Consider the following 72,089-nt stretch of genomic DNA (forward strand, 5'->3'; position numbering starts at 1 on the left):
TATTCTCTCCTATTATTCCAAATTGCTTCATTGCTTTGACAGAGCAACTTGCAAAGTCAACTGACCATAATTTATTATAGTGAAAAAAATAAGGAATGGTGCTAGGTGTTTTGTGACCACATGTTCAACTTTGTTTGTTTGTTTGTTTTTAAAGCTGGCAGTGAGCCTATTTCCTTTTCTGCTGACTGGCCCCTCCTCCTATTGCATCTGTTTTCAATTTCTGATAAACAACTCAAGCCAGATTTTTCTCATACTGTCAGAGCTCTGCTTGGATAGAGTTCCTGCATGTTCAGAATAGGTTGATACAATCTGCTTTGCTAATAAATAATTATTGTAGCATAATTGCATATTCTGGATCCATATTATTAGAAAATGCTATCCTATGTAATTTATTTCAAAATATATGAAATATATTGATTCAGATGCAGCTATGATGCAGAAGAAGAGCACATTAAATGTCTTGTCATTAGAGAAAAATGAATGAGTAATGTTAAGTTTGCACTGTTTAAAAGTACCAGGTCTACAGTGTTTATCATACACTATCATTTTGGATATCTTTTGGATTTGGATCAAGAAATAAACATGTGGATCAGTGCACACTTCCTCATGGGACATGAGAAAGTGGTGCTGTGAGAAAGAATGGAGTCTGATTTGGAGGAACATATACCTGCTTGACTCTCCTGCAATAATTATGAAAGTATGTCATTAAAACAGGCAGTGTTATTATAATGCAGTGGTTCTCCAACTGGGGCATCATGACATCCCAGCCTGAGAGCCCTGGCCACTGCCCCCTTAAGCAGTGAGGGAAGGCAGCAACACAATCCCCAGATCACATCACTGTGGGGGCAGGGGGGCTTTGTTTAAACATAACTTACCTTCTGACAGAGTGGGGGGGCGGGTTTGTGGGGAGTCCTGCAGAGTGCTCTGCAGGGCTCCCTACAGCTGGCAAAAAGTGAAAGTAACAATCATGATCCACTTCCAGGTTGCAATCGCAAAACCAGAAATAAGTTGCAATTGCAACTTTCACTTTTTACAAGCTGGTCAGAGCCCTGCAGAGTATCCACGGGCTCCCTGCACCACCACCCCCATATCCTGGCAGGAGGCAAGTTATATTTAAACAAAGCTCAGTGCTCCTGCAGCAGTGCAATCCTGGAGATGTCCTCCCTGCCTTTTTCCCTGCCCCCACAAAGACTCATCTCTCAAGTTTGAGAACCCCTGTTATAATGGAAAGAATAGATCCTTGTGATTAGAGCAACCTGAAAAAAATGAGATTAATTTCCAGCAAAGTCTCATGCAGAACCCATGTCTCTAAAGGGAGAAGGTGCAGTTCCAGTACATAAGTAACAGTTCCAAATACAAATAAAGTGAAAATTGTCTTCTGGTGAAAGTAAATAGCTCTGCCTGCACTTCTATCCACACTTATCCAGGAATAAGCCCCATTGACTATAATGGGATTTACTGCTGAGTATATAATGCATAGGACTGGGCTCTGACAGCCCAATCCTATCCACACTTTCCTGGGAGTCAGCCCCATTGACTCTAATGGGACTTACTTCTGAGTAGACATTCATAGGATTGAGCTGTGAGTCTTAGGGATGCAAGCCCCCTTAGGGAACACTAAGCTGAGAGTAAGTCCCATTAATATAGGAACTTACTTGTGAGTAGACTTATACAGGATTGTAATCTAAGCTTTCAAAATACAGAGGGTTATAAGACTAAACACACTTTTCACTATTAGATGGTTCGATCCATATCATGGTTTGTGAGTGATCACCAAATCATGATTTGTTGTTTGAAGTAGGTTGGTAAACTGTGGTTTGGTATTACATCCAAGTTGACCTACTGTGGTTTGGGATAGTGCTGTGTTATTCAAACTATGCGGCACAGTTCTTTAGGGAGGCATCAGGAACTCAAAGGGGAGGCTCAGGATGTCCTCTCACAGCGATACAGTCACACCCCTGGGCAGAATAGGAGCCCGTCTTCTGCCTGTCTCTGTGCCTCCGTCAGCTGCAAGAGTGGCTGCTGCCACCCTGCTCTCTTCTCCCTCCACTCTGAGGCTGCCGCCTTCTGTGTTCGCTGCATGTTGTTTGCAAAGCTCTTCAACCCCCATCTGGCAAGTACCAAGCATGTTCACTTTGCAGTCCTTGTCCTTGCTGACAGTCAGAAAGAAACTCTCCTTGATCCTTGTCTGGTTGGTTCCTAGTTCCCAGCCTAGGATCTCTTCTCATCAAAGTGAAATCTCTCTTTTCAACCCCTCCCTCTTCCACTCCCCCCTCTTGATCTCCAAACCTTCCCGCTTTCCTCCCCCTCCCCTTAAAGTTATTTCCATGCAGTTGGCAAAGGGGGAGGGGAGAGACAAGCACACACTTTACTTGGCCAGGAGCAGGAAAAGGGTACTGTTTTTAAAGTGATTTATTAATCTTGTTGTTTGACTGAAGAGGAAAGGCTGTATTTTTTAAAGTGATGAATCTTGCTATTTGAAGGGAATACTTAGCCATTGATGAAGTGATTGCCAGCCCAATCCTATCCACACTTTCCTGGGAGTAAGCCCCATTGACTCTAATGGGACTTACTTCTAAGTAGACATGCATAGGCTTGAGCTGTGCAGCTCCTAGTATAGGAGACAAATCAGCTTCCTAACCAAACCCCTATCGGCTCTGATATATTTTCATGGTCTATTTTTGTTTTCCCCACCAGCTGCTGGAAAAATTTCCATTTCATTTAATTAATGAAGGGTTCAATCCTATCCAAGGAGAATGGGAGAAATGACTAGTTGGATTGGGGTCCACAGGGGTGTGTGTGTATAATGTTGGTCAGACTGGTTGTTCACAAAGTTCATTTGATAAAACAATTCTATTGGTATGCTTACAAAGTTAAAAAAAAATGAGTCTTCCTGGCCCAGACAAAATCTACCTACTCAAGCATCCTGTCTCCAACAGTGATCAGCAGCTGGTCATTTATAAAGCATGTATATTGCTGTATATTAATAATACTGTATATTTTTAAGATCTGCATTTAATTAATGATATTAATATTAATATAGTTAATATTTCTGACCACTTCCTGTTTAATGATGTCACTTCCAGCCCTCAGCAACATTATGGGGAGTCATGGCCAACAGCCACGGGGGTCAAGGGAGCCACTGGCCGGAAAAGTTTGAGTACCACTGGGATAGTGCATTGTCCTTGGAGACCACTGTTGCTTGCAATAGAATCTAGTGTTTCTTGGGGAAGAAAAACTGCAGAAAGCAAGATTTGCCTGGCATGGCAAGCACGGTTTGGAGCCTAAACTACAGTTAGCACAAGCCATGGTTTGCCATTAAGTCTGAACCAACAGAGTGCAACAAAAGTGTTTAATAGCTGCTTTTCCTAGGGGGGGGGGAAACGACTCACAATGTTTCAACGGGCATTTGGAGCAAAAAAAATCCTGAGGGGGGAGAAGGATGTTTAACCATTTTCCACCTACTACTTTGCAGCAAACTGGTCCCAAACTTTTCACAGCCTATGGGTTGCAGTTGCAGGAGTTACAAATAACAGGGTCAGGGGTCATGCCTGACATGCGACTCTTGAAAATTCTCCACTTTGGTCCAGGGTTAGAATCTAGGTGACAGTTCAAGAGAGGAACTGCCAGCTCTGCCTTGGCAGCAGTGGTAAGATAGAAATGAACCTGGGAATGGCGACAGCTGTCTCTTTACACATGAGAAGTATTTTTGAATGGTTGTTAGCATGCCATGGAAGTGAAAAAAACCCCAGGAGGCCTGGCATTCTGAGCTTGCAGTTATGTGAGCTGTGTTCCACCCAGCGTTGTCCTGAAAAGGGGGTCAATCTCCAGGCTGCCTTCTCCTACAGTCAGGTTCTTAACCCAAACCTAAAATGGGCTGTTCCCACTCAAGAGGGTGGGAATAGCACTAATGTAGCACTACCTTCACTTTCCTCAGGAGTACTTGGGGGAGAGACAGATTTCAAGAACATCGTTGCATGGATTCAAGATGTGTCTATTATTGGCCTTTAGCTGTCTTCAAGTGGGTCAGCAACTTAATCTAGCTATGCTGTGTTACAAGCAAGAGGATTTTCCTGGAATGTTCTGTTCCAAAAACTCCAAGAAATTGGAACTAAAAAAATACATACACCAAGCCAAAAAAAGAAAACGGCAGATGTATTGTGCAATATTGGTCTAAGAAGATCTAAGCAAAATTTTGCAAATAAAGTATTTCTGGATTGTAGTCTGGAAGATTCTAGCAATTATTCAGGTGAAAGCAGTCAGGAAAACATTAGCAGACTCCTACTGTAATCAGCTGAATACTAGATACCGCTTACCAGTCTTGCTGGCTAAGGAAAGCCTTGTTGTGTTATTAATCTGGAAATAAAATATTAGCTAACAAATAGTGTCAAATATTTTGTGAATACTCCAAATATTTTAATTCATCAGGTGAGTATTAGACATCACAATTTATAATATTAAGCAATTATTATGCATGTTTAATGAGAGACATCAACATTCACATGTCTAATAAGAGACATCAACTTTCACACTCGGAGGGAGCAACTATTTCATCTTGAGTTGATTATGAGTGCTATATATAACAGGTTGAAACTGTTGCATGCTCACTGAAACCAGAACACGCATTTTTCTAACTTAGTATCATTTAAAGTTTATTTTCATTTGTGTTACAGGTGCAATAACCCAAGTTCAGAGCCCTAGTCCATGATGCACTGTGCAAACACTCAGGCTCCTAGCCTTGATATGATTGAATAAACAACAGAGAGAAAAGGTTTCTGCTTGCAAACTAAACTATTATCTACAGGCATTGACGCAATGGTAGAAGGGGTCCACATGTATTCACCTGTCTGAGGAATCTCTTCAGGGAAGTGGCTCCTATATGCCTGGAGAAAGTGTGAATAGGGTGTAAATTGATGAGGAAGAGAACACATGTTTGAAAACGTTGCCAAGAACAATTCAAAATATAGCCTTGGTAGGTCCCCGGACAGAATGGTTCTAGGGAAATAAAAGATCATACGAAAGAGAAAAGAGTTTCAGCTTTTCTTTTGATGGTGCATTTTTTTCTTAGAACAAGAGACCTAAAACACTGATGCTGCTATGCATTCTGTTTGGAATGATTACAGCCAGTCAGAATGTACAGGCTTTGATAGTCTTCTCTGATTGAAATTTGGTGGGAAGAGTGAAATTACCAAGTTTTAAGGGATGCTTTGAGAGAATATGAGGGAAGCTTTGGTATGCGGGGGTGGGGGTGGAGGAAGAAACATAATAGGGGCTTCTGAGAGAGATCTGATTTTATGTTTATCTTTTGTCTTCCTATATTTAAATTCTGTCTTCCTAAAACCCTTCTTTGTTCCACTGTGCTTGAGCTAGATTGTGAGCCTTTCAGGGCTTCAGATCCATCTCTTTTAAGTGTAACTGCTGTTTCCTCATCCCAAGACTTTGGATGGGATAGGGTCGCCAGCCATGATGAGTCAAATCTTTACATTTCCCAAATTGGCTGGCATTAGTTCAGCTTGTGGAAAAGGGCAGAGTGCCTTTTCTTTCAGGGTTTGTTAGAATAAACTTGACTTTTGTCACTGCCCAGAGCACTTGGACAAAGGGCCTCAAATTTTTCTCATCTCTTGCTTGTTTAGCATGAACAAAGCTCAGTCACCAGCTTTAAATCAACAACTAGTACCCAGCCAGACCATTCATGCTCTTTCCAGTAATCACAGGAGAATGTGTAATCAGGCTGACAGCCAGCAACTGGACCTTTCTGCAACATGAATAGAGTAACAACAAGCACAGAGCTCAAAGCCATCAAGATATGAACAAGCTGTGTGTGTGTGTGTGTGTGTGTGTGTGTGTGTGTGTGTGTGTGTGTGTGTGTGTGTGTGTGTGTGTGTAGATGTTTTACAAGGTGCCTCATATGAACACTGTGCCCTTCTTGAATTAAACAGAGAAGGCAAGCTGTGAGGTAGGATTGTTGTTCACAACATCTTGATGATTTTGGTGGAGAAAAGGTTGCATTTTATATTTCTGTGTATAGTACGGTAATGGCAATTGCTGTTTTCCATACTTGTTTAAATCACCTACATACCTAACCTCTATTCACATATACTGTCTGAGATGCTACTGGTTTGAGTTACTGACCCTATCCATAGGAAGCAATTAGAACTCTCATAGTCATTCTTTTCAGGCTACCACCTTCACCCCTATGCTAGAGGCAGCACTTTTGATGCATGACTCAGGCATGTGGTGAAGGATGGTGGCCAAATACATCCTTGGAGACAGATGAGGGAGGGCCTTCTTAATTTTTCATAGAAGAAACAGTAAGAAAGTGGAACAGTTGGGACATCAAGTGGACCAAACAGAGACTGTCTACATTTTGCCTTGGAGAAGACACAGAACTTAAGACCCTTTCTGTCCTTTGATTTAGTGACAACCAATGGCAGTAGCTGATCATCTTTCTGTGTTGACTCTCCCCTCTGAGAGAGTGGGATGGGGAGGATAGTCATGTTAATATGTTATTGTGTGCGTATAGACTAAGGGCCCAATCCTATTCAGTGTGCACCCGCTCACTTCTGGTGTGCACTGTTGCAAACGTGCCATAAGGCACATTTGTGGGTCCTAGCACCAGTGGAATGTCAGTGCTAGCCCAGCCCAGGCTGGTGCTGGACTAGCGCTGGTGGAGCACTGGAGCTCTGCCACACAGCGGCCGCATGGACAGCCAGGCAGTGGAGAGGTAGGTGGGGGCATGGGAGGTGGAGGGAGAATGGGGAGGAAGTGTGCTAGGGGGAGGGAACAGGGAGGGAGGGAGGTGGTACAGGTGGAGCTTCTCTCAGCATGGAGGCTCTAAATTCAACACCAACATCGTCCTAGAATTGAGTAGCCCCATTGCACGCCTACTCACTTTATCCGGGAGAAGGCGACAAAAGTCCCCTTCTCCCTAGGAGGTGTCAGCAGCTGCCTGGGGGGCGCTGGATACAGCGGCAGCCATTTTCTGCCCTGCTGCAGCCTCACATGCCTGGCAGCTCAGCATTGGGCTGCCCATGTCACCTGTAATACTATTGTACTTTGAGGCTTTGTTTTTTGAGCTATTATGGTTGTTTTCGTCTTTGAGTGGTGGTCTTGGTTTTATTTAGAGTGCTAAAAGCCCTTTCAGAGTATAACTACTTGGTTAACAAAATATTTTAAACAATAAGAAATATGTGGAAATGAAGCCATAAAGATATTTATCTGTTGCCATTGCCCCAGGCCCACTGGCCAGAGAGACATGCAAAATAATGGCTTCAGGGTGGGTGGACAGAGATGCAAAATAGTGAGTCTGAGAGCAGAGCTAATTCCCCTATTGTACCCCATGGACCATACACTGATACACATTAGGAAAGCTCTGTTCTAGAATTTGTTAACTCAACCAAAGGCCATGCGCACTGTCCTGGACTGAAATATGTGTATTTATTTAGGTGATTGACCTCAGTGCTGTACCACTATCAGATTCAGATTCAGAATCTGACTATCATTAGACTGCTTGCACAATCCAGTTCACACTGTTGTTTATTATTTTTTCCTGAGTGCATTTGTACAGTTATACACTCCAAAACAAGTTGATTGCATGATGCCAAATATGTAATCAAATCACAACCTATGTGCAAAAGCAAAAAAAAAAATTATTGGGAGAGAGAAATGTTACCTAGATGCCCGATACGATGACCATGCCATGAAGGATTCTGATAGTGAAGAGTTCCACAAGTGTTCATAGAACAATTATTGTAAAAACTCATTTGAAATAAAGATGAGTTTAGTATAGATGGCCTATATGAACCGTCTTGTGAGAGTCGGTGTTGTGAGAGTCAGTGAGAAAGGAGGTATACAAATACTGTAGTTACTACTACTACTACTACTACTACTACTACTACTACTACTACTACTACTACTTGTCCTTCAGTAATCCAGAAGGTACAAAATGCTGGTGATAGGACTCTAATTTTTAAAAGAAACTGAATACTTCTGTTAGGCCTTTATGCTCACTCTAGGACACACACTACTGTTAATAAAGTTCAGGAGGGTTAATACTGTATTCTTGGTTGATCAAACCCTTTTTTCTCTTTTTTAGAGATGAAAATTATCTGGGGCCAATTTGGTAAATAATCATGTATTTGTATTGTCTCCTGAAGTTCACATCATTGAATGACGGTTTATTTCCATTCAAATCAACTTTTGTCTTGTAGATAAAGAGTTTTTTTTTTTGGGGGGGGGGGAATCCCAAGTACCGTATCTTTCTTAGATTGCATCTACTTAAAGTTCTTCAGAGAGAGAACCATTGCAATAAATATGCAATGCTTGCGCAGTGACTTTTTTACACACATACACACACGCCCTGGAAAAATATTATGTAGGAGGTAGCAAAGCTGGATTTGAATAAGTAAGAGCTGGGTTCAAAATCTTATTCAGGGATGAAGCACTTACGAACAAATCACTCTAACCAGCCTCACAGGGAATTAAACAGGGAAAACACAAGCCCTAAGCTTCTGGGAGGAAAAGTGGGACACAAGTGTGTCAAGTGATGTCCAAATGAACCATCACAGTCATTTTTCTCAAGGACACTCATGGAATAAGGTCCCAACAGCCACTGCAGGAAGCAGCATTCACTGAAATCAAGCATAGTTTGGCTTGTGTCTTCTGCAGAAGAAAGTTTGTAAAGATTTTGTAAGGATACATGACAAGTGACAAAGATCAGGAAACACAGTTCTTGCCATTACCTGCTATTCACTCATTTACTGTTTGGCGAGAGTGACTTCAGATAAGAAGAGTAAAGTCAAATGCTTTCTAGCAGCAACAAAGTACAACATTGAGCCAAAATGCTAGCACTCCTCAAATATAGCTTGTGAAGAACAAAACATCACAATTCCAGTAAGAGTTGCCCCTTAAGATATTCAGTGGAAGCATGCCAAATGTATATTGAAAAGAGGAAAATTCCATACATGTGGTTTTCCTTAAGAGCACCAAAACTATTCTAAAACCAACTGTTACCAGAGAGTCCAATTTCCAAAATGTCACACACAGTGGACTGGCATATTCCAAGGAGTCATTCTGAATACCACACAGCAAGAAAAGCTCTCAGGGCCACTAAACTCAAAATACAATGAGCAACTCATTTATAGGACAAGAATTAAAACTACAGGCGCCCACCACTTACCAACGGTTCATTTAACCACCAACCGCATATAAGATGGTGGTCAAAGCACAATAAAGATCTTCTTAATGAGGCAATCTTGTCTCCCATAGCTTGCAGCAGAGTGTCTGTTTACATAACAGAGGCTCTTAATGCAAAGAAAAGGCAATCTATCTCCAGTAGCCTGTGCAGCCAGCTAGTGTCTGGCAGGGAGTGTCTGTTTATACAACAAAGGCAGTAGACTGAACTGAATGTTCACTTAATGATCTAATCACATAACAAAGGGGATTGGAGAATGTATCCATATCATTAAGTGGTGCACACCTGTATATACAGGTACCCCCTTATCTGTGGGGGATATGTTCCGGCTCCTCCCCAAAACTGGATACACAAAACTGTGGATAAAAACAAACCCTGTATTTGTAGTTGTGAGAATTTTGCAGCAAACTGTTAATGGCTGTGGCTCCAAAGCATTCTAGGGTAATAACTCAGCCATGCAAGGCATTCTGTGGACTGCCAGTACAGGGGGCTGCCAATACTTCACTGTCTGCAGAATAGTTTGTTTGCCCTCCAGTGACAGGAGGGCAAACAAAACAAAAACAGTGAATCATGAGCACAGTGGGAAGGGAATTTGTGAACCACAGATGAGTAAAACCATGGATAAAGGACCCACAAATTTGGGGCGGGGGGTACTGTACATGAGGACAGCTTTCTCTTTATATGGTTTCTGGCAGGATTTAAAAACACACCTGTTCCATTTGGCTTTTGAGTAGGGAGGATGCTCCTAGGGCCCCTTTTTAAATCACTGTGCATAGGTTATACTCTATGCCAGTGGTTCTCAAACCGTGGGTTGCGACCCACTCGGTGAGTCACAAACCAATTTCAGGTGGGTCCCCATTTTTTTCAGTATTTTATTTTTAATTTAATAGACTTGATGCTTCCATGGTATGTGACTGCATTTGGGGAAAATATTGCAGATCTATACTTTTAATAGGCTACTCTGCATATGCTTTTAACAATGATAGGCAATGGGGCTTACTCCTGGGTATGTGTGGGTAGGATTGCAGCCTAGGATTGTTAAAAATTCTCCTGCTCAATGATGTCATTTCCTTTCATGACAGCACTTCTGGTGGTGTCCTGACAGATTATGTTTCTAAAAAGTGGTTGCCAGTGCGAAAAGTGTGAGAACCACTGCTCTATGCTGTTTTATGGTTTTATTGCTGGTTTTGTAATCTCTTCCTGTATTGCTTGTTTAGTTTATTGTACTTTTATGATATTTATTTCACTGTTGTACATTGTACATTGTACATCAGGTTGAGCTCTGGGGAAAAAACAGAACTCTTCTAAATAAATAAACAAGGCTTCGGACACAGCAGCCTGTTATGTTAGAAGCCTGGGCAAGATGACTCACACCCTTCACCTTGATTTAGAAGACTTAAAAAAACAGAAAAATATGTAATGGTCAATACTGAATGAAATTATGAAAATGGAAGACTAATGAATCAGCTATATTTCTATGTCAGCAGCAGTGTGAGGTTAAAAAAACAGATCCTTTCAAAAGTGGCAACTGATAGTGGGTGGGTGTGAGAGTCAAAACAGCAGGAAATGAAAAGGACACAGAGACTCCATGTTCTGTGCTGTAACTAATTCTGCCTTGCAGCAGAAGCAGTTCAGAAGGTATTCCCTGGGATAATTCAACAAAAGGAATTCTGCCTTCACTTGAAAAATCATCTGTTAGTCCTCCCATCTCTTGAATCTATTACTAATTCCTTTATTAACATCAAGTTCCATCAACATGTCATGCAAGGGGACAGTACACCTAGTCGTGTGGCATAGCTGCATATTCATGTGCTTCCTGTCAATTAGTGCCTGCCTTTTCACCATTGTATCACACAAATGCTTTCCAAACACTGTGACGGAAGGCATGGAGTGGAGGTCAAGGAGAACAGGAACCCAATTTGAGACACTTGTGCATGTTGTGCAGGCCTACCCCCCCACCCCCACCCAACAAACAATCCCTCTAAATTTATGACAAAACACTGGGTAAATTTAACTGAACAGTTACAAATGAACATATAAAATTTAATAGCTCTTGCTTTCCAATAAATTTTCAATTACATAGACATTAAGTCGTAGACAGACCACAATCAGCTTGAGAAGACATTACAAATATGGCTATGGTGAAACACCCCAGGTCCCACAAAATTAATTGGCACAAAATTATCCTCCCCCCCCCCCATTATGCAGTTCCACTTTCAATAGTAAAATCTCAATTTTCTACAGACTAAAAATGTGCATTTGTATACAAATTCTCTTGCCAAAGTAACTTTTTCCTATGAAACCATCTGTGGGGACCCAAACTGCAGCAAATTCAAAGTTGGAGTTTAGTAATAAGATTTGTTGCACAGTAGATGTTTGGTGAAAGACTCATCAAAATTTTCTTTGTGAAGAGTTCTTTTGCACTCATTTCTACCTATACTGTACAGTATATTTTGCATATTTCTTCAGGAGTCAGCTATTAGGCAACTTGCATGCTGAAAAAAGCACAGACAGTGGAGAAGCAATTGCAGTGTTCACTAACCAACATGATTTTCAACACAGCAAAGAGCATTATGCTCAATTTACAAGCAAAGCTTTGTATTAGTATTAACAAGGCAAGAGCTGGTCTACACATTAACCTTCATTATCTGGATAGTAGGTTTTCTGTGAAGCCTTCTCTGCTCTGCTGCTCTTAACATGTAGCATAACTCAAGAGATGGTTTCATTATGTGAAGGATTTCCACATGTGCCCCACATATTTCCGATGACTAGTACAGGAAATGCTCCATGCAATCTAGAAACTGCATAATGAACTGTGTTACATTTTTGGAAAAGAATGGAGAAAACATGTAGCTATAATAAGTGATATTTGTGTGATAATTATAATGTCTAAGTATTATCCAAGAGTAGGTGGAAAGCAGATTGAGCTCCATTGATACTGCTCACTTCTGTAGGAGCCCTTTTCTCTAGAAATGCCAACCTTTGTTCACTCACTTTTATGTAGGGTCTGACAGTGTTACCAGATTGTTACATTCCAGTTTTTTTTTCTGAAACATATTCTAGCATCTTCCTTTCTTTCTTGAGACCTAGTGATTTTCACAATACAATCAAATAGTAGCTCCAGTAAAATAAATATTTTTGCTTTTAAGCACTGTGATGCTTAAGTAAAAAGTTCCTGTTGGCAGCTTCTGCTCATTTTACTGCTTCCTATTGAGCAGGGTTGTGGGGTTGATGATTAATTGCCCCTTAATCAGCCTCTTTTCCCTGTGCAGGATGAGGGAGGGGGCGTTAATTACTATACATTATTTTTTCATTCATTTTTAAATTTCAAAATAGTGCCATTTCACTATTTAAAAAATGAAAATGAAATCATAAATTAAAGCCACCCTCCCACGAAGAACAGAGGCTAACAGACTGACTAAGGGGCAATTCACCAGGAATCCCCCAAGCAGGCTGAGTAGGAAGTAATAAAATGGACTGAACATTAAAAAGGAAATGTTGCTGCCAATGGGACTTACTTGTGAGTGAATATTCTAGAAAACTGTTGGCTATGGGGAAGGACATTGCTGGCTAATATAGAACTGTATGACATGCTGTGTGGAGCCACCATTTTAATTCTGCTTCCAGCTAACTGCAGAAAAGCAATATCTCAGGAGTAGTATGGAAACAACCACTGTTGGAAGAAATATTCTTATGTTTTAACAATAGGTACATAAAAGGCCTTTTAACAACCAACACCTATTTAAAATTCACATTTGGATTTAAGGCATATGTACCCTGTCCTTCAGCTGACAGAGATCCCAGAGCAGCTTATATAAAATCAAAACTACAACAAAGGGGGGGGGGTTTAATGCTTTCCCTCCTCCTCCTCATAGGGTAGTTGGTGGTTCAGTGGCCTCTGTGAGGAACAGGAGCTAAGAGCTCAAAAAGCATCAGCAGGTGAAGAAATAACAAAAGGAACTTTTGAAGTATTTGACAGTGCTATGAAAGACTGAAACAGCAATGTGGACATTGCTGAGGATGGACAGCAGCAGTGTTTATGCTTCATGTGTATGTGTAGCTGTTGTGTTAGGCCTATTACCACCAAAGACCCAATATTGCCAGAGTGAAGTGGCTGCCACCAAAACCAGAAATGTGGAGGCCTAATCATAGAGGAAGCTGTTGGAGTGACACCAACAGTGTTAGGTCCCCATGACGTTTCTGGGTTTGACACCAGCCATGCCGTTGCATGTAAAAACCTGAAGTTGGTCAAAGTCTACCACATCTAGTCTGCCACTTCAGATTCTTCATTTCTGAGGTAAATGAATATCTACAGTTCCACTAATGAAAGAGGCTCTCCGATTATGCCAAATATTAAACTGAGACACAATTTTAATAGTATTTGGCATCAAATCAGAAGACTGAAACAGTTTCCATTCACTCTCATGGCAACCACAAACAGCACAAACCATAAGAGTATATATCCATAAAAGTCAGTGAGCAAAAGAGAGTCATATACTACCACTGAAGCAACACAAGACAGTCACAGAAGTATAATGGTGTTTCTCTTGAAATGACAAAATTATGTGATAAAAGTAATGAGTGGACTTGGCAGTCCAAATGAACAGTGGGCTGACAAGAAACCAGGCCACAGTGAAGCTCAAGAGAAAAAAACCTGTCAGACTGGCTTATGTCCTGAGGTACAAGACTTCAAAATCTTAATTTCACATATGCTATGTTACCTACTACTCCTCAAACATGGAAGAAAAAGATGACACTGCACTTTCTGCTGCTATACCACATTGATACATTACCAGTAACCTTGAACTTCAATATAAGGAGTTAGACTTGGCTCCTGATAACAAGAGATTAAATATGCTATGCAATAACTAATAGGCAATTCCTCTTTATGAAAGACTGAATATGCTCAGTACAATTTAGAACTGAAACTGTTTTGCCTCAATATTTCTATATACAACATAGTATTTATTTATTTCCCACCTTCTCCGCAATGGGCACACAAGGCAGCTCAGATGAGCTTCAGACAAGCTTCATTGCAGATACTCGCTTTCTCTTATATAGATAGTACACACATATCTTTATATACGGTATTTTATATATTATAATATATATGACTTATATGTACACATTTACAACCCTTCAAAACATATTGCACTTATATACAAAAACAGCTCATCAAATGGGATTCATACAATAATTAAAAGGAAGTTCTTCATAAAGCAAGGCCATTTTTCATTCCTAAGAAACTGGAGAAGTAAAAATTTATAACAATATGCCTTGTTCAGCAGTAAACTTAGAGTTCAGTTCCACACCTGTCCAGAACTTCTGCAAGCATCAGTGAGAGTTTTGTAGTGAGAAACAGCCCTGTAAGGGACTATCACTATGATGATGATGAAACCCACACACATATTTAATGGGCAAGCAGATGTGCAGGTAATGTCACAAAACACCATTTGCTAGTGCTTTAGTAAAGTCTGCTTCTCTGAATCATTAAAAATTTTTTTAAAAAATATTTTGTTCACCTATCTCAAGTGAAGTGTTGCTGCCAATATGAGAGAAATGTGAATGTAGCATCAATCTTGTCTGAACAACAAAATGTATTCTTCCCTAGAAGAATAATGGCTTCTCTCCTAGAGATACATGTAATCCTGAGGACAAAAATAACTGAGAGATTTGAGTTCACAACCTTCGTTTAAAATCCAGTCAAACGACCTAGGTTTTAGATCTCAGTGAGAGTGAGTTTGTAAGATCCAGCAGCCTCTTCAATCTGTAACTGGAACGTGTCTTCATTGGAATAGTGTTTCACAATGTTATCATCCATATTCACTAAGATGCTGAGAAAAGAATGTAAGGAAGTATCAAAAGCAGAATATATTCACGCTTAATAGAAATACATTGAAGGCAATAGCACAGAGCAAGTTAGACCCCATGGACATCATTATTGACTAAACCAGCCTAACAAAATACACTTCCGTGAAGAGCAAAACAGGACACAGATCTCAGGTGGGAAATTACATTCTGCCCCGAGATGCTCTTTGCTCCCCTGTCAACTGAAGAAAACACACACCACAAAATGTCTTTTCAGATAGTGACTGAGAATGCAATCTAATCAGCTTTCCAGCACAGGCATAGCTGTGCCAGTGGGGCATGTGCTGCACCCTGCAGTTGGGGGGCAGTCATGGAGGCCTCCTCAAGGTTAGGTAATGTTTGTTCCTTTACCTCGGAGTTACATTGCCCTTATGTAGGATTGTGCCCTGAGTCTTGTTTCTAGCAAACCACAGAGCATATTGACAGCAAAATCAGAAATGTTAGATGGACTCAGTTGACCTATTAGAAATGGAAAGCATGATTACTGAATTCAGAATATCTTTTTTATGCCCACAAGTTCTTTCTAACCTAATTCTCAGTTGGTAGAGCCCTATCCTCTTTCTGTTCATAGTGCAGGTAAGCCAGCATGGGGGAGTAACAGGGGGAGGAATATGGGAGTGTGTTGGAAGAGGAAGGGGTGAACCTGACAGCAAGCCGTACACGCAGATCTCCCTTTTTTTTCCTGGTACACAGACCACCAAAATGGCTAATGTATGTCTGAAGAGACCCATAAGTGGCCTGTAGCATATGCAGAGGTAAGTAAAAATTTTTACTTGCCCCATCTTTGCCTTCAGGTTGCTCCCCACCACAGCAGACAGAATGCACCTTTTTTGGTGTGGCTGAATACTATAGCATGGCAGGGATAGGACTGGGCAGTTATTTATCCCAGCTCCCCAATGATCTTTGGGAACTGTAGTTTTCTGACAAGACTAAGGAGATAACACTGAAAATCCCCAAAACTAGCAGGCTCACGAAATAGCTTATTCCTCAGGTTTCAAAGGGGTAATATTATGATAGTTGAACAGTTTACAATTTATTTAAAATTTGTAAGTGTGGTGCTGCTTCAAGACTATAATCTGCCAGGGCTGGCACTGTGCCCTTTTGTGTTCTATAAAATATGTAACACACTATTCGTGCTGAAGAAACATTGAAAAACAGCTTGTTTTGTCATATTTACAGCCCAATCCTATCTAAATGTTAGGATGTGCGCTGGAACAGTGCAGGGGTGGAGGATGGGTGGGGATATGGTGGAATAGGGAGGAGATGGGATGGGGATGGATGGATCAGGCATGGGAGGGAGAAGGATTGCCATCGCTGACATAGCCAAACCCTCTTTCCGGGCCTGATCAGCCTGCATGGATCTATGAGGACTTGCACATCTGAATCGACCCATTGTGACTGCTGGAGCTTACCTTGAGGTAAGGGAACATCTGAACCCTTACTCCTAGGAGACATCCAGCATCCAAAATCCCCCATGGGATGCAGCAGTAGCTGCACCAGAGATTTAGATATGAGTGGGCTTTCAGAATGTGCAGCTGTGGTTTCACTTATAATTTTTCCAACAATAAATTTAAGGAAACAAAGTGTAATACAAGGAAGGAAAACATGATGAACCCAACTCCATTAGGCAGGTGGACAGCAGGTGGGTGATAGAAAATGTTGAACTGTTCTAGCCTGTTACTCTAGCTATAGATGCGAGTGCCATAACACAATCAGTGTATACAAACCCCTAAAGCGGAGAATCAAGCCAACACAACTTAACAAGGTTTTCTCAGTTTTCAGCATTTCTAATTACTTCTGCAGCATAAGTTATGTTTATTAAATACTGTATATATTATTATTATTAAATGCGGTATGTTGCAAGTATATAGACAATGTACACGTTAACCATTTAGAACAAGGAATGCTGTGAAACCGTGCATTGGGTTTTTCTTGTGATCCAAAACTTCAGATCCTGTCTTGCCAAGTCTCTAAGAAAGTCCATTTCATTTTCTGGGCTTACTCTAATTTAGGGTATTTTGACAATGCTGAGCAGAATGTTCCCATCCCTTCCCATGCAATCAAATGGAAGAAGAGAGGATGGCCTGATCTTTCTATGCAAAAATTGCTCTTTCCTTCACCAGACTATTTGTTACTGAAGGGTAAAACTTTGGACAAATCTAGTTTTTCTGTTCAGCAGCTCAGGGATCCTACAGTGAAGCTCACTAGGGATTAACATTTCTCATCCAGATTCTATGAGACAATTGTATTCATTGCAACTTGAAACTTGGGAAAACTGCATTATCCCTATTTAAAACAGATTTGGTGTGCAGAAGATGCAGATCTCCGTATGAAAGTCAGTAGCATGCCTGGAGGGGGCAAGGTGTGCAAATGCCCCTGGTGCCAGGCTGGGGGGTGGTGGTGACATGCCACATCCACTCCCCCTGGCAGCCCCCGTGACACTCAGTTAGCATGCCGATATCAGCTTGCTAATCTGAGGGCTGCCCCCAAGGGCCACCCCAGAGGCTTTCTAAGGGTTGGAGAAGCCGCACACAGCCTCCCTGGCCCACTGAAGGCTTTGTAAGGCCTTCTGGAGGCCAAAAATAGTAACTTCCAATTTTTGGCCAAAAATTGTAGGGGATTATTTTCAGCCTCCAGAAGGCCTTACAAGGCCTTCAGAGGGTTGGAGAGTCTGCACACAGCCTTCCCAGTCATCAGAATGCCTGGAGAAAGGGAGGGAGGCAACTCCAGGTGGCACAGGGCACCTCTAGGTGGCTGCAGCACCCCTGGGAGTATGGCCAGGTGGGGAGTGGCTAGGAACACCACTGATGAATGTGAAATAGCTTGAGAGAGATTTTTTCTTTTTATCTGAAAAGCTGTACAAGGTTGCTATTTTAGATATACTCACCCTTTTTTACATTTCTTGAAGACTTTTCCAATTTTATCCAAAGGAACATCATATTTGTCAGATATCTAAAAACAAACATGGAAAACCATGAAACACATCTTTTACCAAACAAGAGACTATTTTCAAACAACTGTATACACTTTCTGTGGTTAGTTATATTCTTAACACTCTTAAGCTCATTTCAATGTTTTACTAAATCACAGCTTCCCTTACCATAGTTTAGATTTGAAACTGATGGTATTTGGGTGTCTCTCTCCAGACACCAGAAGGATATGTTCCTCAGGGGCTCTGTGCCTACAGCTCATCCTCCGCACATTGCCACACAAAGGAAACAGCTCTTGGGTTTCCTGAGCCTAAAGTACCAGGGTTTCCTATCCTAATCAGAAGATACATGTAATCAGTTATGAACTGTAAGGAAAGTATTTCTAATGAAACCCTAATCAAGCCTCCACTCCTGTGTATGTTTCACTGACAGCAGCTAGCCTGGGTAGTGGGAGATGTCTTTAAGATGGGGGGGCTACTTCCCCCTCTCCCTTCCAACAGAAACATGATTTGAGCTTCCATGATATATAGTTGCTTGTTTGCTTTTGTTTTGCTGTCCTCTCAGCACTCTGCTTCATCAGTTGTCTCTAACTTCACAAGGTTTCTTCAAATGCAAAAGGGTGGAACTTCTAGTTTTACTTAAAGCAGGGGTCTCTAAAATTTTTGGCTGAAGGGCTGCAACAAACATCTGGTACAGTGTCAAGGGCCGGAAAAAAATAATAAATACATTAGAGATGGAAGTTAGATGAATTAATAAATGGGCTCAAATGTCCAGGTTTTCTCCAAACACCAACACAGCCCAAAGCACACACTTGAACAGATCCCCATTCCCCCACCCCACCAGCACAACTCTGATTGTGTTTGGTCAACTGGGCCAGAGGCTCTCGGGATCAGAGGCTAGCCGTGGGCTGGATAGAGGCTCGCCGCAGGCTGTATCTGGCCCCTGGGATGGGGTTTGGAGACCCCTGACTTAAAGGGACTGCAAAAAGGAAGGAGCTCCTTCATTTGCACTGTCTCTGCAGATAAACCAGAAGTCCCATGCTTCTGAAGAAACCGCACAAGGACCACGGTAAGCAGGCAGATAATCTGCTTTCTGTTTACTGTTCACAGAGAGACAGTGGATCAATGCAGTCAAGGTCCATGGTGGGCTGGAGGAAAACAGTATCAGAAACAGACTTGGGCACCCTAAATCTGATACCCTGCAAACCACTCACTTCACCTAATGGATGGGCTGCCCTGATAGCAGTCTGTAGAAACCAGCAACAGCAACAATTGCAGCTTGTTAATGGGCAGTCCAATCCTAACGGTGGCAGTGCTGCTGGGTGAAGTGGTGCCAAAACGGCTACCACTACATCCAGTAGCATCACCAGGGCTGCCAGTGGTCTCCTTGGGAGAAGGGGACTTTCATCCCGTTCCCCCAGGGAAAGCTCCAGCTCTACAATGGGTCTTCTCAAGTCTGTGCCAGAAATCTTGCTGGCACAGATTTGACAGCCTCTGTGTCAGACTTCACAGCCCAACACAGAGGATAGGAACTGTTGAGCCTCCTGCCCCAGTTCCTCCCCCCGCCCTACCCTGAAACACCTTCCCCCGCCCCCACAGACGTTACTGCTGCCCAGAGCTCTTCCCTTGTTTGGGGCAGCATCCACCCAGTGCCAAGCGCAACATCAACTGGCACTGGACTGACATGGTGCTCCCTTCATGGAGGTGGCATAAACGTGCTTTACAGCATGTTTACGACACCAGTGCTGGTGAACCGCTCATACCACCAGCACTAAAGAGCTCAGGATTGCGCTCTTAGATATCAAGGCACAGTTTGTACAAACATGGTTTCCAAACCAGCATCAAACCATGATTTTCAGTTATTGTTTAGCCTGTCCATTCATACATCATACCAAGGTTGGTGAGCTCTATCACGTGCATAACGTTAATGCTTCTGTTTTTTCAACTCTATTCTATTTGATAGAACAACAAGTGAGCAAGCAGACCAAGGGCTTTAGTTCTAATGGCCACTTTCCAAGCTACTTTCTGGCTTTTCCTCTTCTACACAAGCAGAGTAGACAGATTTGAAATAAAACCAATCATTTTGCAGGCCAAACCAATGTAGCCAGGGCTGTGTATGGAGTCAGGGAAGGAAAGGACTTTAGAAAAGAAGAGACTGGGAAAAAACTTGACATTCATTTAATTGCAGAATTTCTTTAGCAATAAATAGTAAAGGGCCAGATGAAACCATGGCAAGGGAAAGGAGGTTCAGTAGTCTGTCCCTGTTGTGATTCTGATCCCCCACACACACCACCACTTCACACACTTTAAATGAAAAAACCCTCTTCCATTCGCTTTCAATGCAAGTCCCCCCCCCCCACTAAACCACAATACAGTATTGGGGGGAGGACTCCATCGCTGTGAAGGCAAACTAATGAATCTTCCTATCCCCACCCGGCTGTGATTTCACTTGCTTTTGCAGGCCTCCCACTTACTTATTGCTCAACCTAACACCCAAGTGAGTGAAACTCCTCAATTAAGTACATATGTAATTGTGCCCCCAAAGTGACCAAAATAAGGCTTTGCACAAGTTAAAGTCATTCCATGCTGGTACTTCTCTATATTATTTAGTTTTTCCAGGTTAAACTTTGCCTTAAAGTAGAATTGACATATACCTATTGAATGGGTAGAAACATGTGCAAAAACATCTTCATCCATTTAGTAGCATGTGGGGATAAGAAGAGGAGAGAGAAAAAGAACTTTAACCTTAACAAAAAACATTTCCGAACTGATGTTTTTGTCAGGTTACATAAGGGGGAAAGGTAATTGAAATTATAATGCCATCACTGTATATTTCTTCGCAATAGATTACATGCTAAATATGCCACGGAAAAAGTTCTATTATAGGGATTTGCAGTAACAGAGATCATTTTGTGTGTCAACAGACAAGGGCTAATTGTTATAGCCCAAAAACATCTCTGCCAGGATGATCAGCTATGGGCGTATCCAGTCTGTGAGTTTTCTGAAAATAAGGTTGGTACTTTGCTCCTTGAGCTACTGTACTTCTGAGAAAAAAAACCCACTACTGAAGCCAAATAGATTTAAAGGCTTGCTGTACCCCCTCCCCAATGGGATTAGTCACTGCCCTTTTCCATTCTTATTTATGCTTCCTGTCAGCAAAGCCTGTAGGTTTCATGCACAGAGGATACACCAGATTTTACTGCTCAAATCATAATGTTTATCAGTGAAAAATCTGAAGTTGCTCTAAAATCTGGAGCTGTGTTCTTTCCATTTCCATCCCAAGGCTATTGTGGTAATGGACTTGTTTTAAAAAAAGAAATTCCTCTAGTTATGAAAATATTTGCCCTGCCCAATTCATGTGCCAAAGACATTGCAATGATTCATGCCCAATTGCAGTCTTATGTTTAGAGAGAATGGTTATTCACTAGATATTATAATGTTGAGATTTGAGGTGTCAATGAGAATACCACACCAGTGCAAATGGTTTTAACCAGGTCTGGCCACAGCACGACCAGAAGCAGGACTCCAAGTACTTCCAGACTCCTTTGCACACAACCTGTTTTGAGGAAGCATGCGACAGCAGTGGTAGTAAGGACGCAGTGATCCTCCTCCAGTCAGCAATTGGTAAAGGATCACAACAGCCTCTACCTCAGCTGTGGTGCTGGAGGAGGGAAGCTGCCTCCCCTCTTCCTCTTGCTTGCTCCAGAGAGAAAGTGAGAGAATGAGCAGCAACTGGGCGGAGTGGCCAAGCAGTTGGTGGGCCACGAGAGGTGGTGGGCAGGTTGCCACCTTCCCCAGCCCATTTCACCTCTCCCTTCTGGGTGGGCTAGCCCTGGTTATATCTCCAAGTACTGTACTGAAAACCAGTTCTGTTTTGATTCCCAAATCTTTCAGAAAACATGATAATAAAGGAAGTTTAAAAACTTACAGCTTCCATTAGACCTTTTAGAGAGGGGATTTTGAGCATAAGTGCATCAAAGACTTCTTCTGATTCCTTTCGGACATAGAGTAACACTGGAACAGAAAACAAAGACAGGGGAGTCAGATTAACAGACCAACATTTCTTTACCAAAGATCAATAAAGCATGACAAGATAAAGACTAAGATAAAGCATGACAAAATCTACCTGAGCCCAGGTCTACCCAGAAAGAGTACTTTAAGGTCATTCTGCAGGCCAGGAAAGTGTTTTATACTGTGCTGGTCTGCCTAGGAGGAAACTGTATTGGAGGCTTCTGAGCTGAATCTCCTAGAAAGCGCTTTTAAAGCATCCTGCTCAGTTCTTGGGACATGGGATCCCACTATAGACAACACAGTGGAAGCCAAAATGTGGTGACTATAAAGCCTCTCTGGCCATTTGCTGAATTGCTATAGAGCAGGGGTGTCAAACATAAGGCCTACAGACCGAATGCGGCCTCTGGAAACTCTTTATCTGGCCCCCAAGATAATTGGGTTCTCCGATTGCTGCCTGTTCAGCAGCACCACTTCTGCCGAGATTCTGTGAGGGAAAGATGGAAATAAGGCTCAGAATGCAAGGAAATCTACAGAGGAAGGGCTGGACCAAGAGGAGTGAAAAAGAGATGCTGCTGAGGTGCTAGGAGAGCCTAATCATCATACAGGCCACCCTTTTAGCAGCACCACATCTGCCGAGGTAACACTTTGCAGACCACCTCTCAGCTGCTGAGCTGCAAAGTTACCCTGAGGTAGAAGTAGTACTGCTGAAAGGGCAGCCCTTGTAATAATTGGGAAACCCATACCTTGAAAATATTATGAAGATTTGCACTTTTTCCCTTCTGTCATGTGGAGCTAATGAGTTTCTATCAGAGAAGAAATTGCCTCTTTTTGGCCATTATCTGCTTAACAACATCACTTCCTATTTAACGAAGTCACTTCCAGCCCTCAGCAGGTGCCATGAATGCTGTTTGGGTCACTACATGAAACAAGTTTGACACCCCTGCTATAGAGTAATGAAATGTTTAATGTTCTAAAACTGTGAGAAAATGAAACTTGCATCATGACAACATACACACACCCTATCTGTGAGAGAACTGAAAGGTCAAGTTTGTCTTGGGAAATTGTCACCCAGGATGCCATTAAGGCAGGAGGAGCTCTTAGGGAAAAATGCACTGGGGGACTGCACTGGGGTGAAACTGTGGCACCAGGCTTGCCTTGCATCCATCCATAACCATTCTCACATCAAAAATGTACAGCTACAGTCAAAACACGGGCAGCCAGCCAGCCCAATCTAGGTGTTTCTCCATTTTCAAACTGGGCCACAATAGCATTAGCCTCCATTTAGTTCTGAAATATTATGGGTTTCAACAAATCCTTTCTGAGAAAAAAGTGAAGAACCTAGAACTATCTGTGCCTAAAAGAAGTATCCTGCGTTACTCAGTCTTCCATCAGCCTAGATGTTACATGCTTTGAGCACTTAGGATAAAGCCTGTACACCAGAGTGCCCAAGACTGATTTTGAGCAACTAGTCTCCATCACTCCCACCATCAACCAGTCATACAATAGCTGTAGGAGTCACAGGAGCCAGAAATTCAGCAGAATTGGGTTGCCTGCACAGGTCTCAGCATGCAAGGATATGTATAATTTAATCAACAGGATTTAAATTCCCATGGCACAAGAGATTCACTGTGCAATAAGTATAGTTAACTATTCTGTCCCACCTACGAAGATGAAGTTTTGATAATTTTCTTGCCTACTTAAAGCAGAAACCTTCTGTATTACAACAGACACCTTCAATCATGTGACATGCATCTCTACACAGGCAAAGCTATATTGAAGCTGAGATCACATGAGGCAATGAAGCTCACAACAAATGACTGGTTGTCCTTAATTTACCCCTCTGCATATAAAAGTGCTGTTTATTGTAAGTAATCGCAGTATTATACCTATGATTCAGATTATGCTATATTGATAACATGTTGGTTGTCAAGGGTAAATTTAGAATACAAGATATATCATAATTTGCTTTGAAGTTATTAACTAAAATGAAAGCAAAAGTGGTGGTGGGAGAGTAAACAGGTTTGTTGATTTTATCCATGCAAGATAAAGACCCCTGTTTTGTTACTTGCTGTAACAGAGAAACAACCCAACCTACCACTTACACTTCGTGCAAAATCAAACATAGAAAACACTTTATTCAGTTTTTATGTAGAACATGTCACTAGCTTAGGACTGCTTTATGTGTTATGTTTTGCATGCTAAATCCAAGAACACAATGCGCAGACTCAACAATGTTTACTGCATCACACAAAACACATTTGCCCACAAAAAATGTGAGTAAAGTTGGAGTCCTTTTTTCAGCTGCCATACATACTCGTAGACAAAAGTTGCCATGTATACATGTGAGTGATTTTCATATAGATGCAGGGAACGTGTATCTTGTACTTGGATAGTCATTCCCAAGCACAAAAATGTGGCATACAGGGTGGCTGTCATTTTATTTCTAGGCAGTCTAAAGCATGCTCCTAGAAACTGAATGTTGTGAGAAATGCTTACCCTCTGTAACACAGGAAATTTGGAGAAGACAAGAATAAAGATAGTGTTTATCCTTAATACTACCAAATAACTCTTCTAGAAGTAATGGAAAGACTATTGCATAGTACAATCCACGGATTTTTTTTTTTTGCATCAACTTTTGATTAAGATGTTACCTCTTTTTGGTTCTTCTATTCTAGGTAGCTTAATTGGGCTTGCAGTAAAATCATCTTCATTTATATAAGGCCCCCGTTTCATGGTAGAGCTACAGGAAAAAAAAACAGTTAACCCAAATAGCGCCACAGCAGGAAGGCGGCAACAGAAAGGCCCACCTCTAAAGTAGTAAAATGTCAAGGCAACAACGGTTGAAAGGAAGAAGATGCACTGTCTGAGAATCCTAGTCCATTTTAACAGTGATGCCTACAGCTAGTGCAAACAAACAAAGTGGGTTTGGTGAACACACCCTTGCCAACTGGTAAGGAACTCACTCCCACTCTGTGCCATATTTTGATGGTACTGGATCTAGAGCAGCAGAGTATCATTATCATTTAATTCAAATAGGATGCTTTTGGCTTTCACCAGTCTGAACTTCTGTTATTCCTGCTAGAGCCCAATGAAGTAGTTTAGGCTAAAAAGAAAGTACCAAAAGGAATGTGTGGTTGGATTAGAACCAACACTGCCCACATCCAAAACCAGCACTCTTGTCTCTCCATCCTAACAAAACTGTTATCTTTACATCATTGAAAAACAAACACATGACTTTTGAGGCCCATGGAAAGTTGAATACAGAGTCAGACCAATAGCCTTCTTCATCCACTATTGCCTGCTCTGGCTAACAACCGCTTTCTAAAATCTCAGGCAAGAGTGTTTCTTAGCCCCACAACCAAACTTTTAATATAAGGTTTGGAAATTCTGGGAGGACTGGATGCAATGCTTGTGCCCTCTTTCCATAGTGCAGTGGTTCCTAAACCTTTTTGACTGGTGACTCCCCTTGACCTACTGGGCCACTGGCCATGGCTCCCCATTAGGGCTACAATTCTATATGTTGTATAGGGCAATAGGTTTTTGTGTGATGATTCCGTGGCTCCCCTGGCTAGTTTCCACAGCTCTCTGGGAAGCCATGGCTTATAGTTTGGAACCACTGCCATCATGTATTAATGATACTAGCCTAGATATTGCACTACCAACATCACCATGGTTACTTGAGCACATGGTTACTCATCTACAGAAGAGATGCAGGTCAACAAGGACATGAATTCTACATTTCTTGCTGTGCTGGGATGATCCAGCAAGAACAAGGCAGAAGCAAGAGTGACATGCCCACTTTCAAGTACAGATTGGACTTGCCCTGTAATCAGCTTCCACCCTGACATATGTGCTGACTTGCCTTGGGGCAGAGTCCACTCTGACCAATAGCTTGCCAAGAGACTTAAATGCAAGGATATCAGACCATTGCTTCCCCTCGTGTTATGATTTCAGTGCCTTTCCATGGTAGGCTGCACATCCTGCACCAGGAAGATTGCTACTTAGCCAGAACAACAAACACAGAGTGTACTATAAAAAATGGTTAGCACCAGAATGAGAAAACAACAGAACTTACCTTTCACCCTCCAGTTCATCAGATGTACCAGGAAAGACCTAGAAGGGGAAAAACAATGAAACTATTTTTTAAAAAATTGTCCTAGAGCAAGTTAATAGCTGATCTGCACCATTAAAAAAGTACCACAGCATAATGCTCTGTATCAGTGAATCTGGAAATCAGCAGAAAAAAGGACTTAGAAACTGAAAAGCATGTGTACTGTTCCTTTCTCCAATGCCCACCTGTGTGCCCTCTGTTCTTACTGCATTCTGTCTGGACAGACTCCCTCTCACTCGCCTCCACCACTCCACTAAGAATTACACTGAACTCCACATGAAAGCATTTGCCAAATGTCTACCAGCCTGCATTTCATGGGCTGTCATCAAGAATTCTGGCTACTCAACCCCCTTTCTCTCCCCTCTTCTCATTTTCTCTGGCCATCCTGTAACAGTACGCACTCCAGACAAGATCACTTCTATATATCACTAAGTATGACTATGGTCAGGGCATGTAGCACCGTATGCTAAATACTGTGCATGCAAGTACTGAGCACACATACAAAAAAGAGCAGCTGAATTAGTCATACAGCTTGACTTTTAAGTGCCACATAACAAGTGTCTTGATAGTCTGAACTTTAATGGTAAATAGTACTGAAATACAAAGGGCAACTCCCCCCCCAGCTATTTTATATGCTTAGGTTTCTAGGTTATATGATTTTTAGTTTTTTTGTATGACATTTTACATGTATTAAAATGTATAAATTATATTCCACCTTTGAAGCTCATGTGTGGCAGAATGGCAGGATAGAAACATTAAAAATACACAGGATAAAATATTTTTGACTGCAATTTGGGTTTATTTGTTCTTTTGCAGCCCACCATGTTTAATCAGTTTAGACAGTGTAAAAGGCAGTCTAAAAAATGTTTCATTTAGAACTCAACTCCTTCTGCACTTCAAATGTTGACTGATAAATCAGAAGTTTTTTGATATTGCAATTAGCATTAAGTAGCAGCCTCTCCCAGGCAGTGAGAAAAAGCACACTGAGAAAAAAAAATCCTGTTTGGAACCCACACAACTGTAGACTTCGAAGTCTATAAGAACCAAATAACCCACGTATCTGCTGTGCACACTCTGTGAAAGGGAATAGTTTGCTCTTTCTCCCCTCATCCCTGAAAAAAATAAGCAATAGAGGACTCATACGTGTGCTCCACGTTGAAGATTGGAATAGTGAACATCAGGTATAAAGAGAACTGGCTGTGTATCAAGATCCATGAATGACTTGAAGATAGTGATGTCTGTCCGTTTGTGGGAGGGAAGCAGGGGCACCTTGACATCGGAAACTGGTCAAAACCAAAAGAAAAACAAGAGAAAAAAGTGTCTCTCACATGCTCGCTCACACATAAACAAAATATACAATACTCCTTAATAATAATAACAATAATAATAACAATAATAATAATAACAGTATTTATATACCGCTTTTCAACTAAATGTTCACAAAGCGGTTTACAGAGAAAAATCAAATAACTAAATGGCTCCTTAACAATCTGGTAGGGTCTCTTTAAAGTTTCTTGTCAACTTAAGCAAAGTAGCGCTGTTCAAGGCTCTCCCCACCACTGCCATCAAGACATCTCTATTAAATATTCCAAGACAGGAGCACACTTAGTTTGTCCCACCTCAATATGCATTGCTTTGCCCTGAGTTCTATTACTTGATCACATTACATTCTCCTGTGTACAAGATTGTGTTCTGAATGCCACCGTGAGGGTCCTGTTGGGGCCATAAGCAGGATGTAGACACAGCAATAATAAGATTTAATTGCATTTAATAATGTTACAACAACATTTTGGTGCCTCAAGGCATTAAACCACCATTTTCAAAAACAAACTTAAACATGGCTGCTCAAAAAGTCACTTCTTCCTCAGTAATGATGGCCACTGCTTGTTCCTGGGTGCAATAAGATGAAAACGTTTTCCGTGCCTGACCATTCTCTCTCCCCAAGCAAACTCATTCACCACTACACAGGGCTAAATGAACGGATGCTCTTAAAGTCCTGAACACTTTGTAATTATGCCAACAGTGTTAGTACCCTCCAAAGCTTGCACATGTTTCACTCTTCTTAAAAATAAGAGTTGTTTTACATCACCGCCTGCATATCTAATAAGATTTAGTTGAAATTTTTCCTCCAAGTTAGACAGAATGTAATATCTTCTACTTACAGGCATTAAGCTGGGAGCTGGGGTCAGTGCACTTGCCTTTTCTTTTGCTTTGCTTTCGTTCTTCATCTCGGATCTTCCTCTCTGCTCCCTGTCAGGTACGCAAAGAATATTTTCAGAAGCTTGTTTTTTCCCCTACCTTGTGAGGTAAGACACTCTGGCCCTTCTCTCAAGTCAGATGCTGAGAAAGTCCATCAAACTGTAACCTCTTCACTAAGGATGCAAAGAACTAGCAAGTGTGTGACTGTAGTAGGCACAGGGTGGTGGCAGATACTAGCTACTAACTTTGCAGACATTTTTAAAGACTGTAAGAAATGGAAGTGCTGCAGCATTCCGCAGTCAGTTTTACAGGCATGTAAAATAGCCAATGAGAAAACTTCCATTGCCAAACCAAGGCACATGGTGGACTGAATCCTGAACTTGCATTTTGACAGAAGACCTTTATTTTCATGGAAGGAGAGTTGTGTTCATACGAGTGCAAATTTAGGATTCATCCCCATATTTTGGGCAAGATATTGGAAACACATAATACAACAGAGTACAAATCAGCAATGATAGTACCTGCTTTAATGGGATTCAAGCAAAATGTAGTTCTGAATACCAGCAAAATATTTATGTCCCTCTTACCAGTGCATAAATTGCAATGATCAGAATATTAACTTTGAGTAGTTACATACACATACAACTTTAACATCCAGCAGATGACTAGCTGAACTAAATATCTAGTGGGGCCAGAGGACCTAGAAGAGACAATGTTCCTAAAGTTTTACAGTTTTTTGTGGCTTTACCTTGTCACAAAAGACTTTAATCTGGCAGTAAGCTCTGTGGACAGGTTTGTTGCTCCTGTTGTTGTAGCTGTAAGTGTCAATCTGAAGATTGAGGGGAAGTCCTTTGACACCTTTCTGAGATGAGAAGTCTGTACTGAGGCAGTTTACAGCAATGAAGACCTGCAAACAAACCAAGCAACAGGTTGTCTTCAGAAACAGCACTGAAGCACACTTTCTGTATTGCCACAAAGTAAAAAAATCATCACTACATCTGCAAACCAGATGAGCTGTCTTGCAGTTGATCCTTTAAGATGAAATCTATCAGACACACCAATATATAATCTATTTTAATAAGGGAAAAGAAAAAAGAAAAAGACAATAAAATGAAAATAGAAACAACCAATAACATTAAAAAATAGATTAAAAGGTACAGAAAAAAATCTCTAACAGTGTAGCACAGGCAAAGTAGAATATTCTAATTACTTACAGCTTTTATATCTTAATAATTTAAATTTCCACCCATAATCTGACACACTAATGAGACAACTTGAGATATGCTATTTGTACACTGATGACCATGTGGGCCAAATGCTTGGTCTTCAAACGCTCTGTTCAGGGTTTCAACCCTATGCAAGAAAGGAGGCCCATGTGTGGAAACATGGCTCACACATGAAGCCAATTCACATTTACTCAACAATGCTCATCCAGCTCTCACAAAACTCAGTGAATTGATCTCCTAATGGTAGTATGTATCCCAATTTGGGATCGCTAGTTGTTATACTTGAACGTTACACTTGACTACAGTTGGATAATGACTTGTGTGTACAAGAAACACACACATTTTGAGTTCAGAATAAGTTACACATTTGCAATTGCACAATCCATTCCTCTCCACCGGCCCCTTCAGTCACTTACTGACAGCAAGCAAGAAGAAAATCAGGACCAGGCAGCAACGCACCGTTTCATCTGCCATTTCTGCCCAGCGCCTAGGAGAGGGGGGTAAAGGGGGTAATCTGCCCAGGGTCAGAAAAGGGGCCCAGGAACTAAAGGAGGGGGTACAGAAAGTTCCTGGGATTTTCCTATCTCACCTGAACTCACCCAGCACATGATGCTTGGACACAACCATGTACATGCAGTGTTAACTGCTGCTGCAAGCCATACACACCAAGCCCAGGAAAGCATCCATGACTCTCCTTAACAGTGTCAAATCTGGGAGGAAACAGGTCTGCCACAGTTGCTCTTTGGTTTGTGGATCCCATAACCATGGAGTGTATAGAAGCTCAGGGACCCAGCTGTGGGACTATAGCGGCTGCAGAAGTTCATTTTGATCCATTCTAGTGTGAATCTAAATACGATGAAGCTAATTTTCTGCAATCAATTTTCTATATTTCAAAAATTTTAGAGAGACTTAGGAGTGTGTTTGGTTTTCTATATTACTTTATCTAGCTGCCAATGCTGCATGTCAGGTAGACCTGGGCTCTGCATCAACAAGCCTAGTAGACCTGGACTTCAAAGACTATTATAGCTGTCAGCACTCTCCCCCTATTTTGCCCCCCCCATTCTGCTGCCCCCATTGCACCCCTCCCCCTTTGGAAAGGGGCCCAGAAGAAACTTTGTACCCCCTGATAAAATTGCTCTCATAGGCCCTGTTGCTGCCAGAAGTAATTGTGGCTGTTGTGCTGGAGAAAGCAGCAGCAGGTGGTCACAGCAAACCTGGTCTGATCGCTCCCCGTCCGGGAAAGTGATCAAACCAGGATATTCTGCTTCCTATCTCCTTCTTCAGAGGGAGAATGAGCTCACCCTAATACCTTCACCTCCACTGCATGCTGATTCTCATTCAGCCACACTGCCCACACAGGTTGGGCAATACATGCTTAAGAGGAGTCCTGTTCTGCTCCCAGCATGCTTTGTCTAGTCTCTGGGCTTGAAGAAGCAGCTGGGCAGGAACCAGCAAGTGACAGAGCTAAAGGTAAGAAGAGCACTTCCGGAGTGGATTGCTACACGGCCCTCTCCTCTCCTTGACTAATAGCCAGGTGGGCAAGGAGGCCAGCAGTGGAGCACATGCACACAGAGAAAAAGAAGGGGGACAAAAAGCAAATTAGGCCACTGCTTTGGTCACCACTACAGCTTGAGTGAATTCTGTTTATCAGATTGTTTTCTTCAGGAAGGAATGCAACTGATACACCAGCCACAGCTGGGAAAGCAGACGCCTGGCCACCAGTATTCCCCCTAAGGTGCACAGCACTCAGCCAAACTCTGAAACACAGTGCCCAGCAATCTGGAAGTTTGGCAATTTACATAGCTAGCAGTAACTGGCGCACCTCACCCCAGCAGTGTCTGTTCTAGTGGCTGTCTGCTGGCGTTCTTTTGCATCTGTTAGATTGTGAGCCCTTTTGGGACAGGGAGCCATTAGTTATTTGATTTTTCTCTGTAAACCGCTTTGTGAACTTTTAGTTAAAAGCGGTATATAAATACTGTTAACAATAACAATAACAATAGCAGAGGGTGGAGTGGGCCACTATGCTTAGAAGTTTGCAGCAGCTCAGCAGAAGCCAAAAGTCAGCCAGGAAGCTGCTGGAATAGCAACAAGGGATGGCCTCCTCTGAACCCAGAAGTAACATCACCCCCCCAGGCGGTGCTGCCCCGGCTATGCTGCTGGGTCCATGCACCAGCACGGGCCCCTTAGAAGGCTCAGCATTACAGCTGTAATTTGCAATTCCAAGATCAGGTCGAGGAGCACCACCAGACTGCAAGCCTGACCCTTCTAGATGAAGTTGCATTCCTCTTGGTTCCCAACCTGTGGTCTGGGGACAACAGGTGGTCTGCAAGATTCTGAAAAGGGGTCAGCAAGGTCTCAAGAAAAAAAAAAAATCACCTTTCCTTGCACAGCAAGACACTGGAAGTGATCAATTTCCCCTGGACCACCAATGAGGGCAGAGAATGGACTGCCCACAGCCACAACCACTGAAGTGTCAGCTGTGGCTGGGGGCAGGCCATTCTCCATCCTCTCCAGTAGTCCATGGGAGAGCGCTTGGACCACCAGAGAGGGCAGAGACCAGATTCTCCACAGCCACAAGTGATCCATGACAATTCTACTTTTGCCTCAGTGGTCCACAGGCTTCTATATGTTAGAACCACTGATCTAGAACAAGCTATACATTCATACCCAAATCAATAACATCTGTGCTTGTCAGGATTGAGTATCAGTTTATTCACCCATATTTAGTCCTTCACCATGGTCAGACACCAGTTCAGAACATATGCAGTCTCCCTGGATCCGAGTGAAAAGGTGAGAGAACAGAGCGTATGCACAGGTATACTGAAGACACCAATGCTCCAAAACCTCAGACAACCTCCCTCATCTGCTTCATATAGATGTTAAACAACAAGGGGTACAAGATGGAACCTTGTAAGCCTCTTAGGCCAGTGGCCACATGTTTGAAAAACCGCCCATTACTACCCTCTGAAAGCTACTTGACAGATAAGAGTGAATACTATAAAACAGTGCCTCTGTCCATCTCAAGCAAGTGGCCCAGAAGAATACCATGGTCAATACCTAAGCCACTGAAAGATCCAGCAGAACCAACCAGTGCCTATTCCCCCTGTCTAGCTCTAAGCACAGTTCATCAAGCAGGGCTACCAAGGTTCCATGAGTCCTGAAACCGGATTGAAAAGGCTCAAGCTATTCAGTATTATCCAGCAATTATCCTAGAATTGTGATGCCACTAACTGCTCAGTCATCTTGTCCCAAATCAGCATAATTGAGACAGATTGGTAATTATTAAGGGCAGAGGGGTTCAAAGATGGTTTCCTTAGCAAAGCCCTAATAATAGCCTCTTCCGAGCAGTGGTGTAGCTAATGATCATGTAGTCCGGTGCCAAGTTCAAAATGTTGCCCCGGAAATGATGTCACAACCGGAAGTGACATCACGCCCAGGCTTTTTAAAAAGTGAAAATTGGGAGGAACCCACCTTCTCCACCCAGCAGCTCACCACCCACTTGCTCTGCTGCTTCCCCCTAGTCAGTGGCATAGCTAAGGCGTATATCTGCTACCTGGGGTCAAAGAAGGTTTTGTAGTCCCCCCGAAAGACAAAATCAAATTTATGTAAATAAAAAAGTTATTGGTTCCATGCTGTATCATAACATTTCATTGGCACTCAGATCAATCAGTCTCATAGGTCAGTTTGGAATTAAGCAAATCCACTTTTTGTTCCACAAAGCTGTTGTGTTGTATGTATGTTCAGTTGTATACCATGAATGTATTGTTATATTTATGCTGGTCGGTGACCTGAACTGAACTGAACTGCTGTTGTGTTTTCATTTTCTGGTTAATTGGCCATAACTTTTGATAGAATACAGATATTCCAGTGCAGTTTGTTTCATTGCATTCAGCAGTAAATTACCTTTCCAATGATATATAACATGATGGTATTATTCATACATACCAAGATTTTCACAATTTGGTCACTAGTGTCAAAATTGTTGCCCCTAAAGTTTGATGCCCGGTGCGACTGCTACTCCCTGCACCCCCTTAGCTATGCCACTGCTTCCATGGATGTACTGTGCCTATTAATAACCAAATTATAATAACCAAACATATAGGACTTGCTAGCACTGGATATGGTGATGGTAACTGACTTTGAAGGCTATAAAAAGGGGATTAGACACATTCATGGATATTACCCACAATACCTCAGTAGAACCTCCATGTTCAGAGGCAACTTTCTTCTGAATAGCAATGATAGCTATGAACAGCAAGAGAGGGCTGCTGCCTTCACACCCTGCTTGCAGTTTGGACAAAAGCATCTGGCTGGCCACTGTTAGAAGCAGGAGACTGGACTACATACTTGGACCTGACTCAGAGGAGATTTTGCCTTATGCTCTTAACTCTTAAAAGAATGACTAATTCAGAAAGTGGTTTTTGTCCAGTGGAAATTCAGTGGTGCACAAAAGGGGCTTGTGGGTCAAGTTTCAGTTTCAACACAGCATTATGCACAAGGAAAAAATATACAGTTCTTTCTATGCTAAAAAAATTTTCAACCATGTTAGCTAAATTCTGGAAACTGCATGGTACCACATTAATCTTATGTAGGCTTACTAGAAAGTAAACTTCCACTGACACTAGTGACTTCAGAAAGTCCTGGGAGGTGACAGGAACTCAGCTCCTGTTGCCTCAGGAGGTTTAAAGGGCTCCAAAATTAACTGATTCAAACATCTGCAGATTTTGGTACCTGTGGGGGTTCCAGAAATGGAACCCCTGCAGATGAGGGCCCATCCTTGAGACCTGCAGAGGGTTCTGCAAGAGTGGACCCTTTAAATTGACCTGCAGTGAGCCTGAAGGACCACATGGAAAAGCACAAAGTAGGAATGCTGTAAACAGAGCCAGGAGGAAAAGGCAACACGTGGAGCACGGCTGTTACTGAAGCAGCCCTGGCAAGGGAAGGGAGACATACAGAGGTGCACAATAGCAGCTACAAAGATTTAAAAGCACCTTTTCTCCCATGACTTCACTTCTGCTCCCTTTGCTGTCTGTGGCAATCTAAGAATGTTTCCTCCCCTTTGTTCGCTCTGAGATCCCTATTCCATGTTAACCCATTACTTCTGCCCAGCCCACAGGTGTACACGTTTGATCCCTGTTGCATATATGCAACATTGGGCAGAAATGGCTTTTAATTTACTTCTGCTGGGCAAGCGTTTGACTCTGCTGTATGTACCTGATTGGGGTTTGTGTTTGGTGTTTCATGGGCTCCATCACCTCCGATGAATTCATTTCTCCATGTGTGATTTCCTTTGGGGGGGGAAGGGGGAATTGTGTAGCCTGCAGTTCTGTGGGCTGTTTGGTGAAACCCCTGTGTTCCATTGGCTCAGACTTATTTTAAATTTGTTTACTTATTTTCTGGTCCTCGACATCCTGTCAGATATGCCATGCGGCCCTTGTGCCAAAAAGTTTGGAGACCCCTGTTCTACAACAATACTTCAATCCTTTTCCAAAGTCCATTTGAAAACCCTATCTGACATTGATCATTCTTCACCCAAATGTACTATGTTATTTCTTTAGTTCAGTAAAGAAATCTTGAATCTGTGTTGCAAAGGAAAAAAACAAAACAAAATAAAAAACCAAGAGCCCTATACTGCTCTGGGCCAGGGTATCTCAGAGATCGCCTACTTCCGTACAATCTGGCTCGTCCTCTTAGGTAATCAGAGAAGGCCTTTTTACAAGTGCCGCTGCCTAAGGAGGTACGTGGGGCGGCGGCAAGATATAGGGCCTTCTCAGTAGTGGCACCAACGTTATGGACCTCCCTTCCCCTTGATTTGAGAATGGCTCCCTCTCTTGAGACTTTTCGGCGAGGCCTGAAGACCTTTTTGTTTAAACAAGCCTTCTGAGTTCATGGCCTTTTTAAACATCTTTTCTATATCTTTTAGTATTTTTACAGGCCTGATTCCTCTAAGATTTGCTGCGTTTTGCTCTTTTTATCTGACTTTTTATCTGACAACTGTTTTTATGGGTATCTGTTAATGTGTTTTAATATGTTTTTATTTGCGGTTAAATTATGTTTTTAATTTGTTTTTAATATGTTGTAAGCCGCCTTGGGTCACTTCGGGGAGAAGGGCAGGATATAAATAAAGTTTATTATTATTATTAAGAGGGAATGAGTGACCCAGTTACGTTCCCACCCAAAACCAGACAGAAATTGTTGAACATCTTCAGCATGTACAGTAAGATTAAGGGCACTTCCACATTCTTTGCTCTATTAAGGTTTGCTTTTGAGAAGTACTGTCTGCTCTTAAAATACAAACTTTAAAAGGTGATAGCCACTTACAAGTCCTTTTGTATTAGGGCAGGTGCATGCATTTATTGTTTTCTAACTTTTTAAAATGAAACACATAGTACTTTTGAGAGTCCCACCCATGCATACAGATCAGAAAACACTGGACAGTTGATGCAAGGTGCACCAATGGTATAGTCTTCCACAAAGGATAACTGTTAATACATTACAGCAACAGACGTCATTCACAAAAGTAAAATTAGCTATAGAATACAACTTCCTTGTAGGGGTTTGGGAACCACTAGGGTAGACAATTCCGACCCAAATAGACCAAGAATCTGACTCTGGATAAGATTACTACGTATATAGCCCCCTATTTCAGGAGCTGTAGCTAAGCCTGAGATCTTATTATCTTGATGAACTGGAAGACCACTTAGCAAGTTCATGACTGAAGCAAAATTTGAAATGAAATGCTCAAAGCATGGGATGAGGGTTTGTGCCTGGTTATGGATAGGCTCTCATTTCCCTTGCCTGATTCCTAGCAGTAGGAGATGACTAGGGAAAGAAGTGTACCTTCTATCCACAATACAGCCTGGTTTCTCTGTCCATTCACACCTGATTTGTATAAAGACTTTTTTTAATACAAAAGAATGGTATCTGGGCTGGAGAGACAAGATATTCTCCTTCCTCTTTGGCAACACACGTCTTCTGATATGTGCACACCCTCTGCTGGACAGAAGGGCACACAGCACCTCAAGCTGAGCAAAAATGCCACAGTGGTACAATGGCTGTTACAGATCCAAGAAGCCCCATAGGGACAGCTGAGGCTTTATCCAGGATAAAAGAAATATTTCCTGACCCTAAGGAGACCTAGAGCCATCTCCTGAGCTGCACTGGATGCAGAAAGGGCCATGTGGCCCTGCAACACCAGCAGAGTTTAGGATTGGGCTGTAAAAGCACAATCTTATGCATTTTTCCTCAGAAGTAATTCCCATTGTGTCCCATAGGGCTTATCCTTGGGACATAGGCTGCATTCCTAAACCTAAGCCCCCACCCTGGTTACACATAACTAGGTGGATAAGAGCTGCTGCTAACTCCTCTTTTATGCCCAAATCACTTCCAGAGATACATAAGTATTTCTACGTATCTCTGTGGTTGGGCTTTCTTGAGCATTTACAAAATACACAGTGACACTTTCCTCCTTCAGAGATCCATTCTTTATGTGCTCAGCATTCTAAGAATCCTAATTATGAGTGTCAGTTTTGGTGCACTCTGGGAATGGACATCTGGAGTTGGTGCCTACCTGACTGCTCCAGGGATTTGTCACAGGGGGCTGAAAGCTGACCCCTCTGCCCAACTCAACAAGCAGATCTTATGCATGAATCGGGCAACCCTCTATTCCTTCACAATCACTCAATTATATGAACAGAGAAGGATTTTGCTTTTAGTTCATATGGGTTCTATCAAACCAGCGTCAAATTTAGGATAGAAATTGTTCAGTGCTTTTGAATAAATGTTACCACATTCCTACAGTTCTAGGTTCACTGAAATAAGCAATATTTATATTTAAAGGCTAACCTGTGTGCTACTTTCATCACAGAATTTAATGCAAAATTCATAATCAGTGTTAATATTGTACAAAATGTATTAAACTGCTTAAAGATTCTGCTCCAAATGTGGATTTTCAGCTGACTTCTTTCCCCCACTGTTTCCATGTACTGCACCATACAAGGCCTTTGTTCAAAAAAGAAAAAGAAAAACCAAAGTCAAATGAACCATGCAATAAAAATTGTTGAAATTGGCTCAGTCTACTCCTGATAAGATCAGAGTGTTGAGAAAGAATTGCTGCTCTGTCTACAAGTAATCTGATCAAGAATCACTGTCAAATATATTCACTCAGAAAAGGAAAAAAATAAAAGGTTAAATGGGAGACTTGGCAATCCAAAGCACCTACTTATGGGAAGTTTCTTTGCTTCTCACTCATTTATGGGTGTTACTAGATCAAAAAATGGAAAGCAGTTAGAATGCTGGACTTTAACAGGGAAGACATGGGTTCAAATCCCCACTTGGGCCGCAAGCTCACTGAGTGACCCTGCACCTGTTACCTTCTCTGTCTAACCTACTTCACAGGGTTGTTGTGAAGAAAAAGGGGATTGCCCAATTCCATTCTGAGCAACCTTAGATGAAGGTTGGGATAAGAGTTAATAAGAATTCAAAAAAAGGTTGGGGTAAGAAAAAGGAAAAAGTGATGTCCATTATGTTCTACATGACAATGACCTTCTGAAATAAGCAACAGTGTTTAAAGATAAGGGCAAATACACTCATTTGAGCCTCCTATATCATGCCTACAAGTTACAAGACACAGGCATAACCATGCAGTCATTGCCCTACACCAGGGGTGCCCAAACCCCGGCCCTTGGGCCACATGCAGCCCTCAAGGCCTCTCAATGTGGCCCTCAGCGAGCCCCCAGTCTCCAATGAGCCTCTGGCCCTCCAGAGATTTGTTGCAGCCTGCACTGGCCCAACACAACTGCTCTCAGTGTGAAGGCAACTGTTTGACCTTTTTGCATGAGCTGTGGGATGAGGGCTTCCTCCACTGCTTGCTGCTTCATGTCTGTGATGCAGTAGTGGCAGCAAAGGAAAGGTCAGCCTTGCTTTGTGCCAGGCCTTTTATAGGCGTTGAGCTATTGCAAGACCTTCATTCATTCATATAAGTTCATCTTTAATATATTCATTTATGTAAATTTATTTAAATTTATTCAAATTTTAAATGTAAATTAAATCTCTTTCCCCAGCCCCCGATGCAGTGTCAGAGAGATGGTGTGGCCCTCCTGCCAAAAACTTTGGACACCCCTGCCCTACACCCACACCCATCTATTTGCAATGTCGTACCTACAATTCTGCCAATATTCAGGCGCTTCAGGGCACCATGTAACTAGCTACGTGTTGCTGCAACTACACCCTTCTGCCCCCACCCTCACCCCTTGTTTTGCAAGAACTCAAACGTCAATTTAAAAGATGCAAGTTGAGTGAGTCATATAAAACACATTCAGAGCACATTCTATTCACGTGCAGAGACAACTGCAAATACAGGATGTGCACAGACTTCAAGTGACACACAACTTGGAGTCTGCTGGTGTGGAGCACAGTCAGCTTTCCTCTGGAAACTGTCACTGGAATCATGTCACTGACACGATCTCAAGACACATTACTTGGCCTTGTAGTGTTTGGGGGGGGGGGAGAAGCTGGTCATCATGATCTATCTAGGACACACTTAAATGTCTCAGCTACAGTACAGAATTTAAACAGTCCGACTACTGTAACCTGCAGAAATAGGTAAATATTGCTGGCAAATTTTAAAAGAGTTCCCAAAAGACCTCATTTGGCTCAAGAAGTCGCTAAGAGGTTGATGTATCAGAGACTCAAGCTAAGTTGTTATTCAACACTAACTCCACAGGTAATGCCATTTTAGGCAGCAGGTGCTGACACACTGCCATTTGGGCTGGAAGGATAAACACATAAGGGTTACATGATGAGAAGGAAATATTTATTTAGCAATCAATGTTTGGAACAGCTTCCACTGCCCATCCCCTAATCACCTCCTCCTCTGGCCACAAATCCTTCCTTAAAGAGTCCACTGCCAAATTCAACTGCGAAAGTTTCCCATTTCCTCCCTTCTGCACGACTGCTCAGATAATCTATCAGATACAACTAGCAGAAGGGCAAATGCCTTGTTTCTCTCAGGTTTTATGAAGCACTGAAAATGAAAAGCACAAGGTGGTGGCCATTCCAATATGGACTGGGTTACCAGATACAAAGTGGGATAGAGTACACCATTGTATAGAAGAGGGAATATTGACAGCTGCAGCTTTCTAGGTCAAGCTGCACCTGCCTCTCTTATACAATTCACTTTTCAATACAATCGAAGTATAGGCATTCTGTCCCACTTTATATATGGTAACCCTCCATATGGATGCACTCACTGACCTCACAGTCTGGAAGGAATGGTACTCCTGAGTCTTCAGGATGACTAAGGCTGGATTTACCCAAGTTGTTACTCTCTGGCTCCAATTTAGTAGCTGTCATCTTGATGCCAACATCATGTCATATCTGCAACAGATGGCTGATACACCTAGGCCTGCACCCACACACTTGTAGGGAATAAGAGGATAATGATGAAATAATAATTTGATGCTTCCTAATACTTGTGGCATGGCTCTCAGTAATCCTTGCAGCAGTCTTATAAGGTATCCCAATATCATTATCCTTACATTGCAAATGTGAGGTAAGGTAGGCGAGAGGTGGAGTGGTAATAAGAAACAAAGTGGTTGTTTGTCTAAGGCCATTAGGTGAATTCAAAGCCAAGAAGAGATTGCAACAAGGGGCTTTCAGCTCATAGTTCATGTTTTTAACCATTGTGCTATTCCAAAACTGATTTACAGAGGCTCAGTCACGTACTACAACTGTCACCAACACGCAGGCCCAGTAATTTATTCTTCCAGTGATGGTCAGTTTTTCCCCAAGCAAGGATTCAACCCTGGGCTGGCAGCAGTAGAATCATCAGTGTTGCTCGAGTAACCATACCCTAAACACTGGAGTGCGGATTAGTGCTAGAGAAGGTTCAGTCTGGCTTGGAAGCAAAGGCTATGCCACTGCAGCACTTTTGCCAACCTCTTTGTTAGCTTGGCCCCAACAAACTACATAGGGCAGGGGTGCTCAATAGGTGGATCGCGATCTACCGGTAGATCGCGAGGCAAAATGAGTAGATCGCGGAGTGCCGAACCCCCCCTTCAGGTGCCTCTGGGAGGAAACGCCAGGAGTAAGGCCCATTGTACTCAATGGGCTTACTCAATGGGGCTTACTCCCAGGTAAGTGTGGCTAGGATTGCAGCCTCACAGCCTAATCCTAGGCATGTCTACTCAGGAGTAAGTCCTGTTATACTCAGTGGGGCTCAAGGTACACCAACATACATTGTACACATAAATGTTATATGTTATGATGGAACATTGTAAAAAAAACTCTGGTAGATCTCCAGGCCTTGCTGGGTTTCAAAGTAGCACTCGAGCCAAAAAAGTGTGAGCACCCCTGACATAGGGTCACTCCTGGGGAAGGCTTGACAAACAGATCGAACTCAGGTTGCCATTCTCCATTCCTCTGCAACTCAGCAGCTCATCAGCATAAGAAGGATGAAGACCAGATGAGGCCACAGGCTGGTCAATGCCATCTGCTGGTCTCTAATCTACTCTGGATACTGACATAGGTTACAGAACTCCTGCTCAGGTGAGTGATGTAGTAGGTATCCAGTGGACCAAAAATGATAAGGCAAGTCTTAAAAAAAATGAGAAGGGTCTAGAAGAGCTCAAGAATTTGTCACACTCCTGACGTGAGGATCTTGATGGGACCTCAGTTCTATATGGGCTCCCAAATTATAATGACATATTTGAATAATATGAGAATTATTTTTAAATCTCCAATCATTTTAAAATTTCCAGAGCTCATTTCAAATTCAACAGTATATGTGCATGCCCCTCTCAATGAAGAAGCAATCCCATAGCAAGCGAGTGCATGACAGGGACTCCCCAGAAGTGGGAAACCATTTCCAGTGGGAAACTCTGTCACCTATAGGTGCCTCCTGAACAAAGGTTTATAGAAATCCCACACCCTTCCCCTGTGACAAAACATCCTTGCCTCCACCAGGAACCCTACTTTGGTGTCAAGCCAAGCAACATGGAAAAAAAATCTCAATGTGGTATGAAGCTGGCATGTAAACTAGGGCTTTGGTTATATACCTACATCTAAGCCAGCAGTGCTCAAAGTCACGAACACTATGCACTGGGAATGCGGTTCCCGGTCCCTGTGACACTCTAGCAAGTCAGAGTGCAATGGTGCAATGCCCCAGCAGGCACTGTGCCTGAATTTCTGCAAAGACAACTGCCCAGAGCATCACGTCATCCCAATCTGGGGACATGAAGTCCTGCGGCACCCTGGAACTGTAAGTGCTGGTCACGGGAGGGAAGGATTCACCCAAACCCAGCTCTTGGGCCAGGGTTCAACCAGCCCTGGTTTAAGTCATAAGTGGTCAACCTGTGGCAGAGCCATCACCATGGCACAGACAGGATTTGTGGCTCACTTGGACTAGAGCAGGGGTCTCCAAACTTTTTGGCAGGAGGGCCACATCATCTCTGTCACTGTGTCAGGGGCCAGGGAAAAAAGAATTAATTTACATTTCAAATTTGAATAGATTTACATAAATGAATGCATTAGAAATGGAACTTACATGAACGAATGAAGGTCTTGCAATAGCTCAAGGCCTATAAAAGGCCTTTTACAAAAGCAAGGCCAGCCTTTCCCTTGCTGCCACTGCTGCATCACAGATGTGAAACAGCAAGCAGTGAAGGAAGCCCTCACCCCACAGCTGACGCGAGAGGTCGAACAGTTGGCCATCACACTGAGAGTAGTTGCATCAGGCCAGCGCAGGCTCCAGCAAATCTCCGGAGGACCAGAGACTCATTGGAGGCTGGGGGCTCCCTGAGGGCCGGATTGGGAGTCCTTGAGGGCTGCAAGTGGCCCCAGGGCCGGGGATTTGGCACCTCTGGACTAGAGGAGAAAGACCTGTGGGCCCAACCCTACAGACAGGCTTACACTTCTATCTGGCTCAGACAACCAGAGGCAAAACTACAAAAAGGACCAGGGAAGGGATACAAAAGAGCTGACACAGGTATTGTAGTGGGCACGGAGTAGCACTCTCATACTTTAGACTTTACTTCTGGGACATATGCCAAAAAATGCTGATCACAACCCACTCAGGCAATACTTTGCCAAATGCACAGAAGAGTTTTGTGGCCAGTAAATATAAAAAGGGGGAAGCAGCACTCAACACAGCAGCAAAAGAAGGAGAAGTATTCCAAGAAGAGGAAGAAAAAATAAACTAATAAAATTATAATAAAAATCTCTCTGTAGTTTCAGCACACTTTGGCAAATGCTTTCTTTCCTGGGGCACAAAGAAAATTCCTTCCAACAACGTGAGCTCTCATACGTTGAGGCTACTTGACAAATTCCCTGCCTCTAAAAGAATCATGTTTTGATCCTTTTGATTTTTCTGCATCTTCATGAAGTTCACCTCCTCTGCTTTTGTTGCAGTAAGTGACACATATTGAAGAGATAACATTTTAAAGATGTTTTTAAAAAGCACAGGTCCCAGAGTGGGGATGGGGAGACTGAAGCACCATAACCTCAGTCAAAACAACACAGAGGGGAGGAGAATAGAAGTGGGTAAATATCTACCCCAACTTGCACATTTAGCTAATATGCCTGAAAGAAATCTGGTGCCGTTTCCCTGTGACACATGGTAGTTTGGATTATGTGGGTTTCCCTGTGGGTGTGAATGTGTCTGATGGTTAAACAATAAAAATAATTTTTTAAAAAAATTTGAAATTGGAATTTATTAAATTTAGGCCCAATTCTATCAGGATCTTGAGATGTTGGAACTAGTGTTCTGGCAGCACAAGACCCTTGAGGGCAGTGCAAAATCCAGGCCACCATCACATGCTTCTGAGCCACTGCTGTAAATAGGCAGCAGCACACATAGCAGTGGCTCCTGAAGTCTCCATCAGTGCCTGTAAGTTGGTGGCCAAGATGTGTCATGGGCAGGGAAGGGTATGGCAGCGGTTGTTTCATGGCAGATCAGGGGTGGCAGGAAGAGGGTGGATCTCGGTGGCAGCAGAAAGCACCATATCATATCCTCTCTTTTGCAATGCACCCTTTTTCTCTCCTCAAACATATGCCAGCAAAATGGCTGGTGTAGGTCCAAGGAGATCACGCCTTTGGTGAGCTCTTCTATGAGACCCATAGGTGATCAGGCAGCCTACTGGAAAAGTAAAAAATTTTTTACTTAACTCCTGCTGGTAGTCTGATCAGCCCCCTTCCAATGGATGCAGCACGCACTCCATCAGCATTGGCGCCAACAGTAGGATATAGCATTGGGCAGTTTAGGTAGTCATCATACGGCAAATATGTAGGTAGGACCCATTCTTGTGAGTAGACTTACTATTCTTACCAGATGATGGCCTAGAAATTGCCTACTGGTAGGGAAAAGCGATCTTGTCAATTTCTTGTGCAGCTGGCTACCCCTTCTTTGAAACCTTGATAGAAAAGGTTTAGGACTAGGGCCCATCCAACTTCCCAGCACACAGCACATGCCAATGGTGTGTGCTGCATCCTGCACTGGGGGGGGCAGTGGTGGAGGCCCTCTCAAGGGAATGTTTGTTCTCCTACCTTGGGGCTACATCATGGCTGCATTGGCACTGGAAACTTGGATAGGATTGAGCTCTCTGTTACCCACCATACTTGGGAGGGGGACATAGCTCAGTGGCAGGGGACAGAGCTCTTGCTTGGCATGCAGAAGGTCCCAGATTCAAGGAGGGTGAGAAAGGTTCCCGGCACGAAACCCTGAAAAGCTGATGCCAGTCCATGTAGTCCACACTGCACTACATGGACTAAGGTCTGAAGAGAAGGCTGCGTGATAGGTATTTATAGCTTCACAAAGCATCTTGAAAGCTAGACCACTTAGGGAAAAGCTTCCTGAAGGGATATGTCTGCTCTACTAGCAAATGGAGAATGACTCAACAAGCTTGACATGCAAGGACACTTTGATGGAGGAGATGGACCGTTGGCAGAGGTTTACAAGTTCCAGCCTGCAAACACACCTCTGTTTAAACTTAGGTGGCTTTAATCCTGTGTTTGAATAGGTGCAGCAATCTGAGGGCCTGACACACTGCCAGTCTCCTCAGCTGGTGCAGTACTAACGGCACTTAGAAGCTTGTAGGCCTCTGTGAAACAGTTGGCTGCTACACAGTTCCAATTCACGGACAACAAGTTTTCACAATTTGCCACAGGGTCCTCCTATACTTCCTTATTCCCACTCACTGCACTACCATCAAACTGAATTGGTGGGCCCAGGAGGAGGAGAAACCTTAACTTTCTGTCTTCCTTGTAATTCAAGCAGTGATGGTCAAGACTGATCATCTTTCAAAACAGAGTTTCAAAGCCAACAGCAGAACGTTTTGATTTCCACCTAAGTCCTTTTTCTTCCAACCCTCCAGTGGATCGTCCCTAACTTAAAAGCAAAAATAATGTAACCATCTGCTAATTGTCACCTGAACATATCCCTTTTCTTCCTGATACACGAAGGGCAAAGAAGGTAAAGATCAGGTACCTACCTTGGCTTCATCATTGATGTCCCAAGTGAAGGAGATGGCATTGTAGGCAATCTCCTCAATGTTACTGATGGTGTTGAAGCTTTCCTTGTAGTCAGCTGTTGAGAAAACGAGAGAGAGAGAGAGAGAGAGAGATAGATAGATAGAACAGCACATTAATCTGTTGGCCATACAACAGGACAAGCAACAGATCACTTGGTTTCTTCCATGCTATCTTTGAAAAGGTTAAAGCAGCTAAAATATGACGGTGGTTCTCTCCTTAGTAAGGCATTATTTAAAAAACGAATAAGTCTTAAAATAAAGCAAAGACTTAAGTAAGGGAGACAACATACTAGCTTCATTTACCTTGCCCAGTGGTTTAACATGAGAACTGTCATCCAGTATAACAAGGATATATGCTCTCCCTAAAGACCTCCTTCAATAATAAACCAAGATTTGCATGTGCGTCTGCCTTTAAGTGCCAAGAGATCAATCTGTGCTTTTATTAACAGAAGGAAAGGACTGGGAGTGCAACCCAGCCTTCAAACCAAAGGAACCTGGAAGTCAGCCAATTTGAGCTTGGCTAGAGGCAAGTGGGTATCTGCAATGCTCTTTCATCTCCCTGCCCCAACTGTGCCAAGGATTTGACCTGTGCCAGAAACTCATTTCAGCCCTAGAACCCATTTTGCAACAGCAGCACTCACCTTCAAAACAGCCGAGTAACATGCAAGAGTAGCTATGCTCATGTGCAGAGTACCTTTCCTTCCAACACGAAGTAAGTGTGTTACTTAGCTGACTGGGGGAGCAATCCTAACCAACTTTCCAACACTGGCATAGTTATGCCAGCGGGGCATGTGTGGGGAGCAGTCACAGAGGTAAGGCAACGTTTATTCCCTTACCTTGGAGTTGCATTGCCCTTATGTCGGTGTTGGAAAGTTGGTTAGGACTGCGCCGAGGAAGTGAGCAAAGTGTGGGGCTTGGCTATCAGTGAGCTATGATCTGTAGTGTTAGATCATAGCTCATTAATAGAGGACATGCTCTGTACACAAAGAGTCCCAGGTTCAATCCCTGGCATCTCCAGGTAGAGCGTGAGAAGACCCTAATCTGAAACCCTGGAGAGCCACTGCCAGTCAGCGCAGACTATCTGAAATTAGATGAGCTGATGGTCTGACTCAGTAGGGCATTTTTGTATGTTTACAAAAGACAAAAACCAATCAAAATTGGATTTTCCAGCAGCCTCAAATCCAAGACAGTGGTATGCAATGTCTACTCAAGTGAGCCAACAATGGGCTTTGTTTATAACTTTCCAACAGTTCCAGAAGACATGCCCCAAACCCACTTGGACCGAGTTACCTCCCAACATCCACTGCATGTTGTTACAGACCTACTACTACCCAACTGTGCATCCTAACACAGAGACCAACCCACCCTGACCCAAATGGTAACAAGAACTGACACAAGATGGCTGAGGACTCACTGGGCATGTGCAATAAAAATGAACTATAGGCTGCCAAGCGGAGCTTTGGCACCTGCAGTCGGATAGCTTCTTACCTATGTCAATGCACCTTTGTTTGGCTGTATGCTGCCTGGAGTGCCAGTACTTCCAGTGCCTGAGTTGATCCTCTCTTGTTTTGTCTTCAGCAAATACAACCATGATAACACTCTTCACAAGGAAAAAAGAGAAAGAAAAGTTTTACTGAAATAAAGGCCAGAGGGTCTTTGGCAAAGTTACTTGCTAAAGAGGGGATGTTTACTTTTATGGCTTAACCTTACCAATGCCACAGTCATTTTTAGCTGAAGTGTAAACATGGCTTCTCAGAGCAAACCAGCATTTAAATCCTAGTAGCACTGTTGACTTGCCACTCACCCTTGCAAGCTGCATCTCCATGGCTGAGGTATGGAAGACTTCCAAGATGGGAAGTATAGTACTGTTTGAAACATCTGTGGCTCTCTGACAAATCAATCCCTTGGTGGTAAGGGAGAACAAGTCTTGCCATACAAAGGTATGGCAAGAGCACAATGACTGTACTATTCAAAGGATACCTCTTTTTTCAGAGAAAATTTAAGGCATTTTGGTACCAGAAGCAGAAAATACAGATGATCAACTCCCCCTTTCCCAACAACAACAACAACAAAAAAACAATTTGCTACCTTTTAATGGTACCCTCAGCAGCTGCAACCTAAAGGTTGCCTCACCCTGCCTAATAGCAGGACTGGTCCTTCCCTTTCTGAAAAAGTTCAGCATAAGCAAGGGTGGCATCAGAAGTGAGCCAGATTAGACACCAGCTGAAGATCCACCCAGCCAGGTCAATCTCTGAGTTATCCAGTACCAGTGACAATATTAGCATGAGTCAGCTGATACTCCTACTGCCACTGCACCTGGCATACCCACCTACAAATAGGAGATTTGGCCCTTGGTCATTGTGTTGCCACTAAGGGATGCTCCTATTTGCAGATGAGGAGGGTGCAAGAAGCCACCACTGCCCATCACCTGTCACCTCCTGCTGGTAAGCTTGGGGGTGTGTGTGGAGGCCCAATACAGGGCTGACACCAATATAATTAACCTCTAATTTCTCTGTATAGGTGTAGCAATAAAACTAGTCTTTTTCCCCAGGTAGTTGCCAGAACCACAAACACTACTGAAGTAGGAGACTGTTTTAAAACAGTGGTCTATCATTTTTTTAAAAGTCAAAACAGCTAAGCAACAGATTCAGGCTGCTGTTCACAAAACCATTCATCAGGCTCAACCACAAGCTTTGCAAATTCACGCAAGTGAGGTGAGAGAAAAACCTGGGCAAATCATTACTTTCCCGTCTGACCTACTGAACAGGGTTATTATGACAGTCGTGAGAAGAGAACTGAACACATTCTGTGCGCTAAAGAACTACTACAGAAATGATTAAGTAATTAACATTTTAATGCAACATCATTCCAGTCAGCAGTTCTTCTTGACTTTGAAACATTAGCCATAATCTGGGGAAAAAAACTTTTGAATCATAAGATGAACAGATTCTCCAAATCAAAAAAAGATTGCATTGACAAGGCAATGCACGCATTATAGACAGTTCAAACATGCAAATATTTAAAATCCTCTTAATCCTGTGATTAACAAATAATTAAAATGCACTGACTTGAATAAAACAGAAAGCTTAAAAAACAATTTTCAGTCATATTTTATATAAATTCTATCAGTGCTTGACTGGTCTCCTTTCTTTCTTGGAATCCTCATAGCGCACTGAAGTGTTCTTAATTTGCAATGCAAGTATGTACTCAGGATATCTGAAATAAAGGCATAACTACTTTGTGTTCATTGATCCCAAATACATACTCTCTCTGAGAAACATAAGGATTGAGTTGCTGATCAAATCAAGGGCAATCTAGCCCAGAATTTCTTTTGCAAGAAGCCCAGCAACCAGCATTAATTCTTGTAATTAATAAATTATATGTAATAGTTTTAAATTTAATATGTAAGTGTTTAAATTAACCACATGAAATCCATATTCAAGAGTTTTTGTCTTATTTTGTCATGTCCTACATTTTTCTTTGATGTCCTACATTTTGGGATGTCTTGTCCTCTTCTACAGTTATGACTTCTGGTCACCCAGATTATGATATACTTTCTGTTCTGCTCTGAAATAGTACACCTAGGCCAAATGCCACACAATTCCTCTAGTTGTAACTCACTCTAACTTTACTGATGGGCTGATGGATTCCTTCACCACCACTGATTTCCTTCAGTGTAATCGGATAAAACTGGCCCTTGTTCAGATAAGTCATTGTATTATCTCCTGGCTTCTGCCGAAGTGATTTGGAAGCTTCCAGTGTGTATTCAAAGTTGTTCCTGAAAAGTCAAAAGGGAGAGCTTTAGAAGGCAATTGCTTAGGGAATGAACCTAAACAGCCAACATTCTAGAAAAAATTGAAAAAGGGACTGGCCACCCACTCACTTTCTTCTTCTTTCTGTCAGCCCTCTTCAAGAATTTTTCCAAATTTTATGTTCAAGATCACGAAGTCTGTTTATTTAAAACTAACAGATCAAAAAAGATATATGGTGCACTAGGAAAGGTCTCTCCTCCAATTACCACTATACATTTTTTGTTTTTGCATGAGAAGTGCTTGTTAATAGGCAAATACTTGCAATCCACACACAGATAATCACATAATGAATTATCTACCTGCCAATTACATTTGTATCATGTCTATTCTATGAAGAGTTCAGGGTCGAGTACATTAGGGTCTTTCTTTTAGCATCAAATCCTATCCAATTTTCCAGTGCCAGTGTGGGCTGTGCCAATGGGGTGTGCATTGAGGTGTGGAGGCAGTCACAGAGGCCTCCTCAAAGTAAAGAAACATTTGTTGCACTAGTGCTGGGAGGTTGGATAGGACTGGCCCTCAAGGCCCAATCCTATCCAACTTTCCAGCACCAGTGTAGCCGCAATGCAGTCCCAAGATAAAGGAACAAATGTTCCCTTACTTTGAGCAGGCCTCTGTAACTGCCTCCCCTCCTCATGATGCAACACACACCACAGTGGCATGGTTGCACCAGCACTGGTAAATTGGATAGGATTGGGCCCTCAGTCATTAATCACAACATGTTCATAAGACAGCACAGGCCAAATGCTCAAGGTCATGCCACAAGTTTTGTACCAGCCTGGAATTTGAACCCAGGTTTTCCTAGTCCGAGCCCACTGCACTGACTCACATATGCAGACGTGTGGGGTGCATCCTCACCTTTCCTGGGAGTCATGTAGGTACACTGAACCACTAGGTTCATTAGTCAACTCTTGAACAGAGTTATATTGTAGATTGCTCAGTCTACAACTGAAACTCCAAGCCCAGTTGATCAATCGGATGTTTCCTAAAAGAATGAAGACAGGAATGACCTAACTTTGTCATCCATGTCTCACATTTCCTTACACAAGAATCAGCCCTTCCAAGAGAGGTAAACAACACTGAAGTGTACTATTTCATCAGACCCTCTTCCTGGTTCTCCCATCCTCTGATGTCAGGCAGGTGATGACTATGCAGTGGGTCTTTTAGGCTGTGGTGCCTCAGATATGCAGTACTCTCTTACTGGTGCTAGGAGAGGACTTTATAGCACCAGTATGCTTTCCAGCTAGTTCTAATGTTATTTTTAATGGCTTGTGTTGTACTTTATTTTGGATGCCGTTCTGTGGTTTTAATCATTTTCTGTTCTTAAATGTTATGATATTTTAACATTTGTTCAATATACGTCTGTACCCATCCACCCAGCCCCCTGAAATCCATGTGCAGAAGGGAGAGTCACAAATTGTTTAAATAAAATAAAACAGATATTGTGCACCAGAGATCAACAGCTTCAGAAAAGGTGAATCTGAAAATCGGTTCAAACCTTACCCAGCAATGCTTTCAAACACATAATCTTCGGAATTGATGCCGGCCATTCGCAGGTTTAATTCAGCAGGAAAGTAAACCTGGAAGTATTGTTTCAGACACAGAGAAATAGCAATTCAAAATGGTGGCAGCTGATAGAGCTGCTTTAGCCTGAAATTTTTCATTAATAAACTGGTAGCAGCAAACCAACATAAATGAACCAAGAGGTGAAACGAAAGAAAATTCAACAGATAATATTTACGAAACAGACAACTTAAAGCCTACTGCCATATTAGAAGGCAGCTTTTTAGCTAGGACTGTGCATCTTATGGCACAATCCTATCCTCCTCTGGTTAGTAGCTTGCAGCGGTACTAGCCTGCATACCGCTGCATACCATGGGCTCAGTGAAAGAATCTTTAACATCTACTCTGCTGCACCATGGTCCCCAATGGCCTACTCAGATCTGCACCAACTCTAAGTTCCATCAGCAGAAGACCCAGATAGGATCAGGACACTAATTCCTATCCATCTCCAATTTTGTTTGAAAACAAAACTGAAAATTCTGCCAAGACCCAAGGTTTGGAATAAGACGCATAACACTGCACAGCACTGTGCAAAAGAACACATTCTTTTGCACAGGTTCATTTCAAAAGCAAAAAGATCTGGATTTTTTCAGCAACAGAATTATAAAGGAAAGCTTCTGCTCCAGTGCTGACAACTGAGTCAGATACCTGGCATTTGTCTTTGCACTGAAGTCTAACCACTTCATTCAGAAGCTGTCGTGAAACAGACTTTTAAAAAAAACCACACAAGCTCGTGTATGTATTTTCTGTCCTGATAACATGATTACAACACAATCAAGTTGAAGGAGGAGCTGTGACCTGTAAGATGAGACATGTGCTTTCGCCAGCCATTTCGTATTGTATAGTAGTCGCTTTTGTTTTAATTTAGTACATTCTACCCCTAGGCCTTTCTGAGAAAATCTTTTATTTCTAATCCACTGGATTGAAGTTTCAGGTTTATATAAGAATTAAATTGGAACTTGATATCCATGCACAGATTAGGCAGTAGGCAGAGGGATGCAAGGGAGAGATGCAATTAGTTATAAAGATAGAGTTATGAATACTCTGTGCTTTTTTAAAAAAGTAAAAAATTTAGAGTAAACCCAATTCTGTGACTTCTCATTTGGCGTAATATATCCTGAAATTTTCACTTACTTGTAGAGGTGTTTGTTTCCGGTGAGTAAAATGGGATTACAGTCTAAGTCTTACTGAGCTAAACGGGCTTATGAATGAGTAAAATAAGTAACAATTTTAACACCGCTATAATGCTTCTGATAGATTAGAAGTGACTGAAAGTCTCATTCCACAACTGGCTTCAGGGATTTGCCAGGCATCACCTACACACTTTCAAGTGTCCTTTTGTAACCATAAGGTCTAGGATGCTTCTTTATAAAACAAACAGAAGTATTTATTTTGAAGATCCTCAAGAAGCCAAGTTCAGTGGCCAGTATCACCACATCATCTATGCTGTTATAGAAGATGTTTTGCAATTTGGATAGTTATTGCTGCCTTTGTAAGCCACTTTGATTTTAAAAAACAGAAAAGGGTCTTATAAATATTAGAAATAAGTACGTAAAGCAATAGACTTTCGGTACCTCTTGAACGCCTTCTTTGTAAGGCTCTGAGAAGGTGGAGTCTGGAGTTCGCCGCTGGGAATTCTGAGGCTGGGTGCTAGAGTTATACTGATCAGCACTGAGACTCCGATCTAAACCCACCACCCGCTCAGGGGCCTCAGGATGATAGATGGCTGGAGGGATGCCCACAGCAAAGTTGTGCGACTGTGTTTCCGTCTTGATTGAATGAGGGGGCATGGATGCAATGGAGACAGTGACGGTCGTGTCTGGAGGGGTCAGGTGGCCCCTTTGGGAAGTGTGTGGAAGGACAACATTCAGAGGCATGTTTTTCAAGACTTGTACTCGGTTTTCCCCAGCAGCAATGAGCGATGGTTCCGTCATGTTTGGCATGCTGTTCCTTGTGGAAAAATATAAAGGATAAATCTGATCAGGTAACAGATTAAGCACTGAGAATGGGGTGGGGGGAAGCCCATAATCTGTTATCATGCAAAGTGCTGAAATTCAAGCCTGCCCAATGTTGCAACCATCTTCCCTCCTGGAGGTCTCCCTGTTGACTTTGATATGGAAGAAACTTGTTCTGATTACAATTGGTCAGATGGGATACTTTCTGCACATGGAGAGATTTAAAATGTTTTTAGAGAGTTAATCAATTTCTGGGACACTGTACTTGCTAGTGGCTGCCAAATCACTATATATTAATATGAATTACATGGGCTAATCCATTTTTGGTCAGATCACACCACAGCATATGGCAAATGGACCAGGTATCTTCAACTCTGTTTTAGTTTTCTTACAGTTCTTACCCTCCATCATAAGTTAACTCAAATGGTTATGCAGTTGATGCACAGCTGTTGCTTTCCAACCTAGGCTGAAGCCGCTCACACCAGCAGCTGTCTCACAAAAGACAGCTCTTTAAGGTTGCTTCAATCACAGGACCAAGTATCAGACTGCCAATTCCACCTTCTCTTCCTTCACAACAGTATTCTTAAAATGAATTTACACCAACTCTAGGCTATCAAGAAATTGAGAGTTGAAACTAATCATACAACTTACGCTTCTCAAGTTAAGATGAGACGCTTCTCAAGTTAAGATAAGTCTTGTTCCTGCCACCCACAATTATAGCTTTGACTGACAATTCTCATGTCCACTGGGTCAACTCCTAGACTTTAGAAAAGCTCAAAGCCTGCAATAGAGTTCCTCCACTGAGGAAGCTCAGGTCTGCCTACATGGGCCTGTATTTATTTCGATCCAACTTCCACTAGGCCACAAGACAAGAGTAAACACTGTTAGCAAAGATGCATATCCATAGAGACCCAAATATTTTTTACAACTTGCTGGAGTGGGTGGGTGGGGAAAGAGAAAAACACTATAACAGAGTCTGGGGGAAGGGGAAAAAACACAAGAAATCACTCCTTTGCTCTGATTTAATTACATTCGCTCTGCTTTTGAGGGAGGATGTCAGACACAGAGTGAGTTGCGTTTGCCTGTTTAAAAAAACACTCAAGGTTGAATACAAGGTTGAATACCTTTTGCCATGATCTTGGTCAGAATGATCCACATCTGGTTTTACTGCTGATAATCTCTTTTCGCGGGGAACCTTAGAGTTAAAAAAGAAGACAACCACCCTATTAAAAGAACATTGCCTAAAAGCAAGTCTTGTTGCAATTTAAGTATCACCAAAACAGCAAGGAGCAGTGCAGGCAGTTTTCCATTATATATCATATTCAAAAGGATTTCAAGGTACAGGCATTGCATTCTGGGTAAAGTTTTGTCTTGGAACAGGCTGCAGGGAATAACTTATTTGCCATTACTCTGCCCCACCTAACAGTGAAAGGTGGTCTAACCAACTGCTTCTCAATCAGATCTGGAACCATGCCAAAATGTCATGTAAAGTCCTGATATCCAATTCTTTTTGCCCAGACTTTTATCTGAATGGAATGTCTTGCTTTTGATGAATTCCTTTCCATTGCTATAGTATAGTATAGTATACTAAATACTTCTCAAGGCAGTAAATATAAAGCCACCCTTTCTTTAAATAAGATTGGTCCAAGAAAAAAGAAAATGACTGCAGAAGTGATAATTTTGACAGACTTAAAAATTGACGATTTGTACCTTAATTAAATTTTCACTAACCAATTTGCACATTAGAAGGAATTAACTTGACACCCTCCAGCCCTGAAACCTGCTGCATAAACAATACTCTTACATCCAAAAACCCTTACTTGGCAAATGCAAGCCACATAAATGACAGTGGAAACGCCTTATTTAAACATCAGTCATTAGAGGCGGATTACAACTTTGCAGAAATGCTTTGCTGTATGGCTTTTAGCAAAAACTCTGTAGAACCAATGCAGGCACATAAATCAAGGGGCCCTAGAAGGATATAGAACCCTAAGTGTTAGCTTTGGTTGTTGGTGAGTCAGCCATGAGACACCTTGAAAGGCCTCCAATTTTCAGGGTGAGGGCCTTCAATTGCTGATTTGAAGAACTTGTGACTTGAAGAATTTGTTTTAAGAGCTCTCATACTACACAACCAGGAACTAAACTGAATGCTTTTAAGGCAGACCAGTAGGCTAAAGAGGGAAACATGAGATTCCCAAGCCTGTGCTTGGATTATAACCCTAATGCAGGAGACGTTTACAGGAAAGAATCAGCAGATGGGAGAAGGATTAAGAACCACTCATCCATTCTCTGGGTGACCAGATGTCATAACCACTAAAGAGGACAAGGCACCCCAAAATGTAGGACATCCAAGAAAAATGTAGGGCAGGACAAAATAAAAGCTAAAAACACTTGTAGTTTGATTTCATGTGGTTAATTTAAACACTATATTACTTATTATCAAATTTAAAACTATATTACATATAATTTATTAATTACAAGTCGGGTATGCGCTATCTGCAGGGGCCTGCTCACAGGACACAGGAGGACACTTAAGTTCTTTTCCAGGACATAAGGCTAAAAAAAAAAAAGACATGTCCTGGAAAAAGACATCTAGTCACCCTTGCCCCATTCTCCTCTGCAAATGCCTCCTGCATTTGGAAGGAGGGCCCCAAACACTTATTTACTAAGGTAATGTCTAGATTCATTTACAACAGTATGTCTTTCCTTCTTTTTCCTCTACACACAATGAGCCATTAACACACACTCAGTACAGCAGCTCAACACAAAAGTTGTGCTTTGTTTTTCTCTGTAGAAACATCTGAGGAAAATAACCTTCCTGGTACAGGGATGGAACTACACTGGTTACAGGTCCTCAAGTCCACAGTCTAACAGCATAATTCTCTGGATGTTTACTCTGAAGTCCAGTTTTGTTCAGTGGAGTTCACCCTCAAATAAATACACTTAGGACTGCAGCACAACAGTCCAATCCTAACCAAATTTCCAATACTGATATAGCCATGCCAACAGGGTGTGCACTGCATCCCACTTGGGGGGGGGGAGTAGTCATGGAGGCAGCCTCATGATAAGGGAACATTTGTTCCATTAGTCAGGGATGCACTGGAACTGGAAAATCGGTTAGGATTAGGCCGTCATTGGCTCTTATGCAATATGACTTATTTCACAAGGCTTTTGTACTTTTTTTTACTAGGTAGGAACTAAAACCAACATTAGGTTGTATTCCAAGTTTAGTCACAATGATATCCCACTGATTTCAAGTTGACTAATTCTTTATAGGATACAACTCACTGATGGGTCACCTCATTAGCTCATCATCTCCTGTACGCTGTCTTGCTAGTTTCGAGCATTTAGAGCAAGTGTTTAACAGTACAGGGTTGCGCAAGTGTTCAGCCACTGTCAACATGAGATTGCACTGTCATGGAAATCTTAAGTGTCTTTGGTATACTTTACTTCTAGAAACTTGGGCAAGAAGTTGTTCTCCTGCACTTGGTTTAGAAACGGAAGCATTCGAGCACCAGGGAAACATGCCCACTTGGTGAGATTGGAACATACACTCAGAAGACAGGCAAATGTCATGGGACTTCTGGTGGAGGCAAGTACAATTGCTACCATCTGCATAAAGTGCTAACAAGTGCAGAACTAAGGAGGACTGTGGAGACTCTCCCACAACTCTCTCCCATCCTCTGCGCCAGCACAAACTCTGTCTCTGCAGCTCAGAGGCTGGGTCTGGCCAATGTGGGTCAGTGCATTCCTCTACGCCAGCCTAGCCAACTCCAGATTAGCCGCAAACATCATTTATGGCACATTTGTGACACTCCTGGATTGCAGCAGATTAGGATTGCGCTGTTAGTCTACCACAGAACATCTACTACAATTTAGATAATGTCATTGTAAGTGACCCACCTATCCTGTATATCCGGTTATCTCAGTATTTAACACACATTTTTAGGAGACAGACTGGTGTAGTCAGTACTCTCAGGTAAGAACACCACTTCTAAGTCATCAAATGATAAATTGCAATTGTCACATAAACACAACGAAAGCATTCATCCCAAATTCTTTATGTTCTACAAAATGAAAATATTACAGATTATGGAATGACCTTTGCCTTAAATAGATATAACATTTTAATTTTCTCATACACATTAAAGATTTCATATGGTGTTGAAAAATATCCAACAAAAGATCAGCAGCAAGTAAACGTTCAGAAATGTTTTCACCTGTTGCAAGTGGTTCCAGAATAAACTGCTTTGTCATAATTTGAAAAACAATTATCTGATACAATTTTGTTTTCACTTTGAGCCATGTAACCAAAAGTTCTCATTAAGCTATTTATAATCACTACAAGAGCAGTTCTGTCATGTTCTCTAGCAAAGTGGCTAAGGCTTGGTCTTTTTTTCCCCTTCTTTAAAAAATGCAGGTGAATCAAAGCACATGTTGATCTCCAAATGCCAAGAGAGTTACCTTATAGTAGTCGTACAGTAGTCCCAATGCAGCTGCACTGTCTTCATCCCCATTGATGCTCATCATGGCTTTGGTAGCTGCTGTAAGCGGGTTTTCAAGAAAGGACTTCCAAGCTTCATCCTCACTGGTATACGGCCGCCTCTGGGAGTAGACAGCCTCATTCTGAAGAACCAAGACGGGCCTTTTGCTTTAGAAAGAGATTTTTTAAAAATTAATGTCTGCAAAAGCATCCAGATAGACTATGATTTAATCAGGCCCATGTGCACATTTAAAGCACTAAAATCATGCACTGCCAATGTGCCAGTTTTTCTCTTCTGGCTACAGCCTTACACAGTAAGCTGGAGAGTGCCCTAGGTTTCAGGAGCAATTTTCTCAAACAGGCTGAAATGGAAAGAAGGGCCCTCAAAAGCCCCAGTGCATATACAGATGGAGAAGTACAGCTTTTTAGATCCCACCTATAGTCATTTGACCATACTTTTCATCTTAAAAACAAAAACAAAACCAAGCAAGCTAACATGCATTTTGCTCTGCTGGATTGGTTAGCTGGCACATGAAGACTAGAGATCATATTCTGGTTTCACTGCACTCAGATAGGAAGCAGCAAAATCTTTTACTTATTTTTGTCATACACTGTATACTTATTATGAGACTTGGGCATTTGCTTTGGCATTGGAAATACAGGATATAAATTTTTCCAATAAACAATCTTTGAGTTCTGCTGAAATACGACCATCTAGGAAAATACTTCAGAGAACCTTAAGGCCATATTACATTGCTTGTAAGATAACTTCAAGGAAGGGCAGTGCTCATTTAGCCCTCCAATTTTGAGAGAGAGAGAGAGAGAGAGAGAGAATGAATAGCAACTGCATTCTGAGGACAAATGGTGGCTTTAGTGGGGGACCTGACTTTCAGCTAAGACCACCAGGACTTTCTGAGAGCCTCCCAGAATCAGCAGTACTCTCCTAGGGACCAATGAGAGCAATCCAGGAGGCCTCCAAAATGCACCTCCCATTCCTTGAAGGTCACCTCCTCCCTCAAAACTCAGTCCTGCATCTTCTGCCTAACTCTGCTGCAGCCAGTTCTAGAGACAGAGGAAGCACTAACATCACCACCACATCCATGCTTCCACCTCTTCCCCAGCACCTGGCATGCTGAGCAGGCAGGTAGCACAAAGGAGACTTTGCAGCAAAAGCAAAAGAGATGACTGAGCCTGGTTCGCTGGCTGAGGAGGGTGGATTACAGGACTCACAGCCACCATCAATGATGAGAGAAGAAGAAAGTTCATTCTCAGTAAGCTAAACTAACTGAGAAATGCATATGTTGCTGCTGTCCCATGCAGCACCAAATGAACTCATTTGAAGCCGAACCTGCAACTTTTTCTCAAGCCTCTGGATATCACTGCCCTGCCCCTAAATCTTTTTTACTGATGTTATGGCAGAGATTCTTAAAATGGAGCTGCTCCCCAAGAACAAAAAAATACATGAAGCTGCTCCTCCGCTTAATGCCAGCATCCCTTAATCTTTAAAAAAAATATGGAGGTATGTAATCAATGTTACTATGTAGAGAGGTTTAACGGATCTCTTCCTATTTCAAAAGAGAGCTTTCTGTTCTGCAAGTGATCCAGGATTAAGAAAAAAAAAATACAACATTGAACTGCTTGCAGTTTGAAGTAAGTCTAACTATGTTCAGTGGAACTTATTTCCTTTTAACTATGTTTAAGATGACTGTCCTAATTAACAGTGAGTAAAGAAAGCTTCTAGAAATGGTTTGTTAGAGTTGGCAATGCTAAAACCACCACAGGGGAAAGGGTTTTTTTTTTTTAAAACAAAAAACCTTCCTTGCACCAAATCCAGATCACACACACCCCATGACTGCTATTTAAAGAGGGAGGGAAGACAGGAGGGAACACAATGATGCATTTACTGTCAGGTGTAGATTGACCCAAATAAAAGCTCCACCTTGAATATATAATTATGTCACAAGGGCACAGGAGGCACTCTCATTAGCTGCTCCTGAACTATGAAACTTGGGGATTCAACCACCCTGAGTTCCCAGAAGGTATTTTTAATATTCACATCCTGCTTTTCATTTTCAAAGGCAAAACCTTGCAAAAACTCTACGTTTTGGCTAGATTTTGGCAAACTAAATTAATGCATATAGGCAAGCTAGTCTATGTTTATACCAACCAGCAGCATCCAAATGGACCTTGGAGAAAAAAACTCTTTGACCCACAAGTGGTTGAAGACCAGCCCTGGGGAAGGCCATCTCTCAGCATTCAAAAAGGCTGGCTATTTTTAGGCCAAAAGGTAATGTTTAAAACTGTTCATAATTCACATTGACTCAGGAAATCTCACCAATATCACCTGGGCTGGCTTCAAACCAGTAAGAGACCAGTTCAAATGTACACAAGGGTTAGCTGGTAGTGAAGACAGAATTTGAGTTCTGCTTAAAATAAGGAGGGGGAAGACACACAGGTACTATCCGTTCCAGAAACAAACACACCACACAGATAACACCCCCAGACCTATAGTTATATTCTCACCCTGTACATGTCTACAGCATTCTTAGCTCGTGTCATGAAGCCAATGAAAAACAGTTGCCTATAAAAGCTCATGCCACAAACACTTTGTATTTTGCCACTCTGGAGTAGACCTGCCTGTGGACTATGAGAACCCTGTGGGTGGAACACAAAACATGAGCCTTTTGACCCCTCCTACAAACCACACAAAAGCAACCCTGATTGCCACAAGTACATCAGCCAACAAGCAGTCCTAAACAATACCAGCGTTCCATTGGTGAGCCAATCAAAACCATGCAGAACTGAGGCTGATACAATGGCTCGTGTTGGTTCCAGGCTGGATGCCACACTGAACGTTTGCCAGTTCCCTTGGCCTTCTCTGGTTCCAAACATCTCAATGTATATTAGTGGTTTAAAGTACCTGAGGAATGGGGACAAGGTTCTTGGATAAGCACAGCTCACCACTTGCGTGCCTGATACTCTACTACTCATAGCTTGTTAAGGCCAACTGTGAGAGATCCTGGCCAGTCTGCTTACCATGGTAATGATCGCCTGCCTCATCAAGGAAAGGATTCCTCCTCCCTCATTACAGGAGACAGTGATTAGATGACCCCGGGGGAGGGAGAATCATCACTGAATCCACCCAATTTTGGCAATTACAGACCAGTCTCTGATTTGCCACTGCTGCTGATGGTGGTAGCATGGAATGGCAGCCTAACTCCAAGCAACTGAAAGCCCAATCCTATGCATGTCTACCTAGGAATGTATTCCATAATAGTTAAGGGGCTTATTCCCAGAAAAGTGTGGATAGGATTGCAGCCTGAGACCCTTAGACTAGTTTTCAGGCTGGTTATCGGATGGTGCTACCTATACATGCAGCTGAGAGCCAGAAAACTCAGCAGACGAAGTTTGCCATTACATATGGGTTGGAGCTTTCCTTGTCAGACAACCATTAAAATGCACTGAGACTTTTTCTATAAAACAGACTGTTGATTCATGAAGGTTATTTTGCTGAGCAGGCAGCTGTCAAACACTCTAATTCAGACCAGCATCAGAGGCCAGTATCCTCAGGGCAGCTGTCAAGGCCCCTGGCCCTTGAGTAAATTAGAAGTTCTTCTGTGTACTCTGGAGACTGAAGGCCTAACTAAGTTACTTTAGAACAGGGGTGTCAAACCCGTTTCATACAGAGGGCCGAAGTTAGCATTCAGGGCTCCTGCTGAGGGCCAGAAGTGATGTCATTAAGCAGAAAGTGACATCATTAAGCAGCTAATGGTCAAAAATCAGACCTCGTTCTCATATAGATACTCATGAACTGCAAATGATAGAGGAGAAAATACACAAATCTTGACGATATTTCAAGATTTGGGAAAGCCCAGTTTTCATGTTGGTTGCCATTTCAGCAGTAACACCTCAGCAGCTGAGAGACTGAGGGCCAGATAAAGCTTCCGGGGGCCATTTCCGGCCCCCGAGTCTTATGTTTGACACCCCTGCTCTAGAAGCTCTTGAGGAAATGTGTCAGAGGGTGGCACACTTTTCTCAGACTCAAATGACAAACCATAAAGTTTCCAGTACCAAAGTTCTCTTTGGGCCCATTTGGCTAAAACTTCATATAATTATGTGAGCGCACTGTGAACTCACACTTCTTGTCAAACTGCTCTAAGTTAGGACTTTACCTGGGCACAGGGGGCGGTTCAGGTCAGATGAACCACACCATGCAATTAGGTGGCTGATCTCCAGCATGACAGAAGGAGGCAGGACGTTTATCCTCACATAATTGCATAGCAAGGAGCCAACCTGAAGGGAGTCATCCTCTCCTGTTCTGTTCTAGAGGGTGGTCTCGTCGGCAGCTCAGAATGCTGTTTGTTCTGTCCCAATGTTGTGGCTTCAGCAGACCTCACAAGGTCTAGCCATCCCATAATAATATGGAGAAGTAAGTCAATGCTTCAGGCATGATCTAACACATCTATAACATGATCTATAATGCTTTCTTTCTTCACAGTAAGGGGCTTTCAGCAAAGGCTTCTGGACTGTCAGGCCCAGGTCAGATGTGACATTCCATCAACCCCCACTTGGGTCCTACGAATTTCTCCACGTGAACTGCAATATTTTGTCTATAACTGTTTTGTAATTCATAATGTCACCTTTTCTTTTCTCCTTCAAAGGCAAACACCTGCCCAGAGACTCAATGCCTGGCCCACATCCCTGAATTTCACCAATCTGCGCCAGAACCAGAAGTTTTAGTGACACTCTTAAAAATTCCATTGCACACCAAACTTGGTAGTAGGCAGAACAAGAAAAAGAAGGGCAACAGCAGCGTGCACATATACTGCCTGGCTGCATTTCACACATGCTGGCCTCAATGGGAGAAAAATGGAAGTAATCTCAGCCTCTTAGCCACAGTGTTGTACCACAAAGGTTCCAAAACTGCGGTGTCACGACGCAGAGGAAACCTTTCTACTCCCTTAAGGGGTGTGGCACCATCACAGTGGTCATGAGAGGATCATGCTGCCACTGTGAAAAGGGTTTTTTTTACACATTCCTGGGGAGTAGCTCAGGTCCCCCCAGAGTGAGTTGCAACTGCATTAGGGAGCCATTCTGAGGCACAAGGAGGCCACAGGGCCCTCACCCTCTGGTGCCTGCGCCACCCCTTTCACGGCAGTGGAGCAATCTCCGGAGCGCCATTGCCACCCCTCCCCCTCAAAGACTTAAAGTCGTCCCACCTCTACAGGAGAATTTGGGAACCACTGCTATACATAAACAGCCCAATCCTATGCATGTCTACTCAGACATGTCCTATTCTCATCAATGGGTCTTACTCCCAAGTAAGCATGAACAGGATTGCAGCCTTATACAGTGCTTCGAAATGAAAATTGTTCCATATATATGAAAACATTAAAACGCAGGTAACTTCTCTGCTATACAGGCCTTAAGACAATTACCTGCAACTCCTTTATACGTAGTAAAACTGTATTTTTCAAGTGCTCCTTTTGCTCAGAATCTACTGAAAATGTATCATTCATCAATAAGCCTGCTGTCCTTACCACCTCTCTAAAAGATTTACGCTCCGTCAAGAATGCAATTGGTAAAAAGAATGGAAAGAAGTAGTGACAGCAATGCAATTCATATTGCGTTAGTCTGACCACTACCCCGAGTGGTAGAAAGTCCCAGAGACTACCTTCTACAGGCAAGTTTCCTTGAGAGTAGGGAGTACATTGCCTTTTGAAATAAACTATCATGAAGGTACAGGTTGAGAATATAGGAAGTAAGCACACATTCAGGAGCACTAACCATAAGCAACACCAGTTCAGCATCTCAGTACAGTATAGTACCACTTTATGATGGCCACTCATTCCAGAGACACCACTATATTGTGCAAATATTGTAATGTGAACCCCATTGCTTTTTGGTAATTCTGTCCAAACCTTCGGAAACTTAAATTTCTGCCACAGAACTAAACTATTTCCCTCTCTAAAAGATTGTTTAAAAGGTGCCTACTGCTCTTTTTATTGGCTGTGGTTATCAGTTTTCGCAATGTTGTAATTATAAAACACAAATTACAAGGCAGTATCCTTCCCAGAATACACACACAGCCATGATATTAAGAACACAGCTACCAGCTGAGACACTACCTTTGTGCTTGTAATAGCTATATTCTTCCCTCCAGGCACATAGCCACAATATTAAAAATGCTGCTATTGACTGAGACACTACCAAATACTTTCACATTGCTGATCAATTTATCTAGCACACATGAGGTCCTGTTGGCGGCAATCATGAGCCCACTGTAAAGTGAATAACTTGTCATATAGTGAAACTTGTTTTACTACAGCAAGTCCATTGTAAAATGATTTGATTGTAAAGTGAACCCATTGTAAAGTGGGAGCCTACTATATTCCTTTCTTCCAGTTTCCCTCCCATAACTTTCTGTTTTGTGATGGGTACACTTCTCCTAAACATAGACGTCCCACCTGACATCTGAGGTCAAGTGCTTGACCTCTCCTCCATGAACCTACCAAAGCCTCTTCTAAAGCTGTATAAAGCTAGCGGCTGTCACCATATCTTGTGACAGTGAATTCCATAAATTAATACTATGAAGTAGTATTTCTTCTTGCTTATCCTGAAACTACAAGCAATCTGTTTCATTGGGTGACTCCCAAATTCCAGTATTACGAGTCAGGGAGAAACACTTTTCTTTATTCACTTACTCTGTAATATGCAAAGTTTTATAACCTGCCATCATATCATCATCCCCTTTAGGTGTCTTCACCCACACACACCAAAAAGTCCCCCAATGTTTTAACCTTTTCTCATGGAAAAAGGTGCTCCAGTTTGTTTAGGGTGCTTATTTATACCTGGTGACCAAAGAGCAAAAATGCATTTTAAGATTAAGCCACCACCCATTTCAGATGCAGAAGTGACAGATTTCCATTGGAAAGCAGACTGCCAAATCACAACACAGAGAGTTTGCTTATGTTAAGACTTCTTGAGGCAGCAAGGGAGAATGCCACCACTGTGCCTTCCACTTCATTCCTCAACTACTACCTTCACCTGCCCATTCTCCTCTCTTGCCTTTGTGGTAAAAGCCTTTCTAACTGCAACAGAAAAGGGGTAGCAGAACTTTGAGAGGTATTAACAGGTACTCAATCTAAAAGCTGTGGTTTGAAAGCAGACAGCTCTGCCCTACAGTCACCATTTATGAGAGATCTAAGCCAGTGTTTCTCAAACTGCGGGCTGGGACCCACAAGGTGGGTTGCTAGCCAATTTCAGGTGGGCCCCCATTCATTTCAATATTTTATTTTTAATATATTAGGCTTGATGCCACCACAGTATGTGACTGCATTTGGGGAAATGTTACAGACCTGTACTTTTAACAGGCTATACTATGCATATGCTTTTAACAATGATTTTAAATGGGACTTATTCCTGGGTAAGCGTGGGTAGGATTGCAGCCTAGGATTGTTAACAATTTTCCTGCTAGATGATGTCACTTCCATTCATGACATTACTTCTGCTGGGTCCTGACAGATTCTCATTCTACAAAGTGGGATCCAGTGCTAAACGTTTGAGAAACAATGATCTAAGCAATACTATACATTCAATTATTCCATGAAACTCTTTGTAACACAAAAGACAAGCCATTGTCTCTCTGCATTTCCCGTAGACCAAATATTAACTTTGATCTGACTTTGTAAAGTAATTGAGAAAAATGTTATTAAGCTTGCTACAATCTCAAACAGAAGTGACAGGCATCTCCTATTAATCACATACCATTTCTTCTAGCACTTACAGCAGCTATCTCATTTACATCACAACTGCCCAGTGGTTAGCATGTTAGGTCAGAAGATCATATTTTGCTCAAGGCCAGAATCACAACTAAGAAAGGATTTGAATCCAGATCTTTCACATACCAAAACTAGCCACTCCACAGCACCAAATGAGTTTCTCTCATAACATTTGTAAAAGCACCATTTGGAAAAACAGGGTTTATGGTCAGCCTACCTATGTAACCCACCTTGAGTTTATGAGACTCAAGTCTACGAGTCTTCAAAAGTCTATAAACACTGTAATAAATAAAAATAAATGATTTTGGATTACCCAGGCAATGCAGAACAGCTTCACTATTCTGTCTATCACAACAAATTTATCCAACAACTACTTACAACAACCTATGTAATATTTTAGCAGGCATAGACTGACCACAAAACAAATGTGTCACTGTATATTAGAAGCATGGAGGACATGCTCAAGAATCTCCAGGACAATTTGCACATTAGAAGTTATAATTTGATTGTGCTGACAAGTAATTGTATGCACATAAGCAATAACTACAGCTACTTTGAGTAGGCTTACAAGATGGAGCAACACACCCAGCTTTTCTACCAAGAGTACAGTCAAAGAACAGCAGCCTATTCCACCCAATGCTCTGATATGCATATGGGCAGGACTTTAAGCCTCTGACAGTGCAATCCAATGCATGTCTACTCAGAAGTAAGCCCCACTTAGTTCAGTGAGACTTACTCCCAGGTAAGTGTGCATAGGACTGTATTCATTTGCAGCCCTCCTCCCTTCCTACTCTTCTCCATAGAAATGTTCTATCAGTCAGTGCTGACTAGTGTGGCCCCCTCCACATGCAAAGCTCAGGATAGCTGCCTGTAAACCAGGAGATACATATGGTTTCAACATTTGTTTGCCACACTCACTCTTTTGTTTTTGGTATACATTAAGATTGATACACAAAGTGTAATACATGTAGAGGCTGGTAGAGCTACAGTCATGTCTAAGTGAACTCAGCAAGATTAAATCAGGCCTACTAGAATTCAGACTCAATGATCAAAAAGAAAGAAAAATTTGCTGTGTAGCTATAATCTTACAAGGTTAATGGCTTGTCGCCCTTGTGCAAGTCATCATGTGCAACAAGCACGTCTGTTTTGCCCCCCCACACACACACACACAAAATGAAGCCAAGAACCCCATTTGGGAGAGGGTCTAATTATACATGTCATTTTCCAATGAGCACATAAGTGTTCATCACATGACCATGTATACACAGAGTATATAAAATGACCCTCTTGGAAGCAACATCTGGGTAGAAAAATTCATTGTGTGCGAGGTTGCCCTCAAGTTCTCTTTCAGTCAAAGAAGCAAGCAACTAGGAAAGCAGAATGAAGGGGAGCGAGGTCCTGCAGGAAAGCAATGATGATAAAAAAAAGACCTACTACCATTCAGAAGCTGAAGCTGAACAGCCGGTAATATAAAAACCTGGCAAACTTAAAGTACATGTTTTTGTAAGTCTCCTTTCCCATTGCAACACCCAAATAAAATGCACAAATGCCTTCAAGGTAACCTAGCTGGGTTTAAAAGGCCTGCAGGAAGAATTATCTTTAGAGCTATCAACAAAAGCACAGGGTTTGGCAGTAACTCAATCCCTTCATAAAGCAGAAGGTTTGTTAGGGAAACGAGACCATATTTTCTTTAAAAAGACAACAAAATGTGTATTTTTTTTCTGACAGCTGCCTTGTGTCAAGTTTTAGCTTCCGAAGGGTCTACTGGCACAACGAACTGTGCATACAATACTAAATAGTATTTAGCAAGATCTGGAAATAAGTCTCCTTTTGTGTGTGTGTGATTACTTCATAACTACTGGTTTGTTTTCTGCTTGACTAGTTCAGGGGGGAAAGGAGAGATAGGAAAACATTGCAGAGTGAGTGCCCTGTGCTATGAAGAATATTGCTATAACACGGAAGTAGTTTCAGATGGTTAAAAGTGTTAGTCTATCTTATAATTCTGTTCACATAGGAGAATTCATCTGTGCTGACCATACTAACCAGTACTAGTTTTAAGGTGGACAATCAATTGATGAACGTTTAGAGGTGATCAATCAACAGCTTCAGGAATTCTATAGTGTACCTACTTGCCTGGTAAAAATCATTAGCAGCAGGTACTGTTTATTTAAAATGATGTCACATTAACACTTAAGTATATTAACTTGTTGTCATTCAGCACGCAGAGGAGATGCAGAAGATAAAGTTAAAGTAGAAAATATTTTGAAAAGGTATTTCCTTTAATAGTTTTAACAGATAATTAAATACCCTGCACATGCCCAATCTTGTCTGATCTTGGAAGCTAAGCAGGGTCAGGCCTGGTTAGTACTTGGATGGGAGACTGCCTGGGAATACTGGGTGCTGTAGGCTTACACCATAGTCTTTCGAGACTGAAGGTTGCCAACCAAATACTCCGAAAGATTCCATCACAGTACACTTTTGCACAGCTGCTACCATCCACCATACATCATTTTGTCCATTTCTAGAAGAAATAGAGGTGTTAACAAGTAGTCCACATCTAAAGAGATTCTGTTCTAGAAATATAACAGAGTGAGCCTTGTCTCCATTTTAAGAACAACAGTTTACAGGATAACTTCAACAATTTAGATAACAATTTAGCAAAAGGCGTCAAATACTAATGGGTGAACTTATGTCAGTTTCATTCAGAATCAGCTTGGTTACAAACTTTCTCCGCCAACTTTTGGAAAAGAAAATAAATTTCCTTTGTTTCCCCAAGAGTTCACTTTCAGCTTGTAAATGCTAGCCTATGTTATTGATGGTACCCTGTATTTGCACCTTATCACATTGTTGATGCTGGGAACTGTAGTTCCCAGCATCAGCTATGTCAGTGGTTCTCATTTTAGCACTGGGACCCACTTTTTAGAATGAGAATCTGTCAGGACTCACCAGAAGTGATGTCATGAATGGAAGTGACATCATCGAGCAGGAAAATTTTTAACAATCCTAGGCTGCAATCCTACCCACACTTACCCAGCAGTAAGTCCCATTTATGATCATTGTTAAAAGAATATACATAGTAACCTGCTAAAAGTACAGGTCTGTAACATTTCCCCAAATGCAGTCACAATGGTAACATCAAGTCTAATACATTAAAAGTAAAATAGGAGGTCTGGTCTAGAGGGTAGATCCTCCGTTTGCCTGAAGATAACATCCGCAGGTCGCCAGTTCGAGGCCACCGGCACCGTGGTGAGACCTTGAAGCAGCTGACAAGCTGAGCCGAGTTATTCCACCTGCTCTTTGGTGTGAGCAAAGAAGCGTCTTGGCTGCCTTTCGTGTGAGAGATGAAGGAGCTGCTTGTTAGCTTGCGTGGGAGGAAATTGGAGGCCAGAATGTGATACCAGATCACAAAGATCCATCTGAAATGTTGTGGTTCTTGAAAGATAGAACCTTTCTTTGATTGTAAAAATCCCTATGGGGATTTAGAACAGCCTGCCCATGTAAACCGCCTTGAATAAAGTTTGAGGAGAAATCTGACAACCAAGAAAGGCAGTATATAAATACATGTATTATTATTATTATTATTATTATTATTATTATTAAAATACTGAAATGAATGGGGACCCACCTGAAATTGGCTCGCAACCCAACTAGTGGGTCCTGACCCGCAGTTTGAGAAACACTGAGCTATGTACATGAGTCTGCAAAGCAGCTCATTTTTGGTGCCTGGCCCCCTGAACACTGACAACGTTTGTACAGCCAAGCTGGAGAAAAACTTTTATGAGGGAAATGAAACTCAAGTCATAATACAACTGATCATTAGGATCAGAACATATTAGGATACCCAAACATATTAACATAGCTGTACAACAGCTTAGAACATGCCTTGGTAAACTGTCACACTTGAGGACTACATAATGTTTCAAATGTTTACTGAGTTTTATTATCTATTTATTACAACTCTGAGTGAAATAGGAGTATTTTATTTTTATATTGAGATACTTATATAAATAGATGTATATATAGTATTGAATGTGGGATGGATTTAAATGTGTTGTATGATTATGTCCATGTCTTGGAGTGCATTGAAATTTTATTGTACCTTGTACAATGACAATAAAGTATTTATCTTATAAGGAAACTTTTAACAGTCAAAGATGGAAGATTGGGGGAGGGGAAATCCAACCTTGCAGGTGCATCCAACCTTGCACCGTGCAACTTCTTCCAACGATGTACTATAACTTTATGTATTCTGATGGCCTGAGGAGTCAACATTTATCCCCCTGCTAATGGAGCCTAAATATAATAACTAATGGGGAGATGAAGCAGTATGGTTGAAGTTTCAGGCTTCAAAGTTATGACTTCTTGCCTACTTTCAAACAAAAACAGTTGGCCAAGGCACCCATAGCAAACAGCAACCTCAACACTCTCAAAGCAGTGGAGAATGGGATACCTTTTCTCAGTGTAAGTTTAGGAAACAAAGAATTAGAATTAGTGAACGGAATGGTTAGCATGTAGGTAAAACCAAGGCGAGGAAGTATACTATGAGAATACAATTCAACTTACTGCTGCTTCAGAAAGAAAGGAGCTTGTTTTTATTGTCTCCTAAACAAAATGCAGTGCTTTTATCGCAGCTGGTCTCTGGAACCAATTTATACGCAGTTGAAAAGGAGCTCCATTGAAAGCAATGGTACTTCCCTGCTCTGCCAATGAATCTTCAGATCACATCTCTACACTTTAACCCCATGTCCATTCTTTGGCAGTCACACCGAATTCAATAGGACTTGGTCTGTGATCCTTAGCACATGACATCAGAAATGCCAGAGCCATCTGATGTGTGTTTACTCAGAAGTAAGATTCATTGTGTTCCACGAATCATATGCCCAACTAAATATTGCTGGATTGCAACCCTAGTCACACTGTCCTGCAATTTCTCTCTCTAGCAGGAGAGTCATTCTGACAGTGTGACCCTAACATGTCTACTCAGATGCAAGTTCCATTAGGTTCAAAGGGAGCAACAACCAAGAAGGACTGCAGCCTGAATCTCCTATCCCTCACACACATACCTATGTAGCTTTAATTCAACAGCTTGGAATAGAAAGTAGAACACCACAGACAGCTTTAAATTCTACCCAACAAATGTCATACCAAAAAGAATTTCATGATGAACCTAAAAGTAAAGAAATGTAAGAATACAGTTTGTAGTTACCATTGTAAGTTTTACCTCTGACATTCAACACCAATGTGCCATGAAGAGAAGCTTCCACAATGGCTATTCCCCAGTTTTCAGCAATAATATTCAGTAAGATATGGAGAATTTTGCTCTGTTTGCAAGGCATGCTGGCAGCTAGACAGAGTCAAGTTGCCAAGTAGGAAGAGGACAAGATGCCAGAGCTCACAGATCTTCAGCAACAATCTGATCAGCATTTCTGCCCCCAAGACTTTTCCAGGGCATGAAGTTCAATGAAGCATCAGATTAAAAGTTGAATGTATAAACCAGAAGATGATAGCACTTCGAATACAGCAGCGATGCTATTAATCAGAATGTAGAATGACTACAACCCTTCAACCCAAACTTGATCTACAAATGCATCCAACTGATGCACTCCTACAGTCTGTTTTACAAGGAGATGGCTGCTTTCTTCCACAACTGAAACAAAATTAATGCTCAGTTCTGAAAAAATGATAGGAATTACATCACTGAGTACACAAGATCCAATAAGAAAGTTGCAAATTTGCCTTGTGCAGAACACATATAAAGCCAACACTAGCACTTCCAGAAATGTGGACTACTATGACCGCCAGCAGTAGGTCAGGCAGCCCATTTTAAGGCAGGAATCCTGCCACAATGTCAGGGGTGAAATTGGAACATAAAGAATGTTAGACCCTTAAGCCACCCCTCATTATACACATCCCAAACTTTGTACAGAAAGTCTACCGGATTACCTGGACAAGTCTACTTTCCCTGTAGGATGAGTTTCATAAAAATCCATCAGATCCTTTTCCAACAAGACATTAAGAAGGGACTCTGAGATATCCAAAGAATAAACCTGCACATGAGGGTCTAATAACTGCATACAGACACTCTGCAAAATCTTATGACTGCGAGTGCAATCCTGTTCAAGCCATTGAAAAAGGAAAGGGGAAAAAAAAGCTTTGGTGTGTGACTCAGGTAAGGATGCCCCAGTTAAGGTGACTCTCCTCGCCCAGCCCTTGTCCTCCCTCTTCAAAGGAGGTGGGGAGTAATACACACAGCACTTCATTAGCTTCCTGCTGCATTAGAGAAAGAGAGCACAACAAGAGCCCTGGGCAAGGCAAGGGTCTGAAACCACCTTTCCATGTGTATGCTTCGTCTGGAAAGGTGGGGCTCCTTGAAGCTCCACCTGACAGGCAAGCGATTATTCGTCACACTCAGCATTTCAAGAGAGAGAAGAGTCCCTGGGAACCAATGCCTCAGTGGAGGCATCAAGTTTCAAAGCCAAAGCTTTTTCAGCTGTGGTCTCCAGGGGAAAGACAATGCGGAGAGACTGTGGAGGAGATCCCTTGGCCAGGTCACAACCCAGAGAATGTTGATCCATGCACGCGCACACATGTACAATTCAGGGGTTATAAAACCTCCCAAGACTCTCCACATATATACGCAGACACACACACCTGCTGCTTGTGAGTTTTTAAAGGCAGACCATTCATAGCCAGAATCTGGAAAAACGGTAATTGTGAATTTTCATAGGCAAATAAAATAAAGCATTATTAAAGCATTTATGAAAATAAAGCTGAAGTAAAGCATTTAAGACCCAAAGGCACGCTTAGCCCTTGCACTGCTGTTGGCGCACCTCCATGTTTTAGCTTTGGCTTCCCCAAATCACAACATTATGCGCTCTCTTGCTTGTTCTCTGACTAGGGACTGCAAGAGCCTCCTTATCAAGTTCATCTAAGCAAGTAGCAGATACAGACATGCACGATGTGGGGGGGGGGGTGTTGTAAGCTGGTGGATTGGAGGCTGGTGAGGGCTGGTGGAGAAGGAGAAGCATACAGTAAAGAGTAGATAGGAGGACCAAGAGAGAAAGCACCAGTGGCCAAGAGGCAAACGCACAGGTGCCACCAGAGGTTGGTGCGCACATCTTAGACTGGGAACGCAAGAAGAATTGCACTCCTTTTGACGCTCCGAGTTTTCAGTATCGGATCAGACAAAGTGCATTGTTCTCTTTAACCCATTTCTGGCCAGCCCATATCTGCGTACACATTTGATCCTTGTTGCGTATTTGCAACGTTGGGCAGAAATGGCTTTTTTAAAATGGCATACTCCAGATTGCTCAACAAGAGACAGTCGCTTCCTTCTGACACTCCTCCAGAACCCTTCGCGTTCCCATAACAGACCCTGCCTCTCCTGCGGACTGGAGGTTCAGGGTAGTGGAACAAGGACTCCAAATTGCCTCGATG

General features: G+C 42.2%; 1 protein-coding gene across 1 annotated transcript; it reads right to left on the reverse strand.

Moving 5' to 3' along the window:
* Window positions 1-14,912: 14,912 nt before the first annotated feature.
* GRHL1 (grainyhead like transcription factor 1) lies at window positions 14,913-56,933 on the reverse strand. The gene is made up of 15 exons (XM_066640132.1): window positions 56,853-56,933; window positions 53,513-53,583; window positions 52,008-52,383; window positions 50,374-50,450; window positions 48,683-48,839; window positions 46,550-46,661; window positions 45,023-45,117; window positions 29,060-29,218; window positions 28,311-28,362; window positions 27,256-27,395; window positions 26,077-26,114; window positions 24,653-24,741; window positions 21,919-22,004; window positions 17,949-18,013; window positions 14,913-15,027 (listed from the first exon to the last, which is right to left on the reverse strand). The coding sequence occupies exons 1-15, from the start codon at window positions 56,916-56,918 to the stop codon at window positions 14,913-14,915; spliced, it is 1,698 nt and encodes a 565-aa protein (XP_066496229.1). The 5' UTR covers window positions 56,919-56,933.
* Window positions 56,934-72,089: the final 15,156 nt, after the last annotated feature.

Source organism: Tiliqua scincoides, chromosome 1, assembly GCF_035046505.1.
Source record: "Tiliqua scincoides isolate rTilSci1 chromosome 1, rTilSci1.hap2, whole genome shotgun sequence".
NCBI classification, from domain to species: Eukaryota; Metazoa; Chordata; class Lepidosauria; order Squamata; family Scincidae; genus Tiliqua; species Tiliqua scincoides.

What these genes read in the sequence shown, in the direction of transcription:
- GRHL1 (XM_066640132.1), bottom strand. Translation starts at nt 56,918, where the DNA reads ATGATGAGCATCAATGGGGATGAAGACAGTGCAGCTGCATTGGGACTA. An exon ending in ACAAAGGTGCATTGACATAG is followed by an intron (nt 45,118 to 46,549) that starts GTAAGAAGCTAT and finishes TTTTCTCAACAG; the next exon opens with CTGACTACAAGGAAAGCTTC. An exon ending in AATAGAAGAACCAAAAAGAG is followed by an intron (nt 22,005 to 24,652) that starts GTAACATCTTAA and finishes TTTCTGTTCCAG; the next exon opens with TGTTACTCTATGTCCGAAAG.